The sequence below is a fragment of the Mauremys mutica genome, chromosome 2 (assembly GCF_020497125.1).
Source record: "Mauremys mutica isolate MM-2020 ecotype Southern chromosome 2, ASM2049712v1, whole genome shotgun sequence".
In the NCBI taxonomy this organism is placed as follows: domain Eukaryota; kingdom Metazoa; phylum Chordata; order Testudines; family Geoemydidae; genus Mauremys; species Mauremys mutica.
This window is the reverse complement of record NC_059073.1, coordinates 277,711,446-277,783,534: the sequence shown is the minus strand read 5'-3', so window position 1 is coordinate 277,783,534 and position 72,089 is coordinate 277,711,446. Positions and strand designations below refer to the sequence as shown.

At 45.3% G+C, this 72,089-nt stretch overlaps 1 protein-coding gene across 2 annotated transcripts; it reads left to right on the top strand.

The window, feature by feature from the left end:
• The first annotated feature begins 20,928 nt into the window (after positions 1-20,928).
• INSIG1 (insulin induced gene 1) lies at positions 20,929-38,794 on the top strand. Of its 2 annotated transcripts, none has more exons than XM_045005651.1 (6): positions 20,929-21,213; positions 22,164-22,576; positions 26,957-27,081; positions 27,803-27,969; positions 28,549-28,648; positions 36,395-38,794. In XM_045005651.1, exons 2-6 carry the CDS (start codon positions 22,171-22,173, stop codon positions 36,422-36,424), a joined length of 828 nt encoding a protein of 275 aa, XP_044861586.1. In that variant the 5' UTR covers positions 20,929-21,213; positions 22,164-22,170; the 3' UTR covers positions 36,425-38,794. The 2 variants fall into 2 exon arrangements, with proteins under 2 accessions (XP_044861586.1, XP_044861588.1); XM_045005653.1 differs by having other exon boundaries at positions 21,197-21,213; positions 22,164-22,281.
• The last annotated feature ends 33,295 nt before the right edge of the window (positions 38,795-72,089 follow it).

Sequence of the window (72,089 nt, the reverse complement as noted above, 5' to 3'; positions counted from 1 at the left end):
GTTGAAGGTGATTCTTTGATATGGGCCTGAACTGGAAAGTTCACACCTGCAGGCAGATTCAAACTTGCCCAAAACGTGGGGTTGTTCAGCTCTGGGGTTTTAGTTTGGCTCATTGCAGAGAAAGATCATTTGCAAAGTTCTGATCTGGTCCACAACCCTAAAGTTCATGCCGGTTCAGAGCTGTCAATTTAATAGAGTAACAGCGTGACCTTAGAAAACTGAAATATGACATGGCACTCTGAGGATGAGCACGACAGATGTCTAGTCTAGTTGCTATATAACTATGTTTAGAGTCACAGGAAATCTGTGCATTCCACAGCTTTTTTCTTGTCCAGTAAGTTGTCATCCTCCTGTCCCCAAAGTTTGGGATTTTGTATTTCTGCAGATAAAGCTGTCACAATCCAGGGCAAAAGACTACTTAATGTAGACTACGTTAATTACTAATTAGGCAGCCTTTATATAGTTCCAGAAAGTGTGTAGATGAAGCAATCTGCTCCATTTCAGTGGCTGCTGCTTTGATTTATGTCCTCCATGTAACAAATGGAAAATTGGCCAGATCAAGACTTCTGTCTACTGCTTTGTTCTCCGCAGTGGAGATTTCACTATAGTATGTCACCACCCCCAGCTAAGTTCCAAACTCTTCCCCAATTGCTCAGTCTGAGCAGCAGCACAACTCAATGGGCAGAGCATTACTTAAACTAACATTTTTCAGTTGTTTGTTCAGATATTTTTTTCACTTTCATTATAACTGAATAGCAGTGTATCGCAAAAGCAGTGACACACTGCTCTGCCTGCTAGAGTCAAAGGCACGTTGCTATGCCGTTCAGATGCAAGTTCCTGCATGTGTACGTGTTTGCAGAATCACCTTCCTCTCCTCCTGTTGCCCTGAAACATGCATTATTTAAAAGGTATTGATGGATACTTCCGCTACAATTTTAAAGGAAGGAATAGATGTGTTATAACTATGAAGACCCTACATGTGGTCTGTAGCTGGAAATGTAAAAAAAGCACGATTACAATTCATGCTATGATTACAACTCTGTGGATCTGATCTGGTCCACAGTGAGGTCAGTAAACTTCAGTCCCAGCTGTGCAATCAGCTCAGACTATAAACATCAGATCACATCATGTAGTAAATCTTTTTAACACGAATGAAAAAAGTAATTCAAAATGTAACTAAGTTTTTGCTGAATGAGTTTATTTTGGAGCATGTACCTCTTCTGGCACAAACCCTATGTTCTGCTTTTCTCAGTGAAATGTGTCAATAAAGGACATTTCCTAATAGAAAATGAAATGTTAATGACCTTCCTCAGCAAATTCGACTGTGGACTTTAAACATCTGCTTGGAAATAAGTGCAAAATTAACTTTATGTCAAGCTGTTAGCCATTTATGAGCTGCTGCCAATCCAAATATGTAATATCCAGGTTGCAGAATTGTTTCTTCCCTAAGCCTCTTCTGCACAGCCCATTTCAGCTATCAACAGCTTGCAATGGCCAAAGCTGAAAGACTTATCAAGGGCAACCCTGAGTGAGCCCTGTCCACTTGTTATCAGGGGGCCAGATTGTCCTCTTCTCTCCTGTGAGTGGAAAGAGTTCAGAACTAGCAGACTCAGGAGGGAGGGGAAGAAAAAGGAGAGGGAGGCCCTGCCTCTGTAGTGCTGTCCATCTGGTCCCCAACCTTACAGAAGCTTCTCTACTTCAATACCAAGAACTCAGAAAATCACCAGAAGGCCAAACAATGGGCCACATTTTGCTTGGCTTACTCATAGGAAGTATCTGAGAGAGTTAGATGGGCAAGATTTGGCCCAATACACAGATAAAGATAGACTAAGAGTAAGCAGTAGACAGTGGAAAACACAGTCGGTTGGCTGAAGAGCTAAGTGTAAATATTAGACAAGCGTAAACGCAGAGAGCTTTGGAAAGAACAGAGAGAAGACATGACTTGGGGCAAGACCTCGTCTCATAGGTGATTGACAGTCTTGTTAGCGGTTCTCAACCTGTGGGTTGCGATCCCATTGTAATGGGGTCGCCAGGGCTGGCGTTAGACTTGCTGGGGACCGGGGCTGAAGCCTGAGCCCCACCACCCAAGGCCAAATCTGAACCCCAAGGACTGGGGGGGGGGCTGAAGCCCTTGGGCATCAGCTTTGGCCCCTCTGCCCAGGGTGGTAGGGCTCAGGCTTTGGCTGAGGGGTGGTGAAGCTCGGGCAGGCTCAAGCTTTGGTCACCCATTCTGGGGTCGTACAGTAATTTTTATTGTCAGAAGCGGATTGTGGTGCAATGAAGTTTGAGAACCCATGTGCTAAATTACTACTAATTATGATGTGGTCACATATGAGAATCAGGAGGAACACTGCACCAGTGATAGGAGCAGCCTCAGAATATTAAACCAAAATCAGAGACAAACAGATATTGCTTAATATGTAATGCACTAAACACGTTCACCTGTGACATACAAATGAAGAGACGAGGCGTACTGGGAAGTACGATGATTGTGTTTCTTTCTAGTAGCACCCACAATATGAGAGGCGCTTTTCAAACAGCAAAGAAGGAACCATCTCTGTTGCAAGCAGCACACAATATAAAAGGCAGACAAATAGAGAATAGATGGAGGACATACAGAAAATTAGTAGAGTGATCAAGATGATGATTGGCCACTCCACGGTGATATAAAGGTATAGGGCCAGATTGTGAAGCCTTTGCTTATACCGAATAGTCTCATTAAAGTCAGTGGGGCTAATCTCACTGTGTAAATCAGTGTAGGAATCTCACAGTCTTTCCTATGCTAGCACAGTTCTAATATTAGATATTGATATTATTCCTAATTACTTCTCAAACTGGTGAGTATAACCCACTAGGTCCTGGAGAGGAAACCTGAGGTGGATCTCACTAAGACAAAGATTTTATTTGTGTCTTCTCCATAAGGGAAACCCATCTTTTATATTAAATATTCAATCAAGCCTGGGGAGAGGCATGTAGGGGTATTTTTGGGTCATTCTCTTCTGAAAGAGTGGAAATCAGAGACTCTGTGCAGCTCCGTTCAGAGGGCGGAACACTCCCATGGAACTCATTAAATAAGAAGGCCAAGAAACAAAAAGTGCTTCATCTGGTGGGGGGCGGGGAGAAACCAAAACATTCTCCTTCATTGTATGGGAGCCTAGGTGCCTAATTCCAGCTTTGTGAATCACAGTGACTTTCTAGGTGCCTAAAAGTTGTTGTGATCCTGATCACCTAACTCCTTTTGTTCATCCACGTCTGAAGCCTCAATTCACCAAAATGCTTATGCATCTTGCAGTCCAGTCCCCCTGAAAACATTTCGGCCCATGTTAGTGGCTGTCTGGCAAAAGTCCACCCCGTTACTGCTAACCTGCTGGGATGAAGTGGGAATGTTCTTAATGTTTTTTCTGAATAGCATGTGTGTGCCTCAGTTTCCCCTATGAATTATTCAAGTATCTAGATGGTGGGATAAGGGTGTGAGACCGTTGCCGCTGTCTGGCTGCAGAGAACAGCTGACACACTGTAGCCTGGCACTTGATGGCCGGGCACCATCTTCTGCAAGAATCAGCCGGAGGTGTTGGTGCAGATGAGGTGACCTGAAAAAGAGAGGAGGGGCAATGGGTGTGATATAGGCCAGGCAGCTGGAAGTGAGTCCATCTCCTGGTATGAGAGTTGAAGGGAGGAATCCAGGGTGCTAGGCCCTGAATCTCCCCGCCCCCACCCCATGGACTTTACTGAATATTTCTGATGTCTGTGCTAACAGGACCTGTTCTATGCTGTGTTCCTGTGGATTAATAAACCCTTGTTTTACAACACTGGCTGAGAGTCACTGCTGACTGCAAAAGTGGGGTGCATGGCCCTTTGGGGGCATGTAAATCTCCCCCAGGTGTCCCATCCTGGTGGACTTACTGTAGGGTGACCAGATAGCAAGTGTGAAAAAATCGGGAGGGGGGTGGGGGTAATAGAAGCCTATATAAGAAAAAGACCCAAATATCAGAACTGCCCCTATAAAATCAGGACCTCTGTCACCCTAACTTGCTGTGGGGAGCACACAGGGTGAACAGGGGTGCTGAATGATCCAATGTCAGACCCAGGAAGTGCCAAAGCTGAGAAGGCTTCTTGCCCTGGTGAAAGAGTGCCCTGAGGGGAAGACACGCTGCACCAGAGTCCTGACTTAGCTTCATGCAGAGCGGTTCCAGAGCACCCAGACTGTGCCTCCGTTACAGAGGGTCTTTTAGGAAATTGACTCTATAGCCCAGTGGTCAGAGCACTCGCCTCACCCAGCATGTGGGAGACTCATGCTTCAACCTACCTGCTCCAGTGACTCTAGAATTATTTATCAGGAGCCCTACATCAGAATATCCCATAGCCCCATGATTACCACACTCAGCTGAGAGGTGGCAGATCCTAGTTCACCTTATTCTCCCCTCAAGCAGAGGTAGGACTTGAACTGGGGGTCTCCCACATCCAGGGTGAGTACCCTAACCCCTGGGCTAAAATTATGAGGGAGGTGGGCCTCCTCCCCTCCCTATTTTATGTGAGCTCACTTGATGGGCCCAAGCTGCTAGGCATGCTCAGAGGGCACCTATCAGTTTGGTCCCCACAAGTGACTTACAGACAGATACTCGCCCCATTTTGTGAATTGCTCTGCAGCTTAGGTGAGACAGAGGCATCCGGTGCCTATGTGGAGGCAGCTGTGCTCACGCTCAGAAGCGGAAACTAGGAGCAGAGGGATCTTTTACTACAAAAAAAACAAAAAACAAAAAAAAACCTTAGGAACTGAGTGAATTTAGGGGTCTATTGGGTTCAGAAGCTGTTTTGTGCATCACAGTGATTCTAAAACTGGGTCTTAGCTGCCTATAAGAGGAGCATAGGCATCAACTCCTTTTGTGCATCCAGGCATTAGCTGTCAGTGGGACTATCTTTAGTAGTGACTTCAGCAGGGCTATGGCTTACTCATCGTAATAAGCACCATGCTTTGTATCAAGTGTTGGCAGGATCAAGCCCTTATTGATGTTTTAAAGGGCCACTTTCAAAATATTTTTTACTATATTTCCATACATTACACAGATAAAAGAACAAACATACAAAGGTCAAGTCTCTCATATGTACTGTTCTGATTTAAACATGAACCTTGAACATTAATTCCTTGTAAGCTCTTAAAAAAACACCTATGAATTTTATAACAGCGATCTCCAAACATTTTACCTTGCATTCTTCCTTACCCCTGTGCACCTGCCCACCCTGTGCCATTGTTGAGGGGTGGGGCCATGGTCAGGGCTGCAGGAGGTGCACACACACAAGACTGGGGCTGGAGTCACAGCTGGGCCAGGAGTTGCAGCTGGGGGCAGATCTGTGGCCAGAGTGGAGCTGTGGTTGGGGCCCAAGGCTGGAGCAGAACTGCTGCCAGACTGTGGCCAGGAGTTGAGCTGTAGCTGGGCCAGGAGCCAAGGCCAGGGCTGGGACTGGGGGCAGGGCCAGGAGCAGAGCTGCAGCCAGGAGCTAGGGCCAGACTTGCCAGAGCTGGGGGCAGAGCGGAGCTGGGTGGTGCTCCCTCCCAGCCCTAAGGGGGGTTGGCCCAAGTCTTGTTGCACCCCCCCCAAAGCTCTGTGCCCCCCCAGGGGATGCATGCCCCACAGTTTGGGGAGCACTGATCTATAATGTAGATGACTTGACAAAAAGAAATGGCTTGTTATTGAGGAAACTGAAGCTGTCTATAAAAAATATCACCATGCACACAAGGTATATGGCTGAAACACAAATGCATGTAAGATGGATAAAAATCTGACTGGAGACCATAGTTAGGTAGTGGATGTGCTGAGACCACTGCCTATTATGCTGACTAATGTCCTCTTGTTCCCTTGTACTCCTTTGTCAGGGTAGGTCCATACTTACCCGCTGGGTCGATGCGGAGAGTTCGAATTATCGCGTCTAATCTAGACGCGATAGTTCGAACTCCGAATGCGCTCCTGTCGACTCCGGAACGCCACCACCGCGAACGGCGGTGGTGGAGTCGACGGGGGAGCAGCGGAGTTCGGTCCCGCGGCGTCTGGACAGGTAGGAAATTCGAACTAAGGTAGTTCGACTTCAGCTACGCTATTCGCGTAGCTGAAGTCGCGTACCTTAGTTCGACGACCCCCCCCCCCAATAGTGTAGACCAGGCCTCAGTCTCCCTGTATCCATCTGTTGGCTTATACTTAATTGTAAAGTATCAGAGGGGTAGCCGTGTTAGTCTGGTTCTGTAGAAGCAGCAGAGAATCCTGTGGCACCTTATAGACTAACAGACGTTTTGCAGCATGAGCTTTTGTGGGTGAATACCCACTTCTTCAGATGCAAGGCTGGAGCAGAACTGCTGCCAGACTGTGGCCAGGAGTTGAGCTGTAGCTGGGCCAGGAGCCAAGGCCAGGGCTGGGACTGGGGGCAGGGCCAGGAGCAGAGCTTGCATCTGAAGAAGTGGGTATTCACCCACGAAAGCTCATGCTGCAAAACGTCTGTTAGTCTATAAGGTGCCACAGGATTCTCTGCTGCTTCTACTTAATTGTAAGATCTTTAGGGCAGATCTTATACTCTTTTTGTTCTGTTTGTACAGCACCTAGCACCATAGGGCCACTATTAGGTGCTACCACAATACAAATAAATATTAATATCTGGTGCTGCTTCTGGACAGCTCACCTGGTAATGCTAAAGGTTATTACTTTAGTTACAGAAAGGAGATATATAAGGGTAGATGGTCACCTTTACTCCCCCTGAATAGCACCTCACTCCAGGAGGAGTGCCACTGAAACCAATGTGAGTACAGGGTTTGCACTCCAGCCCATAATGATTAAGAATAAACTGGAGTCCATTAAAAACTCAGTATTTCACATTCAAGCTGTTACTAACCAAGATATAGACCTGTTTACTTTCATTTTCACAGATGCTTAGCAAACAGTGCAGAACTGGTTTGGTAGAAAACTCAGGGGAGATTAAATGAAGTAACATCTTACTGCCCTCTAACAAAAACAAAAACACTCAAATCTTTGTCACTCCCAACCTGAGTTGGGATTAAGGTTGTTTGTTTTGGCAGGCCATATTCCTGGAGGTTTCACCACACTTTAATTAAAGATTAATCTTTAATTCCTGGAGACATCAGGACAATCCTGGGTTTGAAAGGGCAGAGGCCCTGGAGGTTTTTCGCCTTCCTCTGCAGCATGGGGCACGGGTCACTTGCTGGAGGATTCTCTGCAGCTTGAGGTCTTCAAACCGCAATTTGGGGACTTCAATAACTCAGACAAAGGCTAGGGGTTTGTTATAGAAGTGGATGGGTGAGATTCTGTGGCCTGTGTTGTGCAGGAGGTCAGACTAGATGATCATAATGGTCCCTTCTGACCTTAAAAGTCTATGAGCTTCAACTGTTGAGTTCAATTGGACTTTTGCCTAAAGTAATGACAGCTTTAAAAGGGGCTCAATACATCATTAACAGTCACTACAACCATTGAGTGCCTGTTATGTTTTTATTTATTGAGATTTGTGCAAAATAGAGTGTGTCAGTTTGCAATTTAGCTAACAAGAGCCAGTTGGTAAGGTTTGAGTTAGTAAAGAAATTGTATTTACTACATTTAAAGAGACTACATTATATACCAAGGGCTTAATATTTTCAAAGCAGTCTAGTGCATTTAGACACATTTATCTTCCAGTAATTTTAATGTATGCAGTATTGCTGTAGCTGTGTTGGTCCCTGAATATGAGAGAGACAAGGTGGGTGAGGTAATATCTTTTATTGGACCAACTTCTGATGTGAGAGAGAGACACAAGCTTTTGAGCTTACACAGACCAGAAGAAGAGCTCTGTGTATGTTTGAAAGCTTGTCTCACCAAATAATGAGACCAGGTGAGGTAATCTCTTATTTTAATGGAAGATGTGTCTAAATCCATTAAACTGCTTTGAAAATCTCAATCTGGGTACCTAATGTCAGACACCTACATAAAAGTGGCCTGGTTTTAAGAAGTACTGAGCACCAACAGCTTCCATAGAAATCAATGGAAGTTCAGCATCTTTGAAAATTAAGCCATTTAATTAGGTGCTGCTTGCCCATAGATTGGCTAATGAAAGCTGCCCACTCATGTTTCAGAATTTTGAGATACAACGTGAAGTATATATTGGACCTGATACCCACTTACACTAAGACACTTTTGCCCCTGTTGTGATACTTGGGCCTACAAATGTGCACTAATTGGGAGCGCAACTGAAAGTGTGTGAAAGTTTGTAAGAGGTCACAATAGCCTAACACAACAGATGTTGATGGGAAAGGTATGCAAAGGAGACAGAAAGACTGAATTAGTCTAAAGAAAAGAGTCCCACTGATATGACTCAAGGACTAAGTTAGGATGGTGGCTAGTTTAAAAAAAAAAACACAAAAAACACCCCCCCCATGGGGAACTGGAAATTAATGAACCAAAATTGGCATGTCAGATATTAGGCCTAATAGGCAGACAAAATAATGATGGCATAGGCTATGCCAACCATCACTCCTTTTTGGATCCTTAAAGAAGGACTTCAGGGAAAAGGGGGAGAATAAGGAAGAACAAATGGAGGCTACTGGAGCAAGCATTACCCATCATGGCTGTCAACCACACTGTTTCCTGGGACCCCAGGAATTCTTCTTTCAGGATCAGCAAGATGTCCTGACTAGATCCGGCCAGAGGGAGAGACCCACAGAACATTGCTAGTAGCTACCTCTACTGGCTCCAGCTGAATCCCAAACACCATTGGGTGTAAAATGGGATCGACTTTAACAGCTCCAGCCCTTCAAGTAATTCCCCCCACCCTACCCTTCACCAAGAGGACAGTTAGTACCATCTAAGACACTGTCAAACAAGGGGGGGGGGTTCTTCTAAAACTCTCCAGATAGAAAGAGGAGAAATAAATGTTAAATGAAAGCCTTATTTAATAGTTTACATTTCAAATGCTTTAAAGGCTTTGCCTTCTGTTCTGTATCTTTACTAAAAGGATTTTTAATGGTGTTTGCCATCTAAGCAGGTTGAGGTCTCTGTATACCAAACCCCAAACCTAGTTTAAATGTTGGACAGTGATTGGGTTATGGTGACACCTTTGCCCCATTTTTCTAAATTAATGCTGCACCAGCACTACTCTGACAGTGTACAGAGGCCTTAAAATGGGCGTTGATTTTATTTACAGCCACTGCCAGGCCCCTTTATGCTGCCTGTGAGGTCTACAAGGGCCTTACAGTCAATGAGAATCAGGCCCATTCTATTGTCCATAAGCTAAGTACAGTACTGTAAACATTTGTCCAATTAAATCAGTGTGCAACTAACACCACGTGAGAGTTAAATTCTCCACCCTTGTATGACAAACAAAACAACTGCTCACAACATTCTAGAGACACAGGCCAGTGAAAGAACAAAGACTTGCTCATACAAAACATGGCAAGCTTCCAACACTAAAGAGCACAGACTAGCATTCAGTACTATAGGTATATTTTTACTATATAAACAATCAGGGTCAGGTTCTCTTGTGATCACACCTCTTTGTACTGTTCCAGTGGCAAAGGGCCTAGAAATTGGCCAGATCTTCCCAGCTGAGAATTCCCTCAGTGAAGTCAATAGGACCTAAGTGCATACTCAAAGTTAGGCATAAACTTAAGTCCTTTGGTGATAAGCTTGCTCTCCCCCAAGGCATGATACAATGCCACTTTAGTATAAAGGTGTTTTAATCAATAAGAAACAAATGCAAAGTAGCCCACTGGCTGATGCCCAATGCTTTATTCTTGGTGGATGTTATATTGCTACAACTGGAGTGTCATTTGCTATAATTGGCTGATTTCTTACTCAGTTTCTGCTGTCCTTGTTTTGGACAACACCCTCTGTTACTGAGGAACAATCACAACAAGTATCAGTGACACTAATCTCATCCCAGGATCACAATAACTCTTTTGGCACTGGGCGCTCATGCTCAGCTGATTATCCAGCATGACCCCTAAATCTTTTTCAGAGTCATGGCTTCCCAGAACAGAGACCCCATCCTATAAGTATGTCCTACATTCTTTGTTCCTAGATTAATACATTTGCATTTAGCTGTATTAAAACACATATTGTTTGCTTGCACTCAGTTTAGCAAACAATCCAGATTGGTCTGTGTCAATGACCTGTCTTCTTCATTATTTACCACTCCCCCAACCTTTGTGTCATCTGCAAACTTTTATCAGGGATAATTTTATGTTTTCCTCCAGGCCACTGATAAAAATGTTAAACAAGAATAGGGCCAAGAACTGATCCCTGCGGGACCCCACTGGAAACACACCTTCTCAATGACTATTCCTGGTTTACAATCACATGTTGAGATCTTCCAGTTAACCAGTTTCTAATCCATTTAAATTGTGCCCTATTAATTTTGTATTGTCCTACTTTTTTTAAATTAACAGAGTGAAAAAGAAAAGAAAAGAAATTGGAAACATGTCTTTCAAAACAGAGGAAGGAGGTAGCCCAAGCAAGGATGAATAATGTCCATTTCCTGTGATCTAGTTCCTGTGATCTAGTGCGGGCATGGCTACACTTGCAAATGTAGAGCACTTTGAGTTAAACCAGCCTTCGTAGAGCACAGTAGGGAAAGCGCTGCAGTCTGTCCATACTGACAGCTGCACATGCACTGGCGTGTCCACATTTGCATTACTTGCAGCGGCATTGGGAGCGGTGCATTGTGGACAGCTATCCCACAGAGCACCTCTTCCCATTCTGGCACTGTGGCTTGTGAGAAGGTGGTGGGGAGTGCAGGGCATTCTAGGTCCTGTCCCAACGCCCTGTGTTGCAGCGGTTCGCATCCCAGCAATCCCTTTGCTTCCATCCACAATTGACACCATCTTTCAATGTTTTTTGTACTGCACGCTCTGTCTTTCCTTTTGGTCTGCGGGAATGGAGCCCGAACTGCTGAGGAATATGCTGACGAGTCTCACCAGCACATCACTTTTGGCAATCGAGTTATTCCTTAAGATCCAAAGTGACAGTGAGGACTCGAGTAACACATATTACATGAGATTGCTTGTGGCATTCACAGACATGCTCACCACCGTGGAATGGCACTTTTGGGCTTGGGAAACAAGCACTGAGTGGTTGGATCACATTGTCATGCAAGTCTGGGATGACGAGCAGTGGCTGCAGAACTTTCGGATGAGAAAAGACACTTTCATGGTACTGTGTGAGGAGCTCGCCCCCACCCTGCAGCGCAAGGACACAAGATTGAGAGCTGCCCTGCTGGTGGAGAAGCGGGTGCCTATTGCAATCTGGAAGCTGGCAACTACAGACAACTACCGATCAGTCGCTAACCAGTTTGGAGTGGGGAAGTGGACCATTGGAATCATATTGATGCAAGTTTGCAGGGCCATTAATCGCATCCTGCTCAGAAGAACCATGACTCTGGGGAACGTGCAGGACATTGTGACTGGCTTTGCACAAATGGGTTTCCCTAACTGCGGAGGGGCGATAGATGGGACACATATTCCAATTCTGGCACCAGCCCACCTAGCCTCTGAGTACGTTAATCAGAAGGGGTATTTCTCTATGGTTCTCCAGGTGCTTGTGGATCACCGTGGGCGTTTCATTGACATTAACGCAGGCTGGCCCAGAAAGGCGCATGATGCACGCATCTTTTGGAACACTGGCCTGTTCAGGAAGCTGCAAGCCAGGACTTTTTTCCCAGACCAGAAGATCACCATAGGGGAAGTCAAAATGCCCATTATGATCCTTGGAAACCCCTGCTTACCCTTTAATGCCGTGGCTCATGCAACCCTACACAGGAAGCCTTGATAGCAGCAAGGAGCGGTTCAACAACAGGCTGAGCTAGTTCAGAATGACTGTGGAATGTGCTTTTGGCCGTTTAAAGGGCTGCTGGTGCTCTCTGTATGGGAAGCTGGACCTGGCCAATAACAGCATCCCGGTGGTTATATCTGGGTGTTGTACTCTCCATAACATTTGTGAAGGGAAGGGTGAACATTTCACTCAGGCATGGACCTCGGAGGTTCAACACCTGAAGGCTGAATTTGAACAGCCAGAGAGCAGGGCTATTAGAGGGTCCCAGCACAGGGCTGCAAGGATTAGGGATGCCTTGAGGGAGCAATTTGAGGCTGAAAGCCACCAGTAATGTCTGGTGCCCCGCACGGGAGTGAAGTGCAGTGGTTCCAATGTTAGTAGGAATCTGTGTTTGCTACATATGATACACTGACTTGCAGTGCCTGTTGCTTTCCTGGGCTAAAGTATCTTTTACGTTATGCAATAATAAAGAATGTTTTCAAAGCAAAAAAATCCATTTATTGAAAAGAAACACAACTGCTTGGGAAACAGAAAGGGCAAGGGGGTGGGGTGGGGAACGGTACAATCACAAGTTTGCGTATGTCCTGTTATCATACTCAGCCTTCCTGTCTGGAGTGCTGTGCAATGAGTGCTGCACTTCAGGCTGGCTGTACTGCATGGTGATAGGGGTGAGTGCAGTGGGTAAGGGTCGTAGTTTGTAGGGCTGGGTGGTGAACCTACAGGTGTTGGAAGCAGCTGGTGGCGATAAGAACCCAGATGTTGGGGAAAGTGGGTTGGAGGTTATATGGGGGCACAAGGGAAAGAGTTCTGGGACAAGGGCTGCAGGGGGGAGCGGGCGCAGTAGTGCTCCACCTGCATGGCTATGAGCACCTGGATCGAATCTGCTTGGTGCTCCATGATGCTTATCAGCTGCTCTGTGCTTTGGTGCCGGCGATCCGTGTTCTGCTGGCGGATCCTCCTTTCACTCTCCTGCCACTCCTGCACTTTTTGATTTTCATTAAGGGAGTGCTGCATGACTTCATTCAGCGTGTCCTCTTTGCTTCTACGTGGCCTCTTCCTGATTCTTTGCAGCCTCTTGGCCGGTGATAACACGGACAGCTGAGATCTCAAGGTTTCATCTGTAAAGGCAAAATGCAACACTTAACAGAGGCAGCATTGTTCACACCAGACAGAGCAATGATTCCCCCGTACTTAAGCAGGGCAAGCACAGTCCACACTACAGCATCATTTGCCCATCCCAAAGCGAGCGGACATTTGGAGCCCCAAAATGGTGAGTAGGCACAGGGTCAAGGGGGACTGATTGTTTCATGGCTGTACTGTCCTCTGGGGTTCTGTGCCTTGGGGAGAGCCAACAGCTGCAGGGGGCCCCTATACTGAACACTGTCCCCACAATTTTCACAGGAGTTTGTCCTGGAAGATATCTCGCTGCTGAGGGTAACCTGGGAAGCAAGGGAGGGTCTTCTACTGCAATGCGGCTTCTGCCCTGGCCCCTATGCAGCTTGCCTGTGTGCAGCAATGGTCCCCCCGCCACTCATGGCGCGGACATGTTAGCCTGACTGGGACAAGGCTCTCACACTAAGTGGCTCTCACACTAAGCCTGCGCAAATGCATTGCCTAAGTTCTGGTTGAGACCTTTGAAGAGATCAATGAGGCCGATTACCGCAATGTGAGAGAGCACATTAACGCCCTATTCCGCATCTAGGCATGCATGCAGCCCTAACCCTCCTCGCCCCAAGAGCCTGCACCGAATAACTTCCTTCCCAGAATAAAAGCCGCTTACTGGGAACCTCCTCCGGTGTTTGTCCTTCCCCAAGCACCGGCCGCCACGACTGGCTACCTTCCTCCTGGCTCAAGTACAGCTCCTGGCTGCATGCATCTAGGGATTCCAGGGTGTCTTCCTCTTCCTCAGCACCCTCGCTCCCGCTTTGCTGCTCCTCCTCCTCCTGCCTCGTTGAACTGGGCTCTGAAGTGTCCATGGTGGTACTCGGAGTGAAGGTGGGGTCACCCCAAGTATCATGTTCAGCTCTTTGTAAAAATGGCAGGTCGTGGGGGCAGCACTGGAGCGGCTGTTTGCCTCCTGGGCTTTGCGGTAGGCATTCCGCAGCTCCTTCACTTTAACCCTGCACTGCAGTGCGTCCCGGTCATGGCCCCTTTCCATTATGTCCCTTGATATCTGCCCAAAGGTATCATAATTCCTATGGCTGGAGTGCAGCTGCGACTGGACAGCTTCCTCCCTCCAAACACTGATGAGGTCCAGCAACTCGCCATTGTTCCATACTGGGGATCGCCTGATGCGTGGAGGCATGGTCACCTGGAAAGTTTTGCTGAGAGCACTCCACGCCTGGCTGAGCAAACAGGAAGGGGATTTTCAAAATTCCCAGAAAATTTAAAGGGCAGGTCTGACATTTGGTCACCTGAGGGCAGGGCAACAGAGTTCAAAGTGATGACCAGAGTGGCTAGAACAGGCATTGTGGGACAATTATGGAGGCCGATCAGAGCGCATTAACAGATTAGGGCATCCACACTGGTGCCGTGGCGCTCCAGCAGGGGCGAAACAAACATTATTCCACTCGCCGAGGTGGAGTACCAGGAGCACTTTAGCTGCGGAGTCAGAGCGTTCTACGTGCCTTGCCAATGTGGACGCATCATGAGTTAGAGCGCACTGGGCTGCTTTAATGCGTTCTAACTCGCAAGTGTAGCCATGCCCTTAGAAGTGATTCAGTAATAGGGATAACTGGGACACTTTTAAGGAGATGAGCTCGCGCCCGAACTTGCAGGCCAAGGAAGTGCTCAGGAGCCCAAGGACATACATAAATCATCTGGGTCAATTCAAAACTTGTACAAGGTAACTACAAAGATGAGGAGTATGTATCTCAGACCACTGCAAGTGACTTCCTAGACCAAACCACAGCCTTTGAACAAAAACAACAAGGAGTCCGGTGGCATCTTAAAGACTAACAGATTTATTTGGGCATAAGCTTTTGTGGGTAAAAAACCTCCCTTCTTCAGATGCATGGAGTGAAAGTTACAGATGCAGGCATTATATAATGACACATGAGGAGAAGGGAGTACCTCACAAGTGGAGAACCAGTGTTGACTGGGCCAATTCAATCAGGGTGGAGGTAGTCCACTCCCAGTAATAGATGAGGAGGTGTCAATTGCCAACAAGATGAGGAGAGGCAAAGCTGCTTCTGTAATGAGCCAGCCACTCCCAGTCCCTGTTCAAGCCCAAATTAATGGAGTTAAATTTGCAAATGAATTTTAGTTCTGCTGTTTCTCTTTGAAGTCTGTTTCTGAAGTTTTTTTGTTCAAGAATAGTGACTTTTAAATCTGTTACAGAATGTCCAGGGAGATTGAAGTGTTCACCTACTGGCTTTTGTATGCTACCATTCCTGATGTCCGATTTGCGTCCATTTATTCTTTTACGTAGGGACTGTCCGGTTTGGCCAATGTACATGGCAGAGGGCCATTGCTGGCACATGATGGCATATAACACATTGGTAGATGTGCAGGTGAATGAGCCCTTGATGGTGTGGCTGATGTGGTTGGGTCTTCTGATGGTGTCGCTAGAGTAGATATGGGGACAGAGTAGGCAACGAGGTTTGCTACAGGGATTGGTTCCTGGGTTGGTGTTTCTGTGGCGTGGTGTGTAGTTGCTGGTATTTGCTTCAGGTTGGGGGGTTGTCTGTAAGCGAGGACTGGCTTGTCTCCCAAGGTCTGTGAGAATGAGGGATCGTTTTCCAGGATAGGTTGTAGATCATTGGTAATGCGCTGGAGAGGTTTTAGCTGGGGGCTGTATGTGATGGCTAGTGGTGGTCTGTTATTTTCCTTGTTGGGTCTGTCCTGTAGTACGTGATTTCTGGGTACCCATCTTGCTGTGTCAATCTGTTTCCTCACTTCCCCAGGTGGGTATTGTAGTTTTAAGAATGCTTGATAAAGATCTTGTAGGTGTTTGTCTCTGTCTGAGGGATAAGAGCAAATTTGGTTGTATCTTTGGGCTTGGCTGTAGACAATGGATCGTGTGATGTGTCCTGGATGGAAGCTGGAGGCATGTAGGTAAGTGTAGCGGTCAATAGGTTTCCGGTATAGGGTGGTGGTTATGTGACCATCACTTATTTGCACTGTAGTGTCCAGGAAGTGGAACAGGGCCTCATAAAACGCTGAGGGAAAATTGGACTGTGTTCTATGAAAACGGTCTGCTTAAAGAGGACTAGTGATTGGTAGATAGCACTACACTCTGTGCTCTGCTTCCCAAAGTGAAGGAAAAACTGGAGAGAATGAGAATGGTATAACGAAAGTACATTACTGAATTGTTTGCAGTGTTGTAACCATGTCGGTTCCAGGATATTAGAGAAACAAGGTGGATGAGGTAATATCTTTTATTGGACCGACTTCTGTTGCTGAAAGAGGCAAGCTTTCAAGCGTACACGAAGATCTTCTTCAGGTCTGCATTGACAGAAAAAGAAATAAACCCATTTATACCTGTGCAAACATAAAGAGGCTCAGTGAAGCAGTAAGGAGGGAAAGCTGTATTCTTCTCATCATAGAAAACATAATCACCCGATGAACTGTGCAACAATGTTTTCCTTACCAGGTACAGCCAGAGGATTCTGGCACATTCCACTCTACCCTGAAGCACTAAGCTGACAGCTTTTATAACTCCATTTGCAAGATTGTTAACTATTATCAGATATGAACCAGAATGCTTTGTACTTATGCTAAATAATATAACTATTAACTGTATTTCCAAAATGCTTGGTACTCATGCTAAGCTTTACTGTGGAAATCTATTAGTTAAACTGCTTCAGTTTTTTGTTTTTTGTATGTGCAGAGCCTGCCAGAAATAAAATGTATATTCTGGTAAAGAATATTATATATGAATTGTGTGCTAGTTTGAGTTAGCACTACATGTACTTCATGGTCTTCTTATATCTAGGGTGACCATATGTCCCGTTTTAATGGGACAAGTCCCATATTTAAGCCCTCTTGCAGCTGTCCCAACTTTTTCTTAAAAATGGGTAAATTGTCCTGTATTTGCTGCCTCCTCATCAGCACCGGTGGGTCCTGCTTGCTGGATCCCTGCTCGCCGGCTGCCCACCCACCAGCAGTCAGTGTGTGTTGGGAGGGGGGGGCAGTGGCCGACGATGGGGGTGGGTGTGCAAGGCTAGTGGAGAGGGGGAAGCTGGAGCATGCAGGGTAGGGCTGCTCCCCCTGCCGGTCCATCAGCACAACCCCTGCCACGTGCTGGCTCTCAGCCAGCAGGGCCCCTGTTACCCGGGGTTCTTTCAACCCAAAGCTCTTGGTAACTTTTACTCTGTGCGAGGAGGTGTCAGGAAATAAATCAGGGGAGACATGGCCATCCAACCGATAGATGGCTGGCACAAACAGGACAACACAAGAGTGCTTTCACTTAAAGCTAAACTTTACTTAGTCTCAAGCACTTACACATGTCCACAACAAGATTAGTAAAACACCCCCAACCCTTGATAATTACCAAAGCTGAGTGTGGCTTTCGAGTGACACAGCGGCAGGCTTCCAGTGGCCAAATCTTCCGTCTGCCGGTGGGGACCGCAAGATGTATCCAGAGGGAGAATCCAAAAAGAGTCCAAAAGAGTCCCCAAACGAGTCCAACTATCTCAAGCTTTTTCCCCTTATTTATACATTTAGTAATAGAATGATCTGTCCCTTAAAGAAACCTTGTTAAGTAAGCAGTTTCAATGATCAAGCAAGAGGTTCCTTCCAGAGTTTTTCCAGAGTTTGCAGCCTTGAGACCCCAATAGACATTCCTGGGGCATATCCTGTTCTTTTAAAATGCATGGATCAGCAACTTCAACACAATTTTTATCAGGAAGGACACTGGGTCAAACTGTCCTTTCTGTTGCACCCAAAACTCCCCGCTCCCCTCCTGCCTTGGTCAAGCTGAGAATGCTGAATGGCCAATTTACAGCTTGCTGACTAGGTGCCTTTAATAAGCCATAGTGGTTTCAAGCACTTTACAAGTTTCCCCGTACACCCCGGCCCCTGTCCTCTTTCTGGCCAGCGCTGGCTGTGAGCTGCGGCAGCCGGTGAGTGAGGGCAGGTGGCAGCTGGTCAGTGCAAGCAGGTGGTGGCCTCAGGCTGGGTGGGGAGGCCGGGAAGACACAGCGCCAGGTACCAGGAGAGGCAGGCCCGTGCACAGGGCCCAGCTGGGCATGGAGGATGGAGTGCAAGGCATGAAGGGTGAGTTGGTCGGTCACCCCCGTGTGTGAGAGAGGGGTAGGGTGTGTGGGGGGGGTAAGGGTGTGGGTGTGTCACCCTGTGTGTGTCCCCTGGCCAGTTCTGTGTGCCCTCCCCCAGAGCCACCTGCCAGCTCTGCGGGCACCCCCCCCCCCCCGCAGCATGTGGGCTGTCACAGAGGGCTTTCGACCCTCTCTTGGCCATTTTGGTGCCCAGTTCTGGGTTGGATGTGGGTTGTTTGTGTCCTCAGGGGCTGCACTCCTGTCCACTGCGGCTCTGCCTGTGGCTGGTGCAGGGCGAGGGGAGCGTGTGCACAGAGAATCTGGTGCCATGTGCTTGCCTTGAAGCACGACTAATATGAATAATGATGCTTGGCGTGGAGCTTGCAGCCCCGACCCCTTACCACGCGGCTCTGAGCGGGGAGGGGCTCCGGCCCTGCCGGAGACACGCTGCAGCTGTCGAAGGATGCTCCTGTATGCGCTGAGGCTCCGGGTGAGAGGGAAACTGGGGGTAAGGGGCCAGGGCTGGGGTGGCGGGGTTGGCCAAGGGGCCAGTCAGGGGACATGGAGGGGGCAGAGGTTGGGGACAGGGAATGGGGGAGGTTGGATTGTGGGTATTCCAGGGGTCTGTCAGGACTCAGCGGGGTGGGGGGGTGGATAGGGGTCAGGGCAGTCAGGGGACAGAGAGCAGGGGTGGGGTCCCAGGGTGGTGGTTGGGGTTGGGGTCTCTGGGGGACGGTGAGGGGACAAGGAGCAGGATGGGTCGGGGATTCTGGGGAGGGGCAGTCAAGGGGCAGGAAGTGGGTGGGGGTTGGATAGGGGGCAGGGCCAGGCTGTTTGGGAGGCACAGCCTTCCCTACCCTAAAGCTCGTTCAGCAGTTTGAGGCCTGCAGAAGAGCCAAGCTGTGAGCTTTTCCATTAGGGCTACCATCCCTTTCACTTCTCAAATGCCAAATTATAGTCTATATTTAATTTCAGTGCCATAGGGAGGTTCATGTCAGGGGAGAATAGCTTCATTTAAAATTAGCCACTGGGGGAGGGATCACATGAGAAGAAAAATATCCTACACCACCTACCTCCTTCCCAACCTACCAAGGGAGACCCCCTCTCCCCTGCATTCCCTGAGGCTTCAGAGGGGTTAATTCAGTGGTTCTCAAACTTTTGTCCTGGTGACCCCTTTCACATAGCAAACCTCTGAGTATGACCCCTCCCCCCTTATAAATTGAAAACACTTTTTAATATATTTAACACTATTATAAATGCTGGAGGCAAAGCGGGGTTTGAGGTGGAGGCTGACAGCTCGCGACCCCCAGTAATAACCTCGTGATCCCCTGAGGAGTCCCGACCCCCAGTTTGAGAAGTCCTGGGTTAATTTAATTTTAGCACCCTGTGTCCATTCACATGCATGTGCTATTTTGAGCATTTCAGTTTTCACAACATAGGCTCATCCCAGATTCTGGAACAAGCTCAAATGCTCAGTTCGTGGAGTATGTACATAGTCTATACTAAAGACAAACCCACAGTAACCGTCTCCAGTTCGTGAGGGACCCCATGGAGCCAGTCTCTAGGAAACATAAATGCATGGAGGTTAAGTCCATTAATGGCTGTTAGTCAGGATGGGTAAGGAATGGTGTCCCTAGCCCCAGTTTGTCAGAGGGTGGAAATGGATGGCAGGGGAGAGATCACTTGATCATTACCTGTTAGGTTCACTCCCTCTGGGGCACTTGGCATTGGCCATTGTCGGTAGACAGGATACTGGGCTGGATGGACCTTTGGTTTGACCCAGTATGGCTGTTCTTATGTTCTAACCTAAATGAACCCAAAGTTATGGAGACAGATACAAGTCAAGGAAGCCAGATTATCAGAAACCTGGAAAAATCTCTGACTGGGTGGGCTCAGGCGTTTGGTCACAAGCTGAGGTGGTTCAAAAGTTTTTTAAGCAGAATTTTTTTATTGTTTCTTTAAACAATCAAACACAGCAAGCAGCAAATATTTGGCCACACACTTCTGAAACCCCAAACCATATTCAGGTTTTGGCAGACTAATTTCAGCTTTTCAATTAAAAAAAAATAACAAATTTTGAAGGAAAGCAGACATTGTCTGTGATTTTTTTTCTGCTTTTTAAAAACCCCTAGTTTTCGATCCAAAAAAAGTTTTGACAGAAAATATTTGTCCAACTCTTTTAATGAGCTTTAGTGCCCTTTAGCACTAGCTAATCCTGAGAACCAGTGATACCTTGTAAAGAAGTTTTCCCAAACTGGGTTTGTGCCGAGATGTGGAAGGTTTATTTTTCCCAGGGCCGCCCATGGGGGGGGGGGGGGCAAGTGGGGCAATTTGCACCGGGCCCTGCAGGGGCCCCCACAAGAATATAGTAGTGATTTTTTTTTATGGAAGGGGCCCCTGAAATTGCTTTGCCCCAGGCCCCCTGACTCCTCTGGGCGGCCCTGCCTGGGGGAGCTGGGGCAGATCTGTGGCGCATGGGGGTAGAATGCACCATGCCCCCTGGCCAGTTGCGCAGGCGCATGGGGGCTGGAGTTGGGGCAATGTTAGAAGCTGCTGAGGGTTGTTGCCTGTTGCGATGATGGTGCAACCCGCGGGGTCTGTGCTCAAAGGGCAGCAGGACCTGGCAGCCCCCTGGTCCCCTGCTAGGCTCAGCTCAACCCTACACGTGACCACCCTGGTCCATGCTGGTCTTTGAGGCCTATTCCCTGCCCCTCCCCACCCACCTGGCCTCAGCCAGTTGAAACCGGCTGCGTTTTCCGTTGGGATTGGACCGGAACGTTCGTTCCGTTCGGAAGGGACCCGTGACCCGCCCCCACCAGCAAGCCCTCGCCCCGCCCTCGCGCCAGCTCCTCCGGCTCGCGCGCCAGACCCTGACGCTTCGCGGCTGTCAACCGCGAAGGAAGGCGGGTGGTGTGTCCCGCACGTCATATCGGCCGCCTGGCTCCCATTGGCTGCCGAGCCTCACCCGACTGTAGGTTGTTCCCGGCGCCGCGCGAAGGAAGGCTCCCTGCCCCCACCGTTCCGAGGGGCGGGGCGGGGGCCGGCTCTCCCTCTGCCTCCGGGGTAGGTCGGCGGCGGGTAACGTGACATCGAGGCTCGCGGCTTATAAACCTTTCCCCAGCCCGCTGCGGCGGCCGGACGGGACGGGACCGCGAGGGAGTCGAGCAGCGCCCCCGCAGGTGGGAGCCCGGCCGCGGCAGGTAGGTGACCCGGCAGCCGCGGTGCTCAGCGCTGGGAAATGGGGAGGGGGGTCCCCGCCCCCGCGCGGCCCCTAGTGGCGGGCGCTGTCGTGCGACTCTTGCCCTTCGCGGGCAGGCGCTGCTAGCCGCGGGCTGAGGGGGGCCCCTGCAGGGCTGCGCTGCCTGCACCTGGGCCAGCTGGCCGCGCCCGCCTGCTTGCGGACCCCGCTCCCGGGGACCCCGCCTGGAGGCGGGTGGGTCGGTCCTTTCCGGCCTGGGCGCTTGGCCCCTGACACCCCGCTGGGCTGGGGAGGGGCCTAGAGGTCGCTTGTCCTCCTGGGGCTGAGAGTCTGGTGCCGGGGTCTAGACAAGGCTGCCCCACCGCTGCCTGTTCCCCTGCCCAGCCGGGTGTAGCGGCCTTGACCTTATTGATGGTTGAGGTGCCCTGAGGGTCTTCCCCAGCATCCCCCTTCCCGGTGTCTGACGTGTGATGGATTCGCATGCAGAGACCTGGATGCACCATCTGGCCTGTTCTTGGCGCTGCCACAGTCTTCCTCTGTGAACTTTGGCAAGTCACTTGACTTCAGTGTCTTCTTCTCCAGCTGTAAAATGAGTCTGTGGGTGCTGGGGATGTAAATTAATTTAAATTTTGGGGGAGGGATAGGCTCAGTGGTTTGAGCACTAAACCCAGGGTTGTGAGTAAATCCTTGAGGAGGCCACTGAGAGATCAGGGGTAAAAAAAAAACTGCCTGGGGATTTGTCCTGCTTTGAGCAGGGGGTTGGACTAGATGATTTCCTGACGTCCTTTCCAACCCTGATATTCTATGAACGCCTCAAATGGAAGGTACTATAGACATGTGAAGTAATAGTGCTTATATGTGTGTGTGCCTGAGTATTTATGCCTAAATGATTGCCCATGCTTTTGGGCACTAATAGGCAGTCTTCTCTCTGTGTGTGTGCGTTTGTGTTAGGACCCTGATGGTGAAGCCAATGCCCAGATTAGAGAATTGCACCTGGAGTTGTTCCTGCGCTGCTAGGGGAAGGCATAAAAACCAACTGGGGAAAACTGCTGTTGGACTGGCTGCCAAGGTGGGTGAGATGCTGAGCTCTTCTGTCTCAAGCTCCCCACTGACTTTGGTGGATCATGGAACACGGACCCCTAGTGCTTCCAGTCTCAGAAGCAGTAGCAGCAGCACCAGCAGCCTGAATTTGAACCAACACTTGGTGCAACGGAGCCTGGTGCTCTTTGCTGTGGGTGCTTTCATGGCACTGGTGTTGAACTTACTGCAGATCCAGAGGAATGTGACCCTGTTCCCTGAGGAAGTCATTGCCACTATCTTCTCCTCTGCCTGGTGGGTGCCCCCTTGCTGTGGGACAGCTGCAGGTGAGTTCCTATAGTTGACTTGGAGGTGGCTTGGTCAGCTGCAATGTGAGAAGGAAGGTGGTACTGGGGGTGGGGGGCATCTGTGGCCTGCATGTTCGGGGGTTTGGCAGTGGCCACACAATGTGTATGTAGCTGGCATGACATCTGGGCTTGGGGAAGAATAGACTTGGTCCAGCTTTTCCCCACATCCAGTAGAAAACTAATTTCATATCTGGCACAAAGTGCTTCCTGAGCTTAAGTACACTCTTTACAAAGGTGATGTGTTTCTCTTTCAAACTGCCTTTACGTGTAATTGAGGTATGAATACTCTATTCAGCTGGCCAGTATTTCAGCAATGAGATGTTCTGAGGGAATAATTGGATACATCTCTCTATACACAGCTCTTTAGGGCTGAGGTGATTTCTGCAGGCTGTGGTGTATAGGGTTTTTCTCCCGGGAGCCAAGAGAAGCACTCTCCACTTGTTGCAGAGTATTGGGGTACATCCTGGGTGTCCTGTTGTCTGGCAGGACTGTCAACAGTGCTTGGACCTAGTGCAGCAGCAGGTATGGCTCTCATCATTGCTGCTTGCTGTATGATTGGTTCCCTCTGAAACTGGTGAGTCGCAAGGTTCAGTTACTATTGGCTGCCTCAGTGAACATGCCACAGACAGAGAATTGAAAACAAGGAAGTCACATGTCAGTGGGGAATGAGGGAAGCCTTTCTGGCTGCCTGCCTTGCTCTCTGCCTAGAGCAGTGCAACTGCCAGCAGCCACAATCTCAGTAACCACCAGAAACTGAGTTCTTGCAAGCTACAGCACAATCTGTAACAAAACACACAATGAAAGTAAGAGGTCTTTTTGTTTGTTTGTTTGAACAAAAATGGGCAGCTGACCTCAGTATTCGTACGGTAAAAGCAGGGCTTAAATTATTAGTACATCTAGTATTTACAGATGGCATTGGGGAAAGGGTGGGGAGGGAGATGGTTTTATTTGTTTTTAAATTTAACCTGCCAAGAGAAACATTCCCATGACTTTTTTTAAAACACAAATGGGAAGAAAAAAAAATCTTAAACCTTCCCATGTAGCATCTGCAATCCAAATGTTATAGCACTGTGCTAGTGCATTAAAGTAAGAGTGAAAATCTGTAGACTCTGGCTTGTGGAAACTGAAAACACCATAACCAGTGAAAAGGAACTCTGCTCTTTAGAATTGTGTTTTAATAATCCAAGCAAAGCATTATCTGCAACATTGATGAGAAAATTTCCTTCTTAAAAATATACCTTTCAATCCAATACACCTTTAAATCCATCTAATATAAGGATAACAATTATAGCAGATTACATACAACTTTACTTTCCAACTCTGGCCAGGTATAATGTTCTCAACAATCTTATCATTCTTGTAAGAACCCTCTGAAAATGCAAGGGTGTGGTGTTTGTTGTGGTGTCTGGGGGGGGGGGGGGGAGGGAGGGTGTTAAACAGAGTGTTTGCTCTTGGTGAGCAAGTGTGTATATAGCTGAGTGCATCATCACTGATAGACCAGAAATTTTCTTCAGCAGGGCTAGATTGAAAGCTTTTATTTGAGTTTTGTACTCTCTGATCAGAGGATTATGCGAATCCTGTTTTATGATATACTGACTTTAGGCAAGTTCCTCTACCTCTACAGTAACAAACACCTAACCAAAGGTTAGAAAATACTAAAGAGTTTGTATTGTGCTTTCAAACAAAAAGCACAAATTTAATAAACTAGCTAATTTGATCTGATATTTAGTTGAACAAACATCTACATAAAAGTAACTCAGTGTCAAGTCTGACTTGTTTAAAGCTGTAGCCGTTAACACTGTTTGTTTGGGTCCCCACAGTAAATTGTTTCCAAAGGAGAATATTCTGCCCCAGAGTGAGTAGCACAAGAGTGCTAGACAAAATGTAGCTAGACAAAATGTACAGAATGTAGACATCTGTTTTTCAATTTGAAAATGAATTGCTGCCATGATAATGGTGTAGCTGACATAACATTCTAGACAAGTCTGAAATCCTAAGCTTCTGAGCATCTCTTCTAGCCAGCTACAACTTTTGAAGCTTACGTGCATGGCAAGAACATGTGTGAAAAGAGATCAAACAGCCCTTTCGTAGTTCCAGTAAGCTCTGGAAATAGTGGTGACTTTTACCCCTTCTTAGAAGTTGCTTTTAAAAACAGATGCTACCCAATCTTGAGTGAAATTCTTCCTGTAGTTGCAATGGAATATAACTTTAATTGGTGCAACTGACAACAGAATTTGGCTCATTTAAGGCTTTATCCTGCTACTGTTGAAGTCTATATTAAGGGTTAGGGTTAGAGTCAGAGTTAAAGGCCAGAAGGGACCACTAGATAATCTAGTTTGATCTCTTGTATATCACAGGCCACCCACATGCCAAACACAACACCAAAGTATTACAACCCCCAGGAAACTAGACTGTTATGTGCAATGGACAGAGAATGGATGGGACCCAGGTGCACCACTGGTCAAGGCCCCCACAATGGCAGGCATGATTAAATGAGAGAGAGTCAGATAATCCTGGGAAGTGACCTGCACCCAGACACTGAAAAGAATGGAAATGACCCCAGGAGGTGTGTGTGGGGGAGGCATTTTGCCTATGTGACCTGGGGGAAAAGTCCTTCCTGACCCCCATCTCCCCCCCACACACACCAGTTAGACCCTGAGCATGTGAGCAAGAACTAGTCATCCAGGCACCTGAGAGGAGAGACTGCTGTGTGCCACCTCGGAGCCCTGGCCTATACCATCCAATGTCCCATCTCCAGCTGTGGCCATCCCTGATGCTTCAGAGGAAGGAGATTTAAAATAAACAAAACCCTTCCAGAATACATTTGGGGTTGCAGGCTGGAATGCTGAAGCATGAGCTTTAGGAAGATAAGACAAACTAGAAGTGATCCCCAGTGCCGTGGAGCCTTGCTCCCCTCCCATCACAAGCAACCTGATCATACAAGTGCACTCATAAATTTGTCCAGCTCTCTTAAAACTAAATAAGTTGTATGCTCCTACAGTTTCCTTGATTTGAATGGGAGCAGAAATGGGCCATTATAATCCAACTAATATTTGAAAGCCTGTGACAGTGACAATCTTGGAATCTTGTGTGGGTGATTATATTGACTTGTTTGGGGGTGTGGGTTGCATTGGGGAGTTTGAGTTGTATAGATGGCAAATGGACCAAGTAATCCATCTTGTACAGGCACCCTCATATCACTGACTCATAACAAATGAAATTATTGTATGCAAATTAGGTGTACAAGAAGGGTGGCAATTGGCTGTTACCTCTGTCACAGTGGTCTAGTACTGCTGGATAGATATAGTAGTTGAAAGCCCCTGCTGTTGCATGGGTGTAATTGGGTAAAGTCAAAAGGGCTGAGAACTTAAAAAGTGGATAGTAATGGATCATGAATCCCAGTGATGACGGATCCTGGTGAAATTCTAAACACACACATACACTCGCTGTCTGTCTGCTTGCAGCTGTTCCCATCACTTCACACTGACTCGGACATTCAAGACTTCAGAGTGACAATCCTGAACTTTTTTTTTAGAGCTATATGAGGGGGGAGTTCCTCTGCTCATGGTTTAAGTTCAGGCAGGTATTTATGATCCTAATTCAAAGTCTATTGTAAGATGCCTGTAACTCAGTCATGCCTATTCAGTTGTCACTGGAGGTGTCTTGGCTATACTGGATTCTGAAAGTAAAGAAATATTCCACCCTTCACTTTGATTTAAATTTTTGGTAATGTCATGTGTTGACTTTGATGTTATGTAACAGGTATCCAGCCAAATAGATGCAAAGTGAGTATGAACTGTTACTCTTGGGAAAAGGAAGTCCCCTGACTCTCTGGACTTGTCTTCACTACCACATCAACCATACTTCTGTGCTGCCTTCAGAGCTGGGCAGCCAGAGAGCAGCTGTCCAGGTGGCCAGCTCTGAAGGCAGTCCAGAAGGAAGGGTGGCAATATACCATACCATCCCACCTTTATTTCTGCGCTGTGGCAGTGCAGCCTTCAGTGGGTGCCTGGCCAGTAACTGCCACTCTGTTGCCTAGCTTTGAAGGCAGCGAAGAAGTAAGGGTAGCAATACTGTGACACCCCTCCCCTTATGATAGCCTTGTGACCCCATTTCAGGTCAGGACCCCAAGTTTGGAAAGTGCTGTGTACTCCTACCCTATAGGTTTCATAGAGGAGACCAACTTTCACTGTCCATGATGCATTTTTCACAGCCAAGAATTTGGTTTGGCCCTACATATAAAGTGACATGAGTCTTTGACTGGTTAGGAGGCTTTGCCATGCACTTATTTGCCAGACTAATATTGAAATATTAATTGTATAAATTCTATGTACAAGCTGTCTCATTTCATTCTTACAGCTGTTGTTGGCCTGCTGTACCCATGTATTGACAGCCATCTTGGAGAACCACACAAATTCAAGAGAGAATGGGCCAGTGTAATGCGATGTATAGCAGTTTTTGTTGGTATTAACCATGCAAGTGCTGTATCCTTGAACTAGTTTATCTTTTTGTGTTTTTATTTAAATGTTGATTATAATGAACTACAGTAGCAGGTTTGTCTTAAGAGTCTTAAACAGGTAAGACTTAATGCAAATAGAGACGTAGTCATAGCTTACACAACAGTTGAAGAATAGATACTTATTACTAGAATATGTATTTGTCAAATAAATCATATGCTCATGTGTCAGAATTGTTTTTAGCGTTCATACCAACTGAACCGAGGCAAACTTAAAAATATGACCTTTTTGCTACTAAAATGGTCAATAAAGATAGGTTTCTCACCCATGTAAACAGCAGTCTCAGAAGTTACGGGTAGTCACTATCCCAGATGGATGCTTATTGTACTGAAATTCTTAGTTACTATTCCAGCAGAAAACTTAAATCAACAGAAAGGGGAGGAAGTCTTGGTTTTATAGGCCAAAACTTTAAAAAGTGGCCATTAAATTGGGATTCCTTAATCTTTGGGTACTTGGTATGAGCAGCCTTGGCCTGATCTTCATGGTTAAGTACTCACAACTCCAACTAAAAATCAATAGGCTCTCTGAAGACCAGTTCCAAGGTGTCTCTCATTGGGCATCCAGAATTAGTGATTGTTCTTAAACTGTCAACTTCCATTTCTTCTCTACATGAGGTATTAAAGTTTTGTCTGAAACCTTTTTCTGTGACTAAAATCTTTTAAGGAATTGTCCTTAACTTTCTGATTAGAAACTGGATTTTGCAAATAACATTCAGCTCTCCTTGACTCTAGCAGCCTTGTCATTGGGCCTTTGGTGGACATTTGATCGTTCAAGAAGTGGTCTTGGTCTTGGAATTACAATAGCCTTTCTAGCCACTCTAATCACTCAGTTTCTTGTATATAATGGTGTTTATCAGTAAGTATACACATTTAAGACTTATCACTTGAACTCACCTGACTGCTACAGAATTCACTTTTTTGTAAAATATGGAAACTTCAATATTTTGCTTTATATTTGAGTTATTGTAGTTTGAAACCCAAAGAATATAAACAAGTGTAATACAGTACTCCTAAAACAAAGGCAGGGCCAACCAAGTTAGGACACAAGACAGTGGCATTGCAGTATGCTGCCATAGAGGATAAGTCTTGATTGTGAGCTCATGGAGAAGATTGTGGTAAAAATTAGCTCAGACCCTTCGTAAAGTGACGAGTCCTTTTTTCTCCAACCCTCTCTCCCTCCCTCTTCCCTCCCCCCCCCCCCCCCCGACCCTGAAGTGCCATTGACTGGCTCCAGAAGGAGGGAATTGCTAACCTTTTTTGGCTGGAAGTTGGCCTTAACCCAACATAGGGCTTTGGAAAGAAGAGGATTATTTCCTCTTATTACTATTTTTTTTGGGGGGGGGGAATTCCTTGCATTACTATTGGACTATAATTCTTCTATGTAATGGAAATGCAATGTCTTTTTTTCTAATTCACTAATTTTTGTTTACTTCAGGTATACATCGCCAGATTTTCTTTACATCCGTTCTTGGCTACCATGTATATTTTTCTCAGGAGGCGTGACTGTAGGAAACATAGGAAGACAACTGGCTATGGTAACTGTTGTATGTTTAGTATTTTGGGTATTTAATAGGGAAGCATCCTTTACAGATGTTCGTCCATGGAGACTGTGCCTGTGAGGACATGATTCATGAACTGACTAGTAATCCTTATAGAACCATCTCCCAGGGACTGAAACTTGAGCATAGAAATCTGGCATGTTGTCACTGGGATGGAATTCTATAGTATTCATTAGCACTAGGCTCTTTCTCCTAATCGGAGCTCTTCCAGTGGCCATATGAATCATACTGGGTGTTGTAAGCCTAATCAGAATCTTAGTATAGTGAAGTGCAGGACCATAGGAGAGCTTCTGATGTCTCCTCCACTGACTGTCTTAACACTTAGAGACTAGAAATTGTGGGGCGGTTGGAAGGTAGAAAGACACTGGGGAGGGAAACCTGCTTTTTTCAGAAAAATGCCCTGTATAGAGCTTATCTTCCTTCATCCTAGTATGAAAATACATGGCATCTTTCTCCTTACAAACATGTAGTTCAGGGCCTACTCCTGCATAACTGTAATTTCACACATCAGGGGATTGTATATGCTGGATAATAGCCTCATATACTTGGTTCTTAAATAGATATAGTAGAAACTTGCTTTCTTTACAGCAATATTTAACAGTTAAAAGAAATTTTCTCTTTTCCTATGGCTTGCAAATCAGCTGAAAACCTGCTTGTCAAATGTGTTCTGACATTGACGGATAGTCATAATTAATACTGCATTGATTTGGCTTCTGTCTCCTTAGCCACAATTCTCTGATCCTTGAAAGCCTCCTCCAATTGACAATTTCTGCTACATACTGATGTGATTGAGGTATATAACCTTTCCCAAAAGAAGGGCACAGGAGCTTTCAAATACTTGACATGTCAGGCTTAATGTTCAAGATTTCCTTAAAGGAGTAGGGAATGCTGTTGAATGGCATGTGTGCCCTAAAAGTAGGTGAAGGTCTAGCGTATATAGCTTGTGTAACACAACAGGCCTCTTATCTCATCCCTTCTACCCTAGCTCTTCTCAAATCAGTGTTGGGAAATCTATTTTCCTGCTGGTGTGAATAGGGTCACAGTTCAACGTACCTTGTAGTATGATTTGCTACTGAGATGTTGAACTTGACCGACCCCATCAATGCCTTTGGGACAGTAGTTTTCAACACTGGTTTGCAGAAAAGTCAGGTTAGGGAGATCGTTTGACCTCTTTGCTCCAATGTCAAACATTAATTTATTTAGTGTACAATGGGCCATAGGGTATGTTACTGAACTAACGAGGGAGTCTTGCAGAAAAGTGTGGGGGTGGAGAAGCATAGTTGAGGTTACTTCCCTTTGGCATTTTGGGGCAAATCTTGAGGCTACTCGCTGGTCCTGAGTCCCATGGCTACGTTCATGCTCTCAAACTTTTCAGTGAGTATCGAAGTTTGTATGAATGTACTTTTTAATGTGGAAGACCATTAATACAATTTAAAAAACCTGTAACAATGTAATCTGTCTGCATATTTTTTAGTTAGGATAAGATGATGCTGAACACAACTCAGATGGATAAGAAGAAATTAGTGTTTCTAAAAGGGTGCATGTGATATTGGCTCTTTAGAGTGATAAGAAATCTAAAGCCCAAACAGATCTCTCAACTATCTCCCTGCTTTAAGTGCAAAATGGATCTTTAACTAGGGAGTTACAACTGGTACCTCCATAATAAAGGCTATACAGATATTGCTAGTATTTATTTCATGTTGCATTGTGCAGCATCTTTATTTAACAGCAGTGATAAAGGAAGTTAGTTGCCTTTGTCCAGACCTGGGGTGGGGGCAGATCAAACTGCAAATATGTTTAGGAGAGTCTCCCTTCACACTGGTAATACTACTTAATTGGCAATGCTGACTAATTACAGAATCAGGTGGGGTTGTCAGGAAGAGTTTCAGAATTAAAGTTCTAGAAAGAAAGGACAAAACTTGACAGATGTGTTGGTGATGAGTTACTGTAACAAATAAGGATCCCTTATTATCTATCATTACTAGAGCTGGTAATTTTTCCACTGGAATGACTCTGGAAAATCCAGTTTTTGCAAAAACTAGAACTTTCTGCATGAAAACTTCTTTCAAAAAAAAATTCTATTTTCCTTTGGGAAAAATTAAAATGACAGCTGTCCACCTGGGAAGTTTGTCAATTTCACTCTCTTCCTGCAGGGAGAAAGTGAAATTGAACAATAGCCTTCTATGCAGGCAGGCAGCCAGCAAGCTGAAAACTCCATTGTAGTTTTCCTAAAGTAGAATTCTTCTGGAAATGCCTTCCTTTGAAAATACTGCATTTTCATACTTTGATTAAAATGTGAAACTTTTTATGGGAAGGGATTTCCAGCCAGCTCTTATTACTATTTTGAGTAATCCATTATCACTAAAATTTGTCAGAAGAAAATGCAAGTGGATAAACTGGAAATGGAATCATGTAACTTGTTCCACTAGGTCTTTTCTTGTGCTTCTTGGATGATCTCAATCTTCCGCTGATCCTGTGTGGATCACTGGACACTTAACATCCTTGTAGTAAACAAGGATGGGAGACAGTACAACATCGTAGTTTAAACTAAATCTGAACAAAGTGGTATTACTTTGTAACAGTGTTCTCTAGGGTATATCAAGGCAGTGAGCCAGATGAAAATTCTTGAAATCCTACAAATACTTGTTAGATGCTTTTTGGCACTGCTTAAAACAAAAGGCTGTACACTTAGAGTTCTTTCAGAGGAAGAAAAGTTGCTTTTTTTTGCCATCTCTCACTTCTTGTCTGAAGAAATATGACCTTCATAAATGTGGCTTTGGATACAAGCTACAGTTTGACCTGCTGAGGAGGTGTACAACCCATGTGACGATCTACTGCCACACACATTGACACTAAGGCCTCTTCTCCACTAACCAGATTGCTGTACTGCATGTAAATAGCTTTCTTAAACATCTTATGTAGAAGCTTGGTCTACAATTTTGAAATAGCTGGACTAGTCACAGGTATAAGGGAGTTTAAAAATCTCTGTTCATGTTCTGTACCAAAAGAGAATTGAAAGTGAGGGCTTGATTCTCTGCTGTATTGCACCTTTGTCTAGTCACTTATAAAGGCGAAGCAGAATGTGTATAAAATTCTTCCAAATCAGAAAGGTAGCATTTTATACCCACTTTGTTTGCATATAAATGACTAGACAAGATGCATGGCAATGGTGGAGAATCAAGCCCAATGCATGTAAGCCTTCACCAGTCTAGAGGTCGGAATTGTACCTTTCTACACTTCCTGATTACTCTCTATCTTGTAGAAGTGTCTTCCCTTTCTCGCCCCACCTAACAAAATATATACTGGGGGGGAAGAACATACATTGTGAGGTAGCTCCAGCTTTCTGATTACTGGATTCCAGGAGATTTAACGTGTATTTTGAACATGTGTAGTGTTGTAATTAAATGTGGTAACAACCTGGTAGCAGGCAAAGCACCTTAGGCTAAGGCTACAATCACACCTGATTTCTCTTAACAAGGCAATAATATGGTTTCCAAAGAAGCTGCCACCAGTTGTGCCATGTCTGGAGCTAGTCACCTAAGCAAAGTTGGAGGGCAAATACTCTATTTTTGTATTGTTACCATGCTTAGACAGCAAAGGAAGTAAGAGAAATAAAAATACACCCTATATATATATTTGCTTGGTACCTCTGGAGCATCTCAATAAAATTTGAAAAAACCTAGGATGCTACACAACAAAAAATGGGTCTGTCTTAATCATAGTCTACAGCATCTCTGATTTTTAAACTACTACTGAAGCCTGGGTGTGAATTCTAGGCCCTATGCCAGTCCATGATCAGTTTCTCTCTCTCTGGTTCAGCCTCTATCTGTTGTGAAAAATAAACACTATATTGTTGTTGGTGAATTACTCACACAGATTTATTTTAAAAGTGAATAAGTATCAATCCTAGTCTAAGACAGCTTGTGCCCAGATAGAGGCCAAACAAGTCCCCTTCATTGGGTTTGGTTGTATTGGCACAAATTAACACTAAGATCGAAGTTAATCTTAAACCTCCTCTCTGGCTTGGCTTGCTTCTCCTATGGTTCCTCCTCCTGGACTACTCACTTCACACCCTACTTTAACTTGAGAGATCCTGTCTGACCTCTTTTATATTGGGTGGGGGTAATGGAACCATCAGAGTCAGAAGAACTCAAGCATGATTACTGCCTACTAACTCTGTATATGATTTCAGTCAAACACAGATTGTTTCTCAATAAGCCCTTATTAAAAAGTAATAACCTACTGCAGAGCATATCCATAACTTGACTGCTGTGGCCTATCACACTAAAAATTGACTAGGATATGTTCATTATGCAACATAGTGTTGTTTCTATTGTGAAACTTCACTTTCTGTAGGTAAGTGGACTCCTCCCTTTTGCCTATACAGTTTCCTTTGAAAGTCCTGTGTGGGACACGGTATGCAAGTCTGGCTTTCTTTTTGTTCAGCACACAAGCTGTGCCTCTATTCTGTGATTACCTGGCAACACTAACATGTGACCACATGACTGAAGTTTTATAATGTAGTTCCCTCTTAATAGGGCTTTTGGCAATAGACACCTGTCCCTGTTTTGCTTATTGGGGGAAAAAATGGTACTTTTGCTCTCTTTTGAGCACTAGTGTTTATGCATCAGCCACTTTTGACTTAACAGTAGTTGTTAAAACCCTAAAATTGTGTAAAAACCTAAAACTGGTTATACCTGTGAACACCTACCTGAGTCTTACCTTGAGAAGCATTTGTACTGAGCTGTTACAGCCTTACAAGGAAGCTACCATTGCATCTTAATGTGGCAGGTAGCTTGGCAGTGCTAGAGTCTAGCCCGTGGAACCCATTCCACTTGACATCCCTCACTTAAAACAAACAACGTTCTAGAACAAATTCATCCCTGGCATAAGTAAGTGCAAGGGGAATTTCACCTACTTTAGTCAGGGTTGAATTTAGTCCCTTTCCCCCAAAAAGTGTGGGTTCATGCATACAGCTAGGCTTTTAAAACATGTTCATTAGTCATCCTCTGTCCACCTCCACCCATTCATGAATCTACTTTTGCTGTATCTTGTCACTAACCAAGGTTGTGAGCTCTTAGGGTAGGGATTGTATCTTTATTTGTACAGCACCTAGCACAGCAGGGATTTTATCCCCCAACAGGAGTTTTAGTGCTAGTGTAACTTTGTGTAGGAGACCTTCTTATACTTCCCCATAAAAATAACTTTGTAGGGCCCTTGTCTCAGGAAATTGGAAGGTGTGTGAAATAGGGAACTGCATGAGGAGGATGTACTCCTGATTCTATTTCAGCATCTGCCACAGTTTGTAATGCTAAACAAGTCACTTATACCAAACTTCTCAGAGGTAGCTACTTTTTTTTTCTTCCTTCCTTCCTTTGTGCCCAGTTTAAGACACTTGGGCCCTGTCTTGCAGAAGTGGTGAGTGCTCACAACTGAAACTCTGTTTTGAACATATCAGGTGTTATAAAATGCTAAATACTCTTGGAAATTGTCACGTTGGACATCTAAATTAGTTGATATTTTTGTCACCTTAGTCCTTAATCTCTGTGCCTTAGTTTCCCATCTATAAACTGGGGATACCATCTTCACCTCATGGGTGTGCTGTAAAGATAAATTTATTAATATTTGTGATGCACTCAGATGAACACTAAAAAAAAACCTGTGAGGAAATGAAGAATTCTGTATTCCTTAAAGGGCTTGGATCGTGTGCAGTAATTAAGGCCTGGGGTCACACATTGAGTGATGAAAATAAAAAGAAATATTGAATCACTACCTGCTAAGTGAGCACTGTCTGTCTTGTGCACTGAACGAAGCAGAGATATAATGCAAAAAAATGTGATCATGTAAAGACTATTATAATGAATACACACAAGGGGAACCTTAGTTTTGGCACTTCCTGATTTGAGTGCTTAACTTTGCAATATTAACATTAATAGGTTTTTGTGTGTAATTTTATAATGTGCTGTACAACACTTCTATTATAGATGAAATCAGTAGTGCTTTGAGATCACTCTTAGTCTCTGCTAATAGAAGCCCCTTAAAGTACTCTAACTGAAGCATAATCCTTCTACTATTGACACCGTTAATATATACATTTAATTTGGCCCTAAAGAGGAAGACTGACTAGGTTATAAACAATTGCAAATCCACCCTTGGTTCCTTGGGATATGTCCATTTTCAACACTGACATTCTATGTGCAACTTCATCTCTCTATTTCAAACTGCCTAGGTTTTAATCTTCCTAGATTACTGTCTGGGACTACTTCGCATTCTGTGAGAACAATGGCCTCGAGGACTCTTACTAACATAGTAGGGGACCACACTAATAACCCTTTGGTCATATCTTTTGGAGATTTGTGTCACAAGCTCTGTTCCTTGCCGTTCCAAAACTCCCATGGACTGCACTGTTCTGGGTGGGCAAGCAGTACAACAGTAGGGCCCTGTAGTGTAGGGAATCAATATGCATCTTAACTGCATCAGTTTTAGACATAAACACCCAATCTAATCTTTTGAAGACAAACCAGTTGTGAAGTGCAAACCATGTCAAAACATCCAAGGATTTCTCCATCTTTATACAAAGACTTGCACTGAAAACTGCATTGTTTCCTAGTACAAATATTCCCCTAGAAAGCTTGGTCATATACAACTGTTTCATAACCCATTTCAATATAGTTAACATTTGGATGTTACCCCAGAGCATAGATTCTAAGAATAAACTTCTTAGAGAATGCTAAGTAATGTTTCCCTGCTATTGTGAGATTTACTGCAAGGTATCACCTGACTATGCCATGAACTGTATTCTTCCTTGACACAAAGTTATGTTTTAAGCCAAAGTTGGAAAACAGTAGGCAGACTTAAAGAAAAAAATGGGAGCGAGTGTCAGAACACTACAATGTTAAAACAGAAATCAATAGATCAGTTTTGACAATGAGCAATTGACAGACAGTTATTGTCAGAATAATGAGATTCATAAAAATGAACACACTTAACTGGGAGCTAAAGCCGATTTGGTGCATTCTGTTAGTCTTTAATAGCAAATCAGTCCTACCCAATTCATTATATGGATAGTTCCATTGTCAGTACTTCTGTAGATTGGAATATGTGGCCTCAATTCAGGAAAACACTTGAAGTCAGTGGGACTTAAGTGCAGATACATGCTTAAAGTTAAAGCAAAAGGGTTTTCCTGAATTAAAGATGGATGTACTTCTCCCAAATTGACGTCTGTATAACTAGCTATAATGCTGTATTAAAATCAATGAGAGTTTATTAAGCTGGACTATTCTCTGGTCAAAGTTCTGAAGTATTAACAATCTATTCTTAACAATTGTTTTGGGAGCTTATTCTAAATGCTACTCCTCATTTTTGTAAGCATTAATATGTAACTTATAGTTTAGGTCTATGGCAAAAACTTGCTGTACAAAGGGGAAAATATCCTTCCAATTTTCAGATGGACAAGGCACTTCACCTCTGTCTTAATTTCTCCCAAGGTCACACAGTGTATTAGTAGCAGAGTTCAGATTAGAACCCAAGTTTTCTAACTCCCAGGACAGTGACAAATATAAAGGTCCAGATTTGTTCAAGTTATTTCAATAATTTCTAAAAATCCTGGAAACCTTTAGTGTACAGTAATGTGTTCCTCAGTAGATAATGTAAGTCACACAACAATAAAATGCAGTATTGTGTACCATATTAATCACTTTTTTTTTTTTTTTTTAACCACAGGGTATTCCTGAGAAACCACACACTGATTAGATCCTTGGAGCAAAAGACATGGTGCCAGTATGAAAACAAAATTAAGAAGATGTGTTCTTGTTTTTGACTGCGGATTATTTTTTCTAAATCTCTATGGGCTCACTGCACAAATGACTTGTGAAAAATATTAATCCATTTTAGAATAGCCAAGTGAAATTAACTGCTTATCTTGAAATCTTACCTTGATTTACTGCATAAGCATTTGTGCCTGGCTGTTCTCTGGAAGAATTTAACATCAAGTTACGTACAGCAGTTCTGGCTAGGTGGCAGTTTTCCAATTACTAGATTCCAATTTCAGTTATTGAAGCAGCTGCCATATTTCAAAGCCTTGAAACTAAAATTTAATTACAAGCTCTTGTATCAGTGCCCAAAGGAAGTAGATTGATGGTGCTTAAAAAAGGTGAAGCATGGTTTAATAGGAATAGTATTTATCCAAATCTTTTTTTTAAAAGGGTTGTTTAAAAATAAGCGATCTAAATTAAAAGCATTAGTGCAATGCTTTGAGTTGTATGAAGGAATCATGCCCTTATTTGTAATGCTGCATTGCATTTCTGAAGTAACTTAGTATAGAATCTATAAACCACTTCAGAACAATAGGAGAATACTATAGACAATCTTGTTTAAAGCAAACTGTATGAAATAGCTAAAAGCTCCAATTTTAATAGTTTCATTACAGTTCATCTGTCTTTAATACTTCTATCTGTATCTTGGCCAAAATCTGACCCCAATTCAATAAGGTACTTTAAGTGTGTCAGTATACTTGCTTAAAGTTGGGTATATACCTTAGTATTTTACTAAATCTGGGCCTCAAATATGCTGAGCACCTGCAGTCCCACTGCTACTAGTGGGAATTGCAGATGATCAGAATTTGACCCCTATCTTCCATTAAAGTTAATGAAAATACTTGTATTTATTTCTTTGGGAGTTGAATAAAGAGCAGATTATGAGCCTAATCTTGCTTCCACTTTAGTCAGTAAGAGTTTTGACTGAATTCAATGGAAGCAGGAGCAGACTAGGATTGTCACTTACTATTTAATAAATGAAGCATAGTTATTAGGTTACTTCTCAGTTCAATTTTTGGAGAGATCACCACTTTATTTTTTCACAACCCTATAAAACTTGCAATCTGTGATTGCCTTGTAAAAAAAATTAAATAGTGCTTATGTCACTACATTGAACATTTGGTGTTTCTAAATATTTAGTTCTAGTGAGCACAATGTATACATTTAATAGCTTAGACCACAGTAGACTTAAATAGCAAGTATTAGGTCTTAAAATTAAAGTGCAATGTACATTAAATCTGAGCCTTGTATTCTCTTCAATATTCATTGTTTCTTATGAGATATTAAAGAGAAGGGTTCTGAATTCATTTCAATGCTGCATGGAGGAAAAATTCAGCAACAATTTAACTAGTAAAGTTAGCTTATTGTTGTCCCTTTATTGAACCCAAACTTTTAGAAATACTCCAGTTTTGTGGTTATGATGTACTTGTATACTTTTATGAATTTGCCTTTTGTATTATGCAATTTTTGTTCATTTCCAATCTTATGTAGCTTCAGATGTAGCCCATGACATCTGTTTAGAGGCTTAGCCATCAGCAAAAGAGACATTGAGACTAAATAACAGTATTTGTAATTTTATTTCCTTTTTGAGGGAAATATTAACACTTTGGTGCAGACTTGAAAATCCTGAATTTGAAGGGAAAGGAGTAAACAAAAGTAAAATTGCCTTCAGCTTGAAGACTAGCACAAAGGCTATCTTAAACTGAGCCCAGTTCTGATCTTGCTTTAGTGTAAATCAGTAACTCCATTTGCTTCAATGGAATATCACTGGTATAAGGGCCTTCTACTGCAAACATTTATGATGGGAATAACTATAGATATGGATAGTCAAATTAAGCTCAATAGGACTACTGAGAAACTTATGTGCATAAGTGCTTGCAAGATCAAGGTGGCAAGGCCTGAGATCAGAATTGAGCTAATTCATTCAATAAAATGGCTGACTCTGCTATTTGGAGAAACCTATTAAGCTGAAATAAATGTTACCACCAGTGTCAATGCCTAAATAACCAGATGTGATTAAAGGGCACAATGAGCTGTAAATATATTTGATCGTACAGCAGTAAGTATTTAAGGTGTATTTTTAAAAGACCAACTAAATCTGTATGTGTTAGAAATAATGCAGCCAAAAATGTAAGTCAAAAGTTCAGTTTTGCCAATACTTCTAAGTATATTAACCAAAGTGATCAGTTGTGGGAGAGAAATTTGCACTATTCAGGATTTGAACACTTACATTCTCATTCTTACTAATAAGTTTTCAGCAGTGTGTTTTGTTTTGCCTTTTTATTATTAAAGGTTTAAGACCAAGTGACTTATTCTTTGTGGATTTTATTTAAGACAAATTTATTGAATGAGGCCAAAGTTGATAGCCATTCTGTTGTTCATTCTGATTGGCAGAAAGTACTACATATAACACACATCCTTTTAAAACTCAAATTAAGTGAAATTTTGAGGCAGCTGTCCTTTAAAAATAAAGCAAGCCATGCTTACAACTCATTGTGATTGAAGATGGTAAGAATTTTGGAGGGTAGAGGGATAAAAACCCTTTCCTGTCTTACACAATTTGGTACATCTTTTAACTCTCCTTGGCAGATCAGCATATGTTGCTGCTGTGTGATTTGAATACCAGTGAGAGGATAAATCAGTGTGAGGATGGTGTGTCTCATTTCCTTCCAAGATGTTTTAATTCTTCAGCTAAAATCTTCAGACTTTATGGGGGAAAAAACAAGTGTACAATTTAAATTTTCCTCCCCTACAATGGTAGGGGAGCTACTTGGTTACCGTGCAATAAGGAATGCTCTCAAATTTGTCATCTAATGGAATCTCTTTCGAAGGTGTATGCCATATTTGGCATACATCAAGGGCAGATTAACTAGCCTGCAGTTAACTCAGCTGTATTTTTTGAATACAAGTTAGATTATTATAACCTAGAGTCTGATAATTTTCCCCATAATCTGTGGTCTGAGCAGATGCTCTGGGTATAAAATCTCTGGGCAATTATATGGAAACAAGCCTCTGCTGCCTTTTGAATGGGGATTGGGCCAGGAGTGATGCACATTGTTCCTACTGCCAGCACTGAGGAGCTCAAGGTGGAAAAATGACTTTTAGGGTATGTTACTGTTCTGTGGGGTAAAGATAAATGAAGTAGGCTTGAGCCTAACACCATTCGTTGCAATAATATGACAATATAAAAGAATTAACCTTTAAAAATCTTACAAACATAGCTGTGACCGATATTGTAACTGCATACAGTATTCCTGAGGGAACATAATACAGTATGTATCACTGTGGGCCAGGGATTGTGTGTATGACTGTTCAACTCCATGGGTGAGGGTTATCACAGCTCCTCAAGGAACTAAAACAGCAGGGGATGATTAAGGTGAATCACTTTGGTTTTAAACACATCTACAGAGGTACCCCCACCCCCCAGAGACCCTTGCTTATACCGGTTCAAACTGGATTTTCCAGAGACTGACAGATGAAAGGACTTTTGGTATAAGAAGGCTGCAGTTAGACTTACTCAGGGCCTTCTTTCTGATTCAGCAAGCAGGACTTTCTGCTGAAGGGGGGGCTGCCCTTGTGGAAGGGGTGGAAAGCCTTTGGCCTATTTGGGTCCCATAAGGCTAATGGGTGACTCCTGGAATATTTTGTGTGTTTGTCTATTGTTTTCTCTGGTATGCTTTGAATTGAAGAATAAATGTGCTTGCTCAGGAAGAGCTGTGGTAACTTGTAAGTGCTGGCAATACACTGTTCACAGAGCCAAGTGCAGGCACCGGCCTTTAGGCAGACTAGCTTGTTGAGGATATTGCAATGGAAGGCAGGGAGCTGGGCTGCTTTAAAACCCCAGTCAGAAGATAGTGGGACAAAGGTCCCTGCCCTGAGACAGGTGATAGCTGGAGACCTAATGGAGCACTCCTGGAGTGAACCACAGAGGATGAGGATGCAGGTGCAATTACCCTTAAATTGAGACAGCTACATCACAAATAAGTTCCTTTATTTCAGACACCTTTAACCCCAATTTCCCCAAGGCCAGCTCCCTGACAGATTCAAGTGGCCTAACTACATTTCTACATAACCCAGCTCACAGACTTCAGTTTCTTTCCAGGCCTTCCTAAGTTGAAAGCCATCTCCACACCACAGGTGAGAAGCTGCTGCTGCATTCTCAGATGGGAAGCACAGATGATAATAGGAGGGCTTTGTTACTCAGTCCTCACAAGGCTCAGCAATATCCCTTCTATAGAAGAGCTCTGCAATCATTTTTAAAGGGGATCAGCTGGTGCTGCTCATAGTTACACTGTAGTGTGATCTCCATATCCACAGACTTGCCTGTTATTTGCCTCCCTTCTCTCCACCCTCCTCCCTCACATATCCAAGCAATGTGTGGGAAGGTCATAGAGCCTGCTAGCTCTCTCCTGGGATTTTCTGACAAGGAACAGAAAAGATTGGGGTCAGTTTTTGTCTTAAAGAACCAGTGCAAGTTAATCCACAATAAAATTGATGGTGTTACACAGGGAAGTGTGTATAAAACTTTAATGGAAAAGTTCAACCTTAATGAGAAGTGGAATGACTCATCCTATGAATGAGTCAGCAGGAACTATCCACTGACTATGCTACATAGTCTTTGGTTATAACCCTGGGAATCTGCAGGTGTTAAATTAGCCACAGGTGGCTCCTTTACCATTCCCTGAATGCATTAAGAACATACGGAGATGAATAATGAAATTGAAATCCTCAGTTGTGCCTCACTGCATATGAAAATATTAATCCAGCAGTTCATGAAAATGAGGCTTACTGCTATCTATTATACTACTTGAACAAAAAGAGAGTGTAGCACCCTCATGGATGACAAAGATAATTAAGCGCAGCTCCTGAAAATGCTTCTGAGAGAAATGCTTACTTCCACAGGTAGTCTCCATTGAAGTCAGTGGGACATTGGGGCTATTCTCAGTAGGTGAGTATTGCAGAACAAAGCTCTAGACACTGGAAATGTGTTTGATATTGACAGAGAATAAGAGATGTAAGTTTTCTCATAAAAATATTCTTCACTCCCATTGCCTTTGAATACCTCTGCAGTTAAGCAGATACATTATCCACCTGCTGGCAAGGTCTTAGTTATACACATGGGAAGGTGCGTGCCAAGTGAAACACATACACCGCTACCTCGATATAACGCCACCCGCTATAACACAAATTTGGATATAATGTGGTAAAGCAGCGCTCTGGGGGGGGGGAAGGGGCTGCGTGTGTCGGTGGATCAAAGCAAGTCCAGTATAACACGGTTTCACCTATAACGCGGTAAGATTTTTTGGCTCCCAAGGACAGCGTTATATCAAGGTAGAGGTGTAGTTAGACTGTAAGCTCCTTGGGACAAGGACAATGTTCTTGCTATGTGTTTGTGTAGCACAGGGGTAGGCAACCTATGGCACATGTGCTGAAGGTGGCACACGAGCTGATTTTCAGTGGCACTCACACTGCAAGGGTTATGGCTACCAGTCTGGGGGGCTTTGCATTTTAATTTAATTTTAAATGAAGCTTCTTAAACATTTTTAAAACGTATTTACTTTACATACAACAATAGTTTAGTTATATATTATAGACTTGTAGAAAGAGACCTTCTAAAAATGTTAAAATGTATTACTGGCACGCGAAACCTTAAATTAGAGTGAATAAATGAAGACTCGGCACAGCGCTTCTGAAAGGTTGCTGACCCCTGGTGTAGCACCTCGCATAATGGGGTGCTGATCCATGAATGGGGCCTTTAGACACATGCGTCTGAAGAAGTGGGTATTCACCCATTAAAGCTTATGCTCCAATACATCTGTTAGTCTATAAGGTGCCACAGGACTCTTTGTTGATATTAACAATAGTAATGGGAGTTCCTTTATTTTCCCTGATTAATTCACCCATCCTTAATACATGGTAATTTTGTACCCTGGTACATAAAGCAACCCTGGCTAACCTATATTTATAATGCGATCCAAAAGAGATACAAATGGGATTCTGTATGCAAGAAGGGTAGCACATTGCAAATGAGTTCCTTCCTGCCCCATCTACACTATAAACAAAGTCATTGTAAGTATTGTAGGAGAGCTTGATAGATCTGCAGTTCTGAGAGAGACAGGTCCACAGCCTCAAAGGTATTTAAATCAATGGGAATTAAGTTCCTAAATACCTTTGAGGCTGTGGATCATAGTCCATATTTAGCCAAGATGTCTCAAACCAGCTTCCAACTACACAATGGACACCCTAGTTACTTCATTGCTTGATGTTACAGGATCTGATCTGATCTTACTCATTCCCAGAGTCCCACTGAGTTTAATGGGACTAGTGGGCTGAGCAACGGCTTGCAGGTCTTGATCAACTTTTTAACTTCCAGGGACATGGTCCAATCTAAGCACGTGTTACCTCTGAAGGACAAAAGTCCCCAAGGACAATCTGAAATATCAGTCCACCCTAGACAATAATATCCAAAATGTCACATAGGTCGAAGTGAAAGAAGATGGAAGTCTCCTGTCTAGGGCTGCATGTGGGTGGCGGCAGGATGAGGGAGTCAAGCCTCCATATCTAGCAAAACCACTAAGCGATATGTATATTTTTACACACTAGCTAAATTGTGTATTTTGCTTTCACTACCACCTGACTCAGCTACAACTGGTGTCTATCTTTACACTCTAGCTGGCCCGAATTCCATGCTCCCCTGTGGCCACTGGAAATCACCTCTGGGGGCAGAGAGGGCCTGCAAAGCTTGCAGATCTCCCACCGGGAGATAGCCTTGGCAAAATAGTGCCTATCTCGCTCTCTGCTTAGCAGCAAAAGGTAGAGGATCTATCATTTGGAAATTTATAATTATTTCCTGCGTGTTTCACCACATGTAGAGCTTGATATGACCCCAGGAAAGCACTTTGAACTCTGCAGTCCTAGTGATTATGTTATTTCTTTGTTTCATAAATCTTCATGGGACAGTATGGGCTCCCTCTGCTGGCTAATACAGCCTCTGAACGTTCAGGAGAAAACAAAATCTAAAGATAATGGATAACAAGTGAGCAAGTTTTGTGCTCAAAAATGTGGAGCTAATTCTCCACTGCAGGATCCAGTTTTACACTGGTGTAACAGCACTGGGGTCAGCGTAGTGACACCAATCTGATGCAGATGCATTAATGGGGAATCATCCCCAGTAAATTCAAATCTTGCTGGGCTTCATGTTTCCATTAAAAATTCAGTTGGCATTACTTTATGAATGGACAAAAGCAGCCTATTTCTATCTAACCAAACAAACACGGAAGTACTTCAGAGGAGAAGAGCCAGAGTTAAAAGAGACTCTTATAATAACATGATAGCTACAGCATAGGGCTAGTTGGCTAAGTTAGAGGTGATAGTGAGGGACTAACTCACTTGCTCATTCACGAATGCTGGAGGATGCATCAGCCCAGACTGCATCTAGCTGAACTAAGGCTAGTTTTTTAAGATTAACCCTTTCCTGATTAGTGTGTCTATGTGATTATTATACATTACACATGCACACCAAGCATACACCTGCTGAAAAATCAGGCTGCTTAAAAGGCATCTTAGGTTAGGCACTAAAAGTGCCATTGGAAAATGTCAGCTACATAGGCTAGACCAACAAAGGGGACTTAGGCTCACCTTTGCCATGCTTAGCATTTCGGTGCCTTGCTGCCTAATGGAATCCACAGCTCTGAGCTAGGCACTCAGGCTCCCTGTGAATCCCCAGGCTTTTACACGTACGCAGGGCCGGCTCCAGGCACCAGCGCAGCAAGTTGGTGCTTGGGGTGGCCCATGGAAGGGGGCGGCACGTCCGGGTCTTCGGTGGCAATTTGGCAGCGGGTCCCTCAGTCCCTCTCAGAGAATGAAGCAGCGCGGGAGAGCAGCCGCTTAAGTGCCACCGATCACGGCTTTTATTTTTTTTCTCTTCGCCGCTTGGCAGTGCCGTAACAAGGGCGAGGCAAATGAGGCACTTGCCTCAGGCGTGCAAAGCTGAGGGGTGCAAAAAAAGACAAATTAAGTTTTTTAATTCTTATTATTTTATGAAAAATTATAATCACATAATATGCACATTGCGTCATGACAAATGTACAATGTAAATGGAAAAAATAGAATACACCCTACAGTAATTATAAAGCATTGGTTTTCAAACTGGGGGTTGTGACCCCTCAGGCGGTCGCGACCCAATTATGTGGGGGGTAGCGAGCCCCGACCCCAGCGTGCAGCTGCAAGTTGCGAGCCCCGACCTGGGCATGCAGCTGCAAGCCCCGACCCCAACCCCGTGCCAGGCTGCAAGCCTCGACTCCGACCCCTGCGCCGAACTGTGAGCCCCGACCCAGGCACGTGGCTGTGAGCCCCAACCCCAACCCCAGTGTGCGGCTGCGAGCTCCAACGCCAGGATGCGAGCCCCGACCCAGGCACGCAGCTGAGTGCCCCGACCCCGACACCAGTGTGCGGCTGTGAGCCCCGACCCCTGTGCCGGATTGTGAGCCCCGACCCCTGTGCCGGATTGTGAGCCCCAACCCTGACCCCTGCACCGGGCTCCGACCCCAACCCCCACAGTTCATGAGGCACTCTGATGCACACTTTATATATATTAGTTGATTTTGTATGCAGATCTTATGATTAAAATAAATAAACGTTCTATTATCATCATTATTCTTGTTATTTACGTATTTTTCTTTTTTCTTACAAAGTAACTACTATGAAATTATATGGGTGGGGAGGGAGCAATTTTATATTCTTGCCTCGGGCGCAAAAATAGCCAGTTACGGCTCTGCCGCTTGGGGAGGCCCTGCACATACGCTGCATGAGGAGAATTGGGCACCTAAAAGGGGCTTCACAAAAGCCAGAATGCTGAGCAAGGAGCTGCCTAAACTAACCAATGGGAACTGCCCAAGGTTTCCCATATCCAATGGGAGTGCTCTAACCACAGGGCTATTGGAGGGTAGGCAGGGGAGATACCGCCTTCTTCTACAGCTGCACGTGGCCTGATCAGCTAGGCTGCCTCCAAACATGGGAATGTGCCCCACAGGCAGGAGATTGCTTAGTTTGAGGATCCCGCCAGAGCTTAGGCGTAAATTCGGCACTGAGCTGCTTGGCGGTGTTGGGACTTAGGCAGCTGTGTGTCTGCCCGCCCACAGAAACTTAGGTCCCTAGGAAATATAGGCACCTAAAGCATTAGGCAAGGACTTTGAGGATCTAAATTTCAGACTAAGGCTATGTCTACACTGGATAGTTTACAGTGGTACAGCTGTGCCGCTGTAAGATCTCTTGTGTAGCCGCTCTGTGCCGACAAGAAAGTGCTCTCCGGCTGACATAGCGCTGTGCACATGAGCACTTATGCTGGCGTAATTTATGTCACCCAGGGGTGTGGTTTTTTTCCCACACCTCTGAGTGACATACATTTTGCCAACATAAGTAGCACTGTAAACATGGCCTTAGGCACCTAATGTGGCACTTAGGCGCCTAAACTAAACTTCTTTGTGAAGCTAACCCTACATGTCATCAGACCTTTATAACATGATCCCCAGAGCAGGATTTACAACAGTAACTGCAGAAGGAGTGCTCATTCGTATAGTCAGCTGTAACACATGGTTGGCACTACATAGCTATTGAGACCTTCTGTGGCTGAAGCATATAGCAGGGATCGGCAACCTATAGCACGCGGCCCACCAGGGAAATCCGCTGGAGAGCCAGGACGGTTTGTTTAGCTGCAGCGTCTGCAGGTTCAGCCAATCGCAGCTCCCACGGGCCGCGGTTTGCCATGCCAGGCCAATGGGGGCTGCGGGAAGTAGCGCGGGCCGAAGGATGTGATGGCCACCCATTCCCGCATCCCCCATTGGCCTGGTACGGCGAACCACGGCCAGTGGGAGCTGCGATCAGCTGAACCTGCGGATGCTGCAGATAAACAAACCATCCCAGCCCACCAGCGGATTTCCCTGGCGGGCAGCATGCCAAAAGGCTGCCGCTCCCTGGCATATAGCTTCACTATTTGTGCCACTCAACAGTGTTTCTGAAAAGTTTAGGTTCTTCTGCAGTCTTGCTTTACGAATTGGACAACAGTGATTTCATCTCATCTGAACATCTGAAGAGACACTGATGCCTCACATTGACGTTGCAGGAGAAAATCTATTGGAGAAAATTCTTCTCCCAGATGGCATATTTCTGGGATACTAATAGTTGATTTCTTCCCCTTTAAGGATTAGAGAGGTATAATGTAGCTGCATTCAAGTCCACAGCAGTAGGGCTACTCTTCAATGCTGCCAGACGTGTGGTGGCCCCAGCCTAGAGGCACTGGACCCTCCTGTTCAATATAAAGCCAGAGTGGATGGGTGAGTGCCAGTGGCCCCCAATACTTGTGAGGGATGCAGCAGGCACCTCCCCATAGGCTGCAATAGTAGCTGCAGCCTGGCTATGCAGGTGAAGATTCTGCCCTTCCCCCCACACCCCACATATTTCCCATGGGCAAAGACTTTTCCCTCATGCTTTGCTTGCAGGATCAAGATTTGGACCTCAGAATATTTGCATGAAATCCTGCATTTTCCTGCCAGGGTTAGGAGTTCCTCTGCCCCCTCACCCCCACCCCACATATGCCTCACTTGAAAGTTATATTCCTCAGCCAGCCACATCACATTAGTCAGTGTGAGGCTGTGGGCCAGATACTTTAGTTCTGCAAAGATAGGGACACAGCCTGCATCATCTTCAGAGGTCCTGAAAGTTTTGTCATTGAGTTCAGCAGGATGAAGATCAGGCCCCTAGTGTGTAGTCCTAGACCTCTGGTACCCAAGGTCACAGCTGTGTCTAGGTATCATGGAGGAATTAAGGTGAGACAGAGTGTCAAGTGTTAGTCTGCTGTTGCACTTTTCCTGTTCCATCACAAGTAGTTTGTGGGCCTAGCTCATCTCTGTGGAAAAATATCTGATGTACAGGACTGCAAAGCCCTTGAGATTCCCCTCACCGAGCTGCTACTGGATCATTCTGTCCTTATAACCAAGCCCTTACCTTTCTGTTGTCAGGTGTGACCATGCCTCAGTTTCCCTTGCAGACCTTGTCTTGATTTCCCCCCGGTTCTGCAATCTGCCTCTTATACTAGGGAAATTCTGGGTGGTTTTTGGTGGGGGGTGGGTTTCCTGGCCAAACCATAAAGTTCTACCCTTCCACAGCAACAGAAAGAGTTCAAAACAGAACAGCCCTTCACCCTTCTCATGCACATTCTCCTTCACCCACCCCCAGCTTGACAATCTTTTACCCCACTGACACAGAACTAAGGCTAACCCATCACCTTTCCTGGGTTAAACAGTCTCTTAGCCCTCCCCAGGCTACCCAGTTCCTTCCATGGCTCTCCCCAGGCCATAGCTTCAACCCTACTTTGATGCAGGAAGGTGCAGGTGGAGTTCCTCCAATTCTCACTGGAATTCTCTGTCGGGGAAGCACAGGTGCGTACACCAAGATTCAAGCCCACACCATTGCTAGGTTACCTCAGGCCTTTTCCTTGATGTGCTTTATCCCTCCATGGAGTTCCTTGCTCTTCTCCAGTCTGTCTCTAGGCCTCCTACCAGCCTATTTCTCACAGCCCCTCCTCGGCTCTTATCCCAGTAATCTTGGGAGAGTACTACACTCCAAACCCACCCCGGTCCCTCGTCTCTCCCAAATTAAGCCAAGAAGAAATTAGGAAGTTATTAGAAAACAGATATTGGGCGGGGGTGGGGGGTGGGGGCGGGGAGACTTTCCAACTCTAAGGCTAGTTAAGCACTGAAACAGGTTACCTACAGAGATTGTGGAATTCCTGTCGCTGGAGGTTTTTAAGAACAGGTTAGACAAACACCTGTTAGCGATGGTCCAGGTTTACTTGGTCCTGCCTCAGCGCCATAGTGGACTGGACTAGAGGACCTCTCAAGGTCCCTTCCAGCCCTACATTTCTATGCTTCCAAGACCTTTCATTATATTCAATTATTTGAGATCTGATCTTAATGTTAAGTTCCTGGACTTCACCTCACATCAGTCTCTCTCCCCTGACTACGTTCCCCAAAAAGCCCCCAGGGACTGCACAGAGACCAGGACTATGCCTGGCCTATAGGCTCTTGTAGAAAAGTGGACTCCCGGCTGGCACACCTTCTCATGGCTCGGTGTGGCATAGCAGACTCTCCTCCTCTAGCATCAACAACCACTCTGGGCACGCAGTGATCTGCCTCTTCTCATGACTCAGCCCTCTGGCCAGGTCACTTTTAGTCACTTCTAAGTTGAACAGAGAGTCCAATAACTAAACATCACTCTTCACCCTGACCCAGCTCACTCCACCACAGCCTCTTCACTCCTGCCCAGGCTCTGCGGGGTTCTGCTCCCCCTCTTGCACAGAGCAACACCTCCCAGGGCTTTTTCCCTAGAGGCCAACTCCAGACTCAATAGTCCTTCTCCCTTTCCACACCACTTTCCCTTTCTACCACCAATGGACTGGTAGGGGACCCCAGGCCCTTCTTCTCTGGTTTCTAGTCCATGGACCCTAGGGCAAGCGGCAAAGATCTGCTCCCTCAGACTCATCACAGCCTCCTTGGATTTCTTCCTACATTGGCCTTCCTTCTGGTCCTTTCCCATAGCCCCTCCCTGGGCTCATGGTCCCTCTGCCTCTCTCTAGACCTTTCCTTCACACTCTAACAGCCAGTGAGGGCCTGCTGAGTTCTTCCCTTCACTCGCTGCCCCCTCCCTTTCATCTGGGCTTCCTCCCTTTATGCTCACCCCCAAACTGGGCTACATCTCCAGCTGGGCCTGGCTCACCTTACAGGTGTGGTCAGGTGCATTGATAGCCCTGTCTTCAGTTAACGCTGTCATTACCTATGTTGGGTACAAACCCCATCACAGCTCCCTTAAGGGACCAGTGTTCACTCTGTTACAATTCCCCTGTGGAATAGTCAGGGAAATCTGGCTGTAGAATTTGCCACTGAATCCACCCCTTGCTTCAGAACTGCATTCCAGAAGTTGAGCTTTCATTAAACAAACAAACAAACAACCCAAATCTTTCTAGCCCCTATGGCTGTAAAGAACAGTTTTAAAAGGTCAGCTAAGTGTAACTAACACAGTGCTGTCCTTGAGAGACTGCAGGCAACCCGAAACTATAGTTCGGGGGAGGACCTTTGCTTCTCATCTCAGTAAACTTTTAACTCTGAAACCTACAGATGATTATTTAAATATCAATGTTGTTAACTATTTCATTTCTGCTCACTTTAGTAGAAACACTCATCTTGTGTATGTATCCAATAATTCCAAACAGCCTCTGATGCCATCCCATGTTCCAAAAGCCCCACCTCCTCTACCCAGCTGCCAAAAGCTCCAGCTTCCTCCCTGATAACTTCTACAATGTAGCTGTGAGTCATCAATACAGCATTCTAAAGCACAGGGGTTCTCAAACTCGGGGGAGGGGGGGTCGCAAGCTGTCAGCCTTCACCCCAAACCCCACTTTGCCTCCAGCATTTATAATAGTGTTAAATATATTTTTTAAAAGTGTTTTAATTTATAAGGGGGTTCACACTCAGATGCTTGCTATATGGAAGGGGTCACCAGTACAAAAGTTTGAGAACCACTGCTAAAGCACATTGGACACTGAAAATGTGGGGCTAAGGCTGACTTCAGCATCAAAATTGGTAACACAAGGGCTGCTTTACCAAATGTCTTATTCATTTTTACATTTAATTCACTAAAAACCTCCTTTTTAATATATGAATAAAGTTGCCACAGAATGTTTCATCTCAACCTCACCAGAGTGCTGAAGAATTCAAGAAAACTTGCTGCTGGGCTTTAGGTACAATTTACCACGTAATACACCAGGTCTTGGCTATACTATGGTTGCAGAATTCTAGAAGCAACTGGGTCACTTTGCGGCACAATGCATGTTTAGTATTCTCCTAGGTTGGGGACAGACCCCTGGGTGGCTGCTTAGGAAGAGGTGTGCCAGGCTAGTTCAGAGAGCAGCTGCAGGTAAAGTGGAAAACTCAATGGAATTACTCTGGATTGACACCAGTGTAACTGATACGCATAACTTTAAGCATGATTAGGAGGGTGGGGGAAAGACTACAAATATTGCTGGAAAAAAACTGCTGGAAATTGTTATAGAATCCTCTCTTGTGCATAGACTGTAGCTAGCAAATCAATTTGCATACTTACATTTTCGTGACTATGATTTTTTTAAAATAGTTTGTAGTCCATGAGGCATTTACGTTTTCTCCTATAAGCAACCAGGGTCACCTTCCCTTTTGAGTTGACTCGTGTCTCTTCCCAGATGCCTAACGTAGAGGAACATAGAGCAGGATTTTGAGCAATATCCATCCCATGCTTTGCTCTGTCCTGGTAAGCCAATCCCTTGGAGTTGTTAGAGCTCTGCTGAAAACATTTTCCTGAAATGTAGACAGTACTTGATTTTGTAGTTCACTAATCTGGCAATGTCTGGGAAACCAATCCTGAGGTGTCATGCAGAGCAGAATTTGATGTGTTATACAAAAGAGAAAACCAACACAATTATATACTCTGCTGTCTTACCTAGTAATAAGCATACAGAACAAAGACCAAACCTTTCAAAAGTGTCTTTTGCAACAGGAGATCTTGTCTGGGCTAGCATTCCCACGCAGCACTCTACCACATGGAGATTATTTTCAGATTTATTTTTTTCATTCTGTAGAGAGAGCTAACATGCTGAGTAGCAATTGCTTCCCTGGAGCACTCAGATATCCTTCTTAGAAAGGCCTCAATCCAGCAAAGCCCTTACTCGTACTCATAGACTTAAGGTCAGAAGGGACCATTATGATTATCTAGTCTGACCTCCTGCACAATGCAGGTCACAGAATCTCACCCACCCACTCCTGTAACAAACCCCTAAACTATAACAAACCCCTAACTTTAGCATGTGCGTAATGTTAAACATATCGGTGGCCCCACTGAAGTCAATACAGAAGTCAGTGCGACTACTCGCATGCTAAACATTATGCACCTGCTTAAGATGTTAAGCTTTGCAGGCAGAGAAGAGTAGTGGTAACAGACTAGGGCTAGGATTTCAATACAAAGTTTTGTCACCAGAGCGATGTCAGTCAGGAGTGTAACAAAACCACATAGCCCTAGTGACAGAGCTACGCCAGCTAAACCTCCAGTTTAGACCCAGCTATGCCAACAGAAGTGAGTTTATGTCATTCAGGGAGGTGGTATTACTCTGCTTGCAGAACTCCTCTTTCTGCTGGCATATGCTGTGTCTACACTAGGGGGTTCTGCCGGTGTAGCTGTTTCAGCCAAGCCTGTGTAGTGCAGACAAGACCTAACAGAGGCAGAGTACTAGCAGCAGAGGTTCAGATCCTGGTGACCTTACTCTGTTGTACTCAGTCAAAACTCCCTTGGGCCAAACCCTACACTCCCTACTTCAAGCTTACTCAGGGAGAACTCATGCTGATGGGCCGTGTAAAGACTGAGTAAGGACTTCAGGATTTGGACCAAGCAGTAGCAAACAGCAACGTCTACAACTACAGTGAGTAGCAGAAGATAATCATGTCTAGTAGCAGACTCAGATCCTGAAGTCTTTACACAGGGCAAAATCCTAAAGTCTCTTCTCAGTCTTTATTAACGTCTTACTCAGGGCTTGTCTACACAATGACTCAGTGTGTGGCAAGCCAGGGTGTGAATTTGCAGCACACTAGTCCACTGTGTGGTCCCTACTAAAAAGTTCCATAGTACACTTGGACATACTCCTGTTTTCAACTGGAATGTGTCAAAGGGCACTACAGAACTTTCAGTGCACAGTGACAGTCCACACAGCCAGACAGCGCATGGCAGGGCAGGGTGCTGTCGAGTCACAGCCTGGCTTGCCGAACACCGAGTTGCTGTGTAGACAAGCCCTCAGACAAAATGCTCATTGGTGTCACGCCGCCAGGTCCTGAAGTCCCTGCTCTGTTTTTTCTCCATCCTTATTCGGGCAAAACTCCACACTGATATAATAAGAGCTTTTCCTGAGTAAGGACTGAGAAAAATATGAGCAAGGACTTTAGGACTAGGTCCAATAGTAATTGGTGGTGTTCACTATCAATCAGGTTTTGACACGGTGACTTCAATGAGAGTGTGGACTGAATAAAGCTTGAGTACAGACTTCAAGATCTGGCCCAGTAATCAAAGACTAGCAGTCAACATTGAAGCCAACAAGGCTGCATGAGTGTAACTGAGGACAAAATTTGGACCAATATATTTAATTTGGGTTTATTATTATTATAATTTGTATTTAAATAGCGCCTGGAGGCCCCAACTGAGAGGGGACCCCATTGTGCTAGGTGCTGTATAAAAGCATGGTAAGAGAGTCCCTGCTTTGAAGAACTTACAATCTAAATAGCCTGGACAGACAAAGGTGGGAAAGGAAACAGAGGCACAGAGAGAAAAAGTGACTTGCCTGAGGTGACACTGCAGGCCAGTGCTGGAGTTCAGTATACAGGCCAGGCCTCCTGAGTCCCAGCCCAGTGCCCCATCCACTGGACATTATTACTTCTGTGACGTTATTGATATAATCTTGGACCATATAGAACATGGTTGCAACCAAGGTCCTGTAGTGGCACCAAATCTTATGTAAAGGGGGTCATATAAGGTGTCTAAGACCAGGTTATGGGTTGCTGGTTATGATCATGCTGTCTATATGTATGTATCATGTAGTTGAAGTTATGAGTATTGGCTCTATACTGTCTGTATTTCAAATTTGTGCTGTGCTTCTGGGAAACATCCCAGACAAGTTGGTGTTAGCTCTGCCTAGCCTGCTTGATGGCCCATTAAGGACCATCAGCTACACAATTGACCCATTGAGAGAAGGCAGATATGCCTTGTAACTCAGCAAAGTATGCAGGAACTTGCCCATGTGACTCCAGACACCATTTTGCTGTAATTTTCCACAGTAAGGACAAAGAGGTTCTTACACCTGGAAAATACTATAAAAGGCTGATGCCTCACCTCCATCTTGTCTTCAATCCTGCTTCTTACCTCTGGAGGAACTTTGCTACAAACTGAAGCTCTGAACAAAGGACTGACTGACCCGTCCCAGCAGGGGATGTACTCCAGAGACTTGATTTGAACCTGCAGTTTACTCCATCACTGCTACAAGCCTGAAACTAAGAACTTCGCCATTACTGTATGTAATTAATTCCATTTAACCAATTCTAGCTCTCATCTATATCTTTTTTCCTTTTATGAATAAACCTTTAGATTTTAGATTCTAAAGGATTGGCAACAACTTGATTTGTGGGTAAGATCTGATTTGTATATTGACCTGGGTCTGGGGCTTGATTCTTTGGGATTGAGAAAACCTTTTTCTTTTATTGGGGTGTTGGTTTTCATAACCATTCATCCCCAGGACGAGTGGCACTGGAAAACTGGAGTGTCTAAGGAAATTGCTTGTGTGAGTTGTGGTTAGCCAGTGGGGTGAAATCAAAGTCCTCTTTGTCTGGCTGGTTTGGTTTGCCTTAGAGGTGGAAAAACCCCAGCCTTGGGTTGTAACTGCCCTGTTTTAAGTGATTTGTCCTGAATTGGCACTCTCAGTTGGGTCCCGCCAGAACCGCATCGTCACAACTTCTCAGTATATTTGTAGTCTGGAAGGTATATGTCCCTTCTCCTTTTCTTAACATTCATAAAAAGTAAATATTTAAAATAACAGAGCTCCAGTTTTGAAGAACATCACACATAGTAGCAGAAGATCCAGCCATATTAAAGCCAATGTCTGGGAGTCACCAAAATGCCTGCATTGTTAGAACTCAAAGTCTAGATCTGGGATTTGCATACAAGGGGTCATACAACATTATTAATGTATTAGTGCAGCCTAGGGCAAGACGTCGGGAAATATTTTTTTAGGGAAAGGATGACTGCATAATTCCTGCTACATCTGCAGTGGGACTTAGGGAGGTAACAGCTGGATTTTGCTCACCTCTGTTTTGGTACATTCCAGCTGCAGAATTGAAGGCAGGTCCAGCTGAGCCATATGTTGACCTCGTTGAGGAATCGGGGTTTCCCATTAATTTAAAGCCTTTTTACATGTTATTAAAATCCTAGAAGGTAAAGGAGAGAGAGAGAGAAAATTAAGGTAAGAAGCTTTGCCTTAGAGGCACAGGTAAAATCTGTAACAGATGCTACACCCTATGCCTGAGCTAATTATTAAATGAGTCACCCTGGTAATAGGAAGCTTATATAAAGGCAAGCACAGAATTAACATCTGGAAAATAATATGAGAGGAAAGAATTTTCGTATTTTGGGACTCCTTACTGGGTGGGAACTACTTGGGGAAATTGCTTTAATTGCTTGTCTGAGAGAATGAAGAGTGAATCTATTCCCAGGCTGGAAACAGCTAAGTGATTTTGTATTCCTTCCTGCTTTGCTCTCCCACCGCCATGACTTTTACACTTAGGAGCCGATCCTGCCAAGACTGACACACATACTTAACTTTACGCACGTGAGTAATCAATTCCACTGAAGTCAATGGGGTTGCTGACTGTGCATATGGCTCAACACCTGAGTCGTTCTTCGCAGGATCAGGACTTTAATAAGCTACGAGGGATAAATTGATCCAAGAAGAGAGACAGTAGCTAAGTATGTTCTGAACGGACTCTTAGAATTCTTTACCATTTGACTTGTGTATTGGTGCTGATAGACAACATAATATATTTGCAGCCAATATTCTGGCTCTCTATACAAGGTAAGTGGTGTGCAGTCTCTTTGGCCCCATCCCTCATCTTCCTACTCCTCACAGCCCATCCAGTCTCCACTCTGTCCATGGCAACTGGCCAGCCTGGAGAGGTCTCTGCTGGGTCGGAGGAGAGGTGATGAAGAACAGTGCTGCAGAAATGGCTGAGCTCCCCATTCACAATGAAAGGAGTAATCCAGGTACAGAAAACTCCTCCACACACACATCAATCTGGCCCTAGGGAAAACAGGATGAGATTTGGGGGGGGGGAATATTAGAGGTCTATTGGACTGTCTCATCACTTAGACTTTTTACACTATGCTAGACAAAGCTCTCAAGAACATTGCAGGGGAAGTCCTTCATTGGCCTTTTCCATCCTGATCCCTATGATGCCATGACTTATCATGGCTGGATGGATCTTTAAAACATGCTCTTATATTTTAATGCTGTTTTAAAATGACATTAGTTCTCCCATTTGTGGTCTCTTTAGGTGAAGCTGCTGACAACCCTTCAATCCCTCCCTTCATCCTCTCCTCTTTCCACTATTTTGTCATTCCTTCACTCCCCCTTCTCCCTTCACAAAGAGACACGTTTTATTAAATACAGTCGAACCTCAGAGTTACGAACACCAGAGTTACGAACAGACCAGTCAACCACACATCTCATTTGGAACCGGATTTACACAATCAGGCAGCAGCAGAGACAAAAAACCAAAAAGCAAATACTGTACAGTACTGTGTTAAACATAAACTACTAAAAATGGCTACAAACACCATACTCTGTGTTAGGCACCGTTCAGACATGTAGCAAAGAAAACAGCTCCTGCCCCAGAGCGCTTACAGTGTAGCTGTCAGATAGGAAGTGGCAGGTGTACAAAACAGACAATCGGAGATGGAGGAGGACAAGGCAACAATATTAACAGAGTTCAGCAGTAAGATGGACGTCTTGGCTCCCCTTTTTTTAAAGTGACCCTTGGTTTCATTACAGAACAAGCCCTGCCACTCTGCTCATCATCGGCTCCTTGCAGGCCGTTGGGATGCTGTTTAGTTTCAAGGTGAAGCAGGAGCTGTCTGAGATTTTGCTTATAAAAGTGACTCTGAGCAGCCCAACCACTTGCAAAGTGCAAAGACATTTAGAGCCCTAACTCTAAAGGAAAACCTGCCTGACAGACCGTGCCTCTCTTTATTTGTAATTGCACTTAAACAGCTAATGCAGAAATCTTAGAATTCTTCAGAGTTATGTTTTTCAAGATGAAAATGCAAAGCTGAGCACAGGCAGATGCTGCTTTTAAATGAGATCCTCCTCCCCCACTGTGAAGGGGGAGGGATAGCTCAGTGGTTTGCGCATTGGCTTACTAAACCCAGGGTTGTGAGTTCAATCCTTGAAGGGGCCACTTAGGGATCTGGGGCAAAAATTGGTCCTGCTAGTAAAGGCAGGGGGCTGGACTCAATGACCTTTCAAGGTCCCTTCCAGTTCTAGGAGATTGGTATATCTCCAATTATTATAAGGCCTCAAGCAGTTCATGGTGTGCTACAGACACCCCACAATGCACTGTTCCATGACATCACTGATAGCACTAGTCCCAAAAGCAGCTGAATTGCATCCTGAAAGGTAATGAGCAACTACAGATTTTAGGCAGCCAAAGTATAGGAGGATGTTTGTGATGCTGGTAGACCAGGTGCCAGCTCTTGCCAAGGCTGTAGGCATCAGCTGAGCACTGACAAATTCACAGCTGGAAACCTGACAAGCTCACCTGTATGTTGGTATTGTTCAAGATAGATGTTAGATTTGTAAAGATGTGTTTAGATTCTCTAAAATACCATAAATTGCTGCATGCATTAATCTTACCTGTAATGGCCACATCCTGTGCTACAAGGTGATAAGTAAATTTGGCTTTATAAGCTTAAAAATGCCTGCTCTGAACTTGTGAACCCGGGCAGGAGGAGTGGTTCTCGGCCCATCAAGAAGGACTATCAAAATGAAATGCGCTTTTGTGGAACATCATGATACAAAGACTGGGTTAATGGCCCCCTTACATCCCTGGAGGTGCTATGTGCAAGGAAGCTCATCCCATCTGCTTGAATTGTGGAAGAAGGAAATAAAGACAGCTAACGTGAAAACTCTTCGTCTCTTTGCTGTTCGGACACTCACAGGGCTGGAGCTAGGAAACAAAAGCAGAGAGCACCCAGGGCAACCTGGGTTAGCCCTAAAGACATTCAGTGCTGACAGATTACTACAGCTGTGCCACCTTTTGGAACCATAGAGTGTAACACATTTGCCTGCTTTAACCTGTAAATAAGGCGCTCATTTATTTTTCCTAGTTAATAAATCCTAGCTAGTTTACTATAGGATAGGCTGCATGTGTTGTCTTTGGCGTGAGATCTAAGGTACAAATTGACCTGGGGTACATGAGTGGTCTTGTGGGACTGGAAGCAACCTGAATCTTTTGTGGTCTTTTGCAGGGCCGTCCGTAGGCATATGCAGCTGTGTAGGGCACCATGAAATTTGAGGCACTAAATTGCCCCCAATTTCATGGTGCCGTAGGCAGCTGTGTGCTGCATATGTGGCAGCACCAGCCCTATCTCTCGGTCGGGGTCCCCTGCAAGGGGGCAGGGCTGTCCTTAGGGGGGTGTGGGGCCCTGGACAACTCCCTCTGCCCTGCCTCTTACCCTTCCCTCCTGCTCCACCCCCAGCCCACTCCCATTCCAACCTCTTCCCCCAGGGACCCCGGACTCACCGGCAGTGGCGGGAAGTGGAGCAACCCTGCCCCAAACCACTCCACTCCGCCAGCTCCCAGCTGCAGCGCTGCACTTCCCTTGCCCCGGCCCCCACCATGTTGCTCAGGCTGGGCAAAGGACCGTCCCTGGCTCTCACCGGCGGCGGGAAGCGGAGCGTTGCGGTTGGGAGCTGGCGGAGTAGAGCGGACTGGGGCCAGGCTGCTCCGCTTCCTGCTGCTGACGGGGAGTGGGGGGATCCCTTACCCCAAGCTCCCGAATGACACAGCTGGGGCCGGCGTGAGGGAAGCAGAGCGGGCTGCTCCTGGCCCCCCGCTAGTACCCCCCAGACCACTCTTGGCCCGTGGGGCCCCCAAAAGTGCCCCCCCCACAGCTCCTGCCTCACAGACCCCAGTTGTTGTGGCACAGGTGGGCCATGGAGTTTTTATAGCATGTTGGGGGGAGCCTCAGAAAGAAAAAGGTTGAGACCCCCTGGTGCAGCCTGTGAGTGCACAGGTACACACAGGTACACACCATCACCTTAAACACCTCACTGTTACATTTTACAAACAACTTGACATGATCATTACAAGGGCTCCTGGAGGCTCTTTATAATTGAATTGGAGGCTGCCTCGTTCCCATTCCCGGCGATTACAAGAGACCCACTCCGCTTCCCTTCCCGGTCCCCTGTGACGCCCCAGGGCCTTGGGGGCTCACCCAATCGTTCAATGAGCATGGCCCTCTGGGACCTGCGGCCACCCCCGAGCCTAATGACCAAGGGGAGGGATTTTGTACTGGCCAGAACGAGCGGGCTGGCTAAAGGAATTGCCGCAGGCTCTCGCCTAGTGAGAAATAATCATTCTACGTGCAAATATCGAGATAATGCAGCGACAGCGACAACCCCAACAGCAAGGGGGGCGGCTACGCCGGAACAGCAACCAAGGGCAGGGCCGGAACTAGAACGTGGCACGTTTGTATTAACACTCGGCCCCCGGGAAGTGAGCGCCGCCCCGCCCCGCACCTGTCCACACACGCAGCGACTGAGCCCGTTGGGGGCTCTCCTGGGCTGCGCTCCTGTTTAGCTTGGGGGGTCTGGGGAGCCTTTGCGCAGAGGGAGGAAGTTGCCGGTATTGCCCTCCCCTCCTCTGGCAATGTGGGACTTGTTGATAAGGGACAAAAGCCACCTGACCCCCGCCCCAAGGTAACCCCTATCGCTTGGGTGCTGCAAGGGACGCGGCAGCTCTTCGCTCGCCCCGTGCATCGCCGGGACCCGTGCGCAAGAGAAACGAAGTGAGAGATTCAAACCTACAGTCCCCAAGCACACGGGAGGGGGAGGGGGAGTTTTCTCAGCTCCCCAGCCGTGTCCCAGCGAAGCCAGCCTGCTGCTTCTCGGGCTCTGCTGGAATCTTTTTGGAAAACAAACCTCGCTGATCCTGTCATCGATCAGCCTTCAGAGGGGCTAGCAGCGATACTCAGGTGATGCCGATCAGCCCCCAAATCTCTGCTTGTGGAGGTCTCTTCCCTCTTGGGTGTTCGGGGGTCGCTGCTGGTACAGATCCCCCACCCCTTCATTGCCCTGTGTATACATCCGCCCTCCCGATGAACACAGACCCAAACAAACCCAGGGCCAGCGGAGGAGAACATGCAAGGGGTTTTCCCGGGGAATAGTGGCCGCCCCCGAGCACGTGTCGGTTTAGCAGTAGCGAAGGGGACGCAGTAAACAGCGGGGATTTTTCTCCCCAGCTCGCGCCACGCTCCCCAGCTGTGGGTCGGCGCCTGTGGAAATGCTGCGGAAGAGACTCGGGTGCTCAGCCCTATCGAGACGGGCGTTCTTTAAAACGCTCCCTTTTGCAGGGCCGTGGGGTTGTTTTCCAGAGTCTTCGTGTCTGGTTTTAGGGGGTGGGGGGATATTTCCCCCCTTTCAGTGAAAAATATCGACGGTCTTTTTCTAAGCGATTTCCTTATTTTTAATAGGATTTTAAAGGACCGTTTGTGGGGAAACGATTTTATGTAGGGGATGTCCCCGTTCCGGTTACCATGAATAAACTCAGCTCTCATAGATTTTTATAATACTCCATTTCCTTTTAGTCTTCCTAACATGGTCAGAAACCTTGTCTGGTGAACTAACTTGTGCTAACACGACAATCCCCAGCTCTAAATGCTTCGCCAGTTCGACACTCCACAATAACCACTGCTCAGATTCCCAGCTCCGTGACATCGGTGTCAATCCGGAGTGACTACAGAATTAAACCACTGTTCTTGAGGACAGAACCGGTTCCCTTCTCCTGCAGATATTATGTGCGCTCCACAGGCATACGCGCTACTTCACATCCTGCTGTCGTGTTAGCTTGATTGCAATCTATAAATAAACGAGCACTCCGGTCATTAACCTTAGCATTTCTTCCCACTGTTTACATGACCCGTTTGCAGAAATCTAGAGGGGTGCAACACACGAAAGCGAGAGACTGGGGACACGTAAACCAGAGCACGGTTGCTTGTTTACAGATCAGATGCCAGCAGACGATGGAGCCTGGTCCTTAGCCCATCTGTTCTCTCCTCTCCTTGTATTGGAAACACTGACTGGGCGTTAAAGTACCAGAGCGGTTCGCCAACCTGTCACTCCTGCTTCATTCACTCTTTGTCCTGGGCTGTGCTGAGAAGGCGAACTCAATCCCCCCAAACGACTCGAGTCCGTCCCCTGCTGGAGAGAGGCGGGAATGGAGCATTATAACATACTGTACTGTAGCAATTATAGAACCGGGTTGTTATGGAGAGGAGAAACTCGTGGAGAGGCAGTGAGTGCAGTTTGGTTTGTCATTTAAAATAAAAACATTCTGAAACGAAATTGAATGTTCCTAAATAATGCAATCACAATCAGCCTTTTTTGCTGGGGGGGGGGGGGGGAGATGTGTATAATGGTTAACAATGGATTAGGAGGAGTCTACACTTTCAAAATTGCCACGCAACTTCTCCCTGGGTATAATTAGACCCGGGTATCGCTCGTCTTTCTGCCCATTCACTCCTTTATTTGAATCATAAAGAAATGCAAACATGTTTGCTGCGTGGTAAGCCACTAAAACGTACCCTAACAACGCTCATTGTTGATTGGCTTAAAAATAATGACTCGCAACTCCAGTTTGGAGCCTCTACGGTTGTAATTGACTTTTAAAGACAAACAAACAAACACACAAACAAAAAGCCCTCACAAAAATCCATGTTGACTTGCTAAATTATTGCTGCAAACACAAATACAGGTGGTTAATAAGAACAAACCAGATTAGAACCTACCAGGGCTTCGTCCCATTTGGTTTTGTTCTAAATGGTTTAATGTGTTTTTCATTTCTTCCAATATGAAGCCAAGCGAGGGCTGTTCATATCTCAGTTTCTATCATTTCAGCTTTGGGAAACTATTCCTGGTAGCACGAAGTCTGTTTCTCAATCACAATTCAATAGGGTTTATCAATTTTCCACCACACAATTCCACTCTTTGGTATTGTCTTATGAAAAAGATATTTACACATACTCCTGGGGCAACATTTTCTTTTTGTTGAACCTTTCTTATAAAATGAGGAAACTTTTCTGTCCCTAAGTGCGATGACGCTGTGAATTCAGAAACTGTATTATGCAGAACTAATATTCCAACTTCCCAGCGATGGAACTTGAAATAGCAAAGTGTGTGTGTGTTTAATGTGGTAACAATTTCTCAGGAGCCTTTCCAGCCTCTCTAGCCACAAATTCATTTGTTTAAGGTTTTGAATATAATACATGGGAAGCTAAATGAATTTCAAATTGTAATGTTTATGGTTAATTTGAAATCTATCACTTGTTAGATAATCCTGTTAGTTGCTTGCAAAAACAAGGGACCCCTTGTTGTATAATCAGTAATTATAACCGGCGTTTTATGTTAAATTATATCTAATAGGCAAGACAAGAAGGGGAATGTATTTTCTGATTGGGTTTTATTCGTCTATAAGAAAGAAAACTCTTGTCTACAGTGAGGAGATTACTGAAATTATCCACCTCGGAAATAAAAGTAATTGGGGATTTTAGACCTGGGAAATTAGGAAGCAAACATTTGACATTCCTGTAATTTCCTGCTAATGAATGTTGCATCCTAAACTCATATTGGCTTTAATAGTATTACAGAGATTTATGACCATTGGATTGATTCAAATCCTTGGGAGCTGCTTTATTCCTGAACCCTGTCGGGCTCGGGGAGTGATCTGTTAATGACACACAAATACCGATCGGCCGGACGTGGAGCCCCTCGCTGAAAAGAGGAGCGAGAGGGAGCGAATGGGGTCCCAGGTGGGAAGGCGATGGGGGGCGGGGGAGACTTTTCCAAGCCAGCCTTCGTGGGCAGCCATCCTTCTGCGATGGGAGAAGGGTTTAAATGGAGAGCTGCCAGGTGCTGGGTCAGAGTCTGGCTCTGGCGAGGTTGTGCTAAGGGACAACCGACCATCCACCCACGCGTGTCACCAGGGAGTGGCCGTGCTGGGGGGACTATGATACCAGCCCATGTTCTGCTGCCTTCCCAGGAGCCAGGCGTTTGTTTCGGGGGGAGCGGTGGGGGGGAGGGTGGTGGTTGTTGTTATGCCTTGTTGTTGTTACAGTGTTTCTCGTCTCTGGCTGCTGCTCTTTGCCGATTCACTGGCTTTGACTGCAAAGCTGCTGGGAGAAGGGGGGGGGGGGGGGGGAAAGGGAGCGAGACAGAGAAACCCTGCTTCCAGCCCAGTCTTGCAGCCGCCCGGCAGGGCAGGACTGCTATTTTGAAAGCTGGCTCTCCCCTCTGGGGTGCAGGATCTGAGGGTCAAGTGTCACTTCCTCTCCCAGTCAATCTCCAATATTCCTTGTAATGTTTTTAAATGGATGAATTCATTACACAGGGACATGTGAATGGGGGCGAGGAATCCATCACAATGTTCAATCAATAGCGTCCACTGATGGTTCATTTTGCACAGTGAAATATGATAGTGTGAGACCGGAAAGGGGGGGGGGGAGCTAATCAATATTGTTTGGCTTTCCCTGCCCCCGCCCCGCCAAAGGTCATTGTAACATGGGGGGTAATAAAGAAATTGTCCTTTTCATTTCCTGGGGGTGCGTGTTTTTAAACAAACACTGCGGCGTTGGTGACACCAGAAATACTATTTCTAACAACACACCCTGGGCTAGGGGAGAGACCCCAACTGGAACAGCATATTCGTCTACGGTGCCACGAAGCCCGTATTTTGTTCTCAGTGAAATAGCCGGAATGGCGATTGAAAAGGCTCCCTTGTGGTGCAGAGGAGCAAACGAATTGCAGAAGGAACATGTTCGCATTTCTGAGTTGAAACCGCTCTAAAGATGCGAAACAAACAGGGTTGCCAGAGGAACTGTGAAGAACGTAGGAGTTGTATCCGAATACTTCGCGAAATATTTTGTGTTGCGATAGTTAAGATCATGCATAGAAACGAGATCCCTCTTTATTTATAGATCAGGTGTTTGGGTTTAATCCTGTCCAGAAAGGTATGCACAGAACGCACCGTCATCTCTTCATGGACTAGGAAAAGTGGCGTAAGATGAAGGCTAGGTTGCCAAATCGTATCAGACTAGTTCCTCAATTCCCAACTACTCATCCCCTGACTCAGAATTTCTTGTTCTGATCTATTCTGTGGGCTTTCATCAATCAGAACTTTTAATGCCTCCATTGTTTCTCTGACAGTTTATTTCACCATTTGCTTAATCAAAACATCCAGCATCAGACTAGTCAGTGACACCACAGGGAAGTGCCTGGCCAGTAAAAAAAAATGCTTCCTTTTAGTGAAAATAAAATAAATAAAACTCAATGACACTGGAAACATCAATATTTGTCATTTCACTTACAGGGTGAACCCAACCTACCTATAACGAAAAGAAACATGACAATGTTCAACCAGGAGACTTGGACCGACAGTTTAGGTGTGTAAATATCCTTCTACACGTCTAGGGATCTATTTCTACACATTGCAGAAAAAAGTGGCATGTGCCTAGACAGTATAAGTAGAAAGTTAACTGTACACGGCCATCAGTTATTCTTACCCTGTCTCCAGACCTAGAGCAACGTGAGATACTGGGAAGATAAAAACCGCCCCCCCCCCAGCAACTTTTGTTCAGTACTGGGTTTGGGGGTAAAATGCTTTCCTCCTGGCATCTCATTGAATGTAGGGGATCAGCTGTGTTGTGAAACGTTTAGAACAGATCAGAGTCTGTACTTCACCTTCCAGGAGAACCTTGACAGGAATGCTGAAGGCAACTCAGAAAAAAAATCAGATGACTGATGTTGTTGTAGCTACCTGTAGTTTGACTTTGCCATTGGCTTACTCCCTAAACACCGCGCATGCGCTTGTTGTTGTGACCATGGTATGATAACCCTCAATGTTGCAATGCACAGACTGATAAGGGTGAGCCAGCACCTTGAGCCACGCTGAGACATTTAATAGCCAAAGAGTTATATTAAACTGTTCCAGGAAGCAATTTAAAAATGAATGTATTTCGTTTTCAGCTAAATGCAATGTAATGAAGTATTCACTTCAGTACTCAGACTATTACAGTTAGTTATTTGTGGATCGGATCCTCTGGATATACATTATTTTGATCTCTTACAACTTCCACTTGTTTACTAACATCATTATTTATTCTTTCGTATGGTGTGGCTTTATTTAATACATTGAAAATACAGATAGTCTGTTTCCTAACGTAAAGCAGACCAACAAAAAAAATCTGTTCCTTATACCATTTACGTTACATAACTGATCTGTACTAAAGACAATAAATCATTTGTTTAACTATATAGGAACTGATCTATATTTATAGTTCTAGTAGTGTATGGTACCTAATGGTAAATTGAAATGCACTTTTCTTTGTAACTTTTTTTAATCTTAAAATTATTCTTTCATTAGCTATTCCTAAAAATGTGACAATGTTTAAACGTCAGAGTTATTGTAAATATGTTTAATCAAATAGACCCTTGAGGAAATTTCGCTCTATAAACATACAATCTGGTCCTTTAAACATGTCTACAATCAGAAAATCTAATTAAAAACTAATAGGAGTGCCATGTTTTGTTAATTGTTCTAACTGCCTGTATAAATCGCTGAACCAAGCTTTTTCTACTGCGAAGCAAGTTCATTTCATTTTTTACATATTAGATGGGAGATTTCTCCTGCCTGCCAGCACTTCAAACATGATGTGTCCGAATGGGAAGCAAATGTTGTTTCAGCAGGAAAGTAGTAATAACAAACCCATTTATGCAAGCACATTAGAGCAGGCGGAATCATGCCTCTTAGTTAAAATTTTTGAGCCAGAAAATTAAAAACAAATATTTAACTTTGCAATTTTGAACCCCTGGCTGCAACTGCTGTTAAACTTTTACAATGCATATTCAATGAATTAAACCCAATCTATATACTAGCCCAGGGAAATGGTTTGAATGCAATTAAAAAAAAAGAGTTTGAATCAATTCCTTTCTACAACACGTAGGGGATCCATAGAGGACGATAGCTGATCTGTATGTAACTTTATCAAGGGGTGACTTGTTCTTTAATCATCTCAGCGACCGTGTTGAAAACACACAACAACTGAATTGGTTTGAGGATGTTGCATTTCGTCGTCGTTTAATGGTTTTTCACGAGGGTACGAAGGGAAGGATCGTAAGACGGAGCGTCGCCGAGGCGCACGAAGGTTTTGTTCGCGAAGGAAGCGTTATGCCCAGGCAAGGGGGAGCAATGAAACCATTGCTCGGCAGAGAAATGTACATTCTCCACTCTCGCTGCTGCTTGGCTGTGACTATTGCTAGATGGACTCGTTCTTATCACACAGACACGCGCTGATCGTGATCCCCACTGATAATTTTTCTCTCCGCCAAGGACACTGACGGGCTGGATCACAGCTGGAAAAGAGCAAGATTGCTAGAATCCGGCTGGAGTCAAGTACAAACCCACAGCCAGGCTGCCCGCGCAAAAATAATACAGAAAGGGACGCGGGGAGCCACATTCCTTCCTTCCTGGGCTAACTTTGCAAGCCCCATGTTTGTCCTTTTCCCGTTCGTGCCGCCTGACAGTGTAATGTGCTTTCAAAACCAAACGTGCCTCTTTAGAGTCACTTATTGGGTCAAAATTATGGTTATTTTTCGGGGGGTTAAAAAATCTCTCTCTTGATTTCCCTCGCACCAAAGTGAAGAGGGCACCATTTGGTTTTAGGGAAATCTAAGTAAAGATTTTCTTTTGACTGCAGAACGATACTTATAATTTTGACCCATGTTTCCTGCCATTTTTTTCACTTGTAACCGTGAAGGTTGTTTTTTTTTAATCCAATCGGTAAAAGAATAATGAAATCTGCTCTTATTTTCTTAGCCCTGTCCATCTACTGGAATCGGATTAGTCAGGATTCGAATCACAGAACGGATTCTTCTGTTCCGTTCTTTGTTCTAGTAATATCAGTTCCCAGGCCAATAACTCATAGCTGGGGGTGGGAGAGGCCGACTGGACTTTGGGCCTACCAGAACCTGTCTGATGCTGGGAATCTCAATTCTTGTGTTTAAAAAAGAGAAAAAACAAGATAGTGTCTTCCACAAACTATGGGAGAGGAGTGAAAAATCTCCTGTATAATAATGATTTATCCATAAGCACATCATCATGTTTGTATAGTCGTGCAGGATGGGCGTGTATCCACGTAGTGCAGATATATGTGCAGATATTTTAACATACGTAGATCGAGGTACATGTATCTGTATGTAAGCTATATTCAACTATCGCAGTTAGGAGCCAGTGTCATGATAGACAGACAGACAGATAGATTCGTTTGTCGTGTTTATTTAGTGTTCATAGATAGACATACCGTATAACGAAATGATCAATCTTCGTGATTTCTGCTTTACCCCACAGTTTTTAAGAACTCTACCCAGGCCATCTCAGTTCTCCACCATTAGCTGAGACCTGTCAGGTATTCGCACATGTAACACCCAGGCTCAGGTAGGGTATTGTGACTGTTAGCTGGCACGTCAATCACTGGTCCCTGCATGGCCTGACAGACAAATATCCGGCCAGGCCGGATTGACCACAGCCAGCTCTGACACTTGCCCCAGCTCCTGCAGTGTGCAAACTCCCAGGGATAGAGAAGCTGAGAGCAGAGAAAATTAAAATGTCACAAATAGTATTGAACTTGGAGCCAGATAGCAGAGACGTGACTGAAGCTAAAGCTCCTCAAGGATTTTCTGGCTTAAAGATACAGAAAAATGCAAACAAAGTGGACCAGAGAGATGCAAGCCCTTACTCCAAACCTTGCCTGCAGAGATGTAAAATTAAAATGCCAGGCAAGCAGTGCAGGTCAATGGACTAAAGTCGCCCCAGATTTGCTCACACCCAGGCAGAGCAGGGAGGTGGGTGAAGGTGTAATAATACAAATCCCCAGCATTGTGCCAAGTGGTTATTGATTTATTTTTACAAGACGCGATCAAGCGTGAGTTTGCAAACTAAGTCCGTTATAAAAATGAAATCAGCAAGAGTTGGTGGGGAAAGAAAAAGAGGCATCACTTTGCTTGACTTCTATAGGTCGTGCCAGGTAACATCAAAATGGAAAAGACTTTTCTTTCCACGGCCCTGATGAGTTTCCACTAAGCTAATTACAAAGGGGCCCACCAACGACTGTGCACGAGATACACCAGGCAAAGCACAGCCGCACAAACTGAACAGACACATTTAGACAACAATTCAATGGTAGAAAGTAAATACAAAACAATCTGCAGCTCACAGCACATTCCTTTGATCAGCTTCGAAGCATTTTGTTTGCATTTAAATCATGCCATCTACACTCTCTGTGTACATATAATTCATTGTTGTTAATGTATCTTCTTCCCTGCCACAAATTTTCTACTTGACAATCTACCCTGTAAATATTTTCAAGTTAACAGGGCTGATATCACAACAAAGCATTGAGGTTACAGCAGGGTTCACATAAGCACACCAGGTTTTACCTGCAACCTAAAACAAGCTTCCCCTGACCACTACTAAATACAATGTTTTAGAAAAGGTTATCAATGCTATTCAAGGAACGTGACTTATTGAAGTGGGTAGTTTGTCTGCGTCAGTTATTATGGTTGATTTTTTTCTCGTCACTATTTTATTAGTGTGTAAATTTCATGCGACGCCACATTCTAGTTACTCTTGAAAACCTTGACTTTAAAGCCCAGTTACTCCTGCTACCGAAGGCTTCAACTTTTTTCAATCTTTGTTGTTCATTATAAATCATCGTTTAAATTCCCCTTACAGAAAACGATTTGTTCAAGACAATGGCATGCGCTGTCTGCCGAAGCCGAGAACCTCGGCAAAAAGAAAATAAAAAGGCCAAATAAATGCATTCCTTTCATAGTAACCAAACTCCTACTTTGCTGTCTTTTTTCACCCAGACAATCCGCTAGTTAACTGCACTGAAGCTCTTAGGGGTTTTTAATGGAGGGGGGTTGGCTTTAGAGTTTTTTTTTAAATACAACTTTTGTTTGGGTTTTTTTTGTTTGTTTGCTTTTTTGTTTAAAAAAGGAACTCGCCACTGAAAAAGCATGGTTCAGTTATTTATTGTTTTGGTAATTGCTCTTCCTGTCCTTACATCGAGGGAACGCCAGGGGGCAAGAGGCGTTAACAAAGGCCTAGAGAACCGAAGCCTGGTTTTTCTTCCTCAAATAGGTTATTACACAGTACAGTGGCAGGAGTCGTTTTTGCAAGGTTATAAACGTTCCAAAATTCCACACAAAAATCTTCTCTCATCGTGCCCCTCTTGGGCCCAACAAACACTGTCTGACAAATAACACAACCAGGCAGAAACAAGATTTAAAATAAAGGTAAAGAATGGCACGCGTTATTTAACCTAGCCATTCATCCTACTTACCTTGCTCATATTTGGGCCTAATCCTATTTTCTCCAGGCATTCTAATGACTGTGAAATGACATATTTTGTTCTTCTGGCGCACGTTTTATGTGGCAAATATATTGTTTGCGCTTTTTCTTTCGCCAGAGGTGGAGAAGCTGGGATCTGTTCCTAGGGTAATGTCGGTGCAAACTGGACGCTTTAGAAGTTGTACAGGCTGCAAGGCTAGACAGATTCCAAATGAAACCACTCAAGGGAAACTTAACTGGAGACAAAACCACATTCAATTTCCTGACTCCTACTTTCCTCCCGGCGTTATTTATTTGGGCAATCGTACGTTAAACAAACGAAATAGTCAATTAAATACCCTTCACACCAGCTCATAAGACTCTTTCAGGATCCCTTTTTTTAATTTTGTTGCTTAAATAAACTATTTGGGAGGCGATTATATATATATATACACACACGTCTCCAAGTCTGGCTTGGCACCTGGTGCATTACATTTGCTTGTGAATTTTGCGGACCGTTGATGCCATTAAGGCAAAAAGTATTGCTAATATCGTTCATCTTTTTCACACTTTCCTCTTTTCCAGTCCCCCGCTCCCATGTCTGAGATTTGGGGCGTGCACCCCTATCAGAGATTTCACTGGAGACAGAGACAAACCTTTTCAAATAACAACCAGATGGCAAAATACCATGATCACCCCTCCCACACCCCCAAGAGCAACGTCTGTAATACTTCTTCTGCCTGGCATTTCATTTCATTATTTATTTCTAAGAAATCCGTAGGCTGGGTATCATCTCTCTTTGAAATGCCATGAACTTGGTGTTTTAAATCGAACCAGCCTGGGTATTTTTTTTTTTTAGTTGCAAAACAATGGAGATTGTCCAAGGGCCCTGGGCTCGCTTTTCTGCGTGCTCACAAAGCGTTAAAGCCTTATCGAACAAAACGGCTCTGTCTGACCCCTGCCAGACAAAAGGCAACTTCCATTTTCTTCCACAGAAAGAGGGGCCAGAGACAGAGAGCAAATGTACAGTACTAAGTGAGGGGGCATGTAAGCCCATCTCTGGGCCGGTGGAAGAGCCTTACCAGCCCCAGGTCCTGGGCTTTTTATTTTACTGCAGAGCGGGTGAGACCAAGCCCAGGTTTAAACTCTGTTGTGTCTCTAGGGGAGCTACCTGGCTCCTTCCTCCCCCAGTCCTTGAACCGGGCCAAGGCTGCCTCAGAGCTACAAACCTTATTAGTTCCGGAGTCTTTAACTTCATCTACTTTACTGATGTAATTGGCCTAATTAAGGTCAGTGAAAATGGCGCCAAAGCAAAGCACCCCCCCCTGAAACTGACAGCTTCGCACGCCAGCCCTTGGCCGGCTGGTTTGTGTGCAAACCGAACCTGCCTTTTCATCCCTCCCTAGCGGCTCCCACCCGGAGTAAAGGGGCCGGCCGGGGCCCCCCAGCGTCCCGAGGGGGTTCCTGGACACTCCTCTCCCTGGAGTCCATCCCAGGCGGCTTGCCCTTAGGGTGGGGCTAGGTGTGGACGCGTTTCTTTGGGATGTGTCAATTACAGGGGTTGATGTGCTTAGCGCCTCCAGGTGTGTGTGACGTGTGGTACAGGATCATGTCACTTCCCTCCTACCGGGCACCCAGCCCCCTGCGAAAGGACTTTTTCCCCTAACATAGGTGCTGCCACAGTGGCCCTGGAGCCCGCTTCTGTCTGTTACACCCCCGCGGCTGTATTTTAGCGGAGATCGTGTTTCCTTAGGCTGATACTCAGGTAACGATACAAATGAAGGGAAATAATGGGGGGTGTGTGTGTTGATAGATCTGTGCAATGTCTGGGTACATTTTGTCACCACGGATATCCTCACACCGTGTCACACCACACCCACCGACACACACACAGTTTGTCTTGCTCCCACGCGCAGCGCAAGGTATAACACCACACACACAGTGTCTGCTCTGACACACACCTGCACGGTGTCTCTCACACACCCCGTGTCAGAGGGGCTGGCGGGCGTGTGTTTCCTTGGGGCGCGGCTCAGCTATGCCTGCCATGTGCCCAGGCCCCGGGCGGGGAGCTCCGTGCTGTCTGCACGGAGCCGGCTGGCCGCCCCGGCCCCGGGGCTCACGTCCCACTCACTGACCCGTGCAGGGCCCCGGCTGATCCGCAGCAGAGATACTCCCCGCGCCCTTTGCGGATCAGCCCACAAAGCTGGCACGAGGTCAGCGGGGCGAAAGCGAGTTGCTTAGTGAGTAGCCGCCGCCGCCGCCACCTCGCCCCGAGATAAGCGGGGGCTCCTGGCACAGAGGCAGATCCCACTCGAGAAGCCCCACGCTGCTGCGTGGTGGTTCTTTATCAGACAGGTGCAGTGCACCAGCAGGCTCTGACCCCTTGGGCGGGGCTGAGCCCAACCCTGCCCCCCAGCGCCGCTCCTATCTGTTATCTGGGGATGAGCCCAAATCCGCACAGCAGAACGTTGCACTTTTTGTTACTCTCAGGTAGCAACAGCAACCACGCGGCGCGGTTTTCACTCGCTTGCGGAGTGTGCGCCGGCGGGAGGCTGCTTGTGCTGGGAGATCTGCCGGGGCGGATAGATTCTGATCACTTAACACCGCGATCGGGTAGGTCGTTGCAGTCTAGAGGGATCCTAGTGCTGTGGTTTTGTGATTGTGCCTGTTATAATGTAAAGGACCCTCCCAGGTAAAAAACAACAACAACAACAGACTCAGCTGCACCTTTCGCTGCAGAGTGGATTTGTAATAGTTATAAAGCGGGTGTCTTTTACCAATGTCTCATAACACAAGAACTAGGGGTCACCAAAGGAAATTAATAGGCAGCAGGTTTAAAACAAACAAAAGGAAGTATTTCTTCACACAGAGTATAACCTGTGGAACTCTTTGCCGGAGGATGTTGTGAAGGCTAAGACTATAACAGGGTTCAAAAAAGATTGATTGATTCATGGAGAATAGGTCCATCAGTGGCTATTAGCCAGGATGGGCAGAGATGGTGTCCCTAGCCTCTGCCAGAAACTGGGAGTGGACAACAGGGAATGGATCACTTGATGATTACCTGTTCCGTTCATTCCCTCTGGGGCACCTGGCATTGGCCACTGTCTGAAGACAGGACACTGGGCTGGATGGACCTTTGGTTTGACCCAGTATGGCCGGTCTTATGCTCTTATCATTTAAGTTACTTGTCCCGATTATTTCTGTTTCATTCTTGGTGCTATGTCTGTTTCTACGCAGTTCAGAGGGGGAAGGTTTCTTTTGATTTTTAATTGGTGGAGGGCTAAGGAATGTAGTGCATAACAACTGTCTCTATAACGAATCTCTATCATT

Coding starts and splice junctions, on each gene's coding strand:
- INSIG1 (XM_045005651.1), top strand. CDS start 22,171: ATGGTGAAGCCAATGCCCAGATTAGAGAATTGCACCTGGAGTTGTTCC. Junction 22,577..26,956: donor TTGCTGTGGGACAGCTGCAG/GTGAGTTCCTAT, acceptor TCATTCTTACAG/CTGTTGTTGGCCTGCTGTAC. Junction 27,082..27,802: donor GTATTAACCATGCAAGTGCT/GTATCCTTGAAC, acceptor CTTTCTGATTAG/AAACTGGATTTTGCAAATAA.